This window comes from Cavia porcellus, unplaced genomic scaffold (assembly GCF_034190915.1).
Source record: "Cavia porcellus strain 051 isolate PalLab524CR breed Dunkin Hartley unplaced genomic scaffold, mCavPor4.1 scaffold_136, whole genome shotgun sequence".
Lineage (NCBI taxonomy): Eukaryota > Metazoa > Chordata > Mammalia > Rodentia > Caviidae > Cavia > Cavia porcellus.
The window spans coordinates 479,183-551,271 of record NW_026947619.1 but is presented as its reverse complement, the minus strand read 5'-3'; the positions used below and the strand labels follow the sequence as shown (position 1 = coordinate 551,271).

Below are 72,089 nucleotides of genomic sequence, written 5' to 3'. Positions count from 1 at the left end.
GGGAAATTATTTCTAGTTTGAATTCCTTTAAGGCTTCCCAGAGTTGCTTCTTTATTTCAGTTACTATTATTTCAGGTATTTCAGGTATGTGGCATATATTTTCTTCTATGCACTTGGCTCCTGGGCTTTCTTGGGATGGGCTGAATGTTTGAGATTGCATTTTGGTCTTTCGTTTTGTCATTTTCCTATATTTCCGAGCTTCAAGTGTTGTTCCAAGTGAGGGAGAGAGGTCAGCCAGGCCAGGATGGGTTCTGTGGCTTGGCCAGACTCACTGTTTCCAGCAGAAAGCCATGGTCTGTCCCCCAGGCAAGGCAGAGAGTTCTGCCAGGCTGGGATGGGATTCCTTGCCCCCTGATGACTCACCAATCCCTATAGGAATCTGGGGCCTGGCCCGCAGGAAAGGAAGAGAGATCCGACTGGCTGGGGTGTTGTTCCACGCCTCTGCTGGACTTACTTGTCCCAACAAGAAGCCTGAAATCTTCTTTCTTGATCCATTCTGCTACCATGTTTCTTTTGATTGGTGAATTCAGGTCATTTACATTGATAGCTATAGCTGATATTCATAGATTTATCTTTGTCATGCTATTTTCCAATGTTGTTTAACTCTTTTCCCCCTCTATTTATCAGTTTGCCCTAATTGGTGATATATTTGTGTTGTTGATTTTGGAGTTGTGGTCATTTTTATCTTAGTCTGTGACATCTTTCAGTATTATTTGTAGAGCTGATATGGAGGTCGTAAATTTATTTTTCTTTATCATGGCAGTGTCCTCCATTAATTTTGAAAGATCCTTTTGCAAGGTACAACAATGTGGCTTGGAAGTTTATTTCATGACTAGAAATACCTCACTTAAAGTTCTTTTTGATTGTAAACTTTTTTTAAGAAGTTGGCTAAGATTCTGATGGTCTTTTCTTTATAGGTAAATGCTTTGTTTTCCCTGATTTTAATACTCTATTCTTTTGCTTAATTCTGGAATCTTTATCATATATCTTTGTGTAGTTTTATTATGGTTACAGCTTTTTGGAGTTCTGTGTGCATCTTTATTTTTATATCAAATTTTTATACATTTTGGGATATTCTCTACCATCATTTATGAAGTATATATTTTAATGGCATTTATGTTGTCACCACCTTACTTGTTGCCCACGATCAAACTTATTCTTTGCTTCATCTTGTAACTATTGGATCAATTTTCATGATTTCTTGTGATTATTGAGATATCTTTCTTTTCATGATCACTATCTGAAATTCTGTCTTCAAGATCGGAAATTCCATCCTCTCCTTCATTCAATCTTTTGCATATACTTTGGCAATTTTAATTTTTTGGATTTTTGTTTGGCTGTCCTTCATGATTTTCATTTCTTTTCTATGTTGGGCATTTTCATTCCATTATTTTTCTAAGCTTATCTATTCTTTATATGTGCGTTCTCTACTTTCTTTGATTTTAAGAGTGACTTTTTTGTATCTCAGATATTATGTCTCTATAGCCTTCAATTGTTTTTAACTTCCATTTTTATCATTCAGAATGTTCCTGTGTTTGGTTTACAACGTCATCTATCTCACTGAGTTTCACACTTGTCCTGGGCAGTGGGAATCTGTGGTTGCTTTTTGTCTCTGTGTCTTGTCATTTTCTACTTTCTGTTTTTCATTTTATTTTGCTTTATATGTTGATTCATGCCAATTTTTTATGATACACAGCTTTATCACTTCCAATATAGATATCTGTCCTTCAGGGATATTTTCTAGATGTGTATGATTCACTAGAATTATCCCAAGAACTTACTTTCCCAATGTGCAGAGGATATAAAATTACTATCTGGGTTGGCTCCAAATCCTTTGGTTCTAGGTTGTGGTGATGATTATGATCCCAAACAATCACACTGTTGCAGAGGAGAAACACTATAACAGATATTAAATCCTGATTAGGCTGGGGGTTTATCTGAGTAGCATAAGCACTTGCCTAGCAAGTGCAAGGTCATGAGTTCGGTCCCTGGTGCCAAAAAAAAAAGAAAAAGAAAAGAAAAGAAATCCTGGCTAAAATAGTACAGTTCATTAGAAAAGTTTCAAGTAGAATTTAACTATAGAAAAGAAATGGTAACCATTAACCTGCTACCTCCATCCACGGGAAAAAATTCTAAGGTTATACAACATAATGAAACTTGTCATACACATATATGTGGTGACTTTACTCTTAGTGGAGTGAATTTACCCTCTATGGGAGGCAAGGGAGTTAGGACAGGTAGCAGTCAGGCTACAGTGATGAATGAAGTCAGATATAGTAGAGTGAAGGCTGAAGGTCAAAGAACAATCAGCGGGGTTTCAAAAATGGCGGCTTGCTAGGGGATTGCTAGGGGATTCTCTCTCTGGAGAAATCATATTAGATGCTAGAATATGACAACATAGAGAGGGCCAGAGAAATGCATAATGATTCTTATTAACCAAGACAGCACGGCTGGAGGATTTAAAGTTGTGCTGAGACTGCGAAGGCTGATAATGGGAGGCTGCAAATCCCGCACCTTTAATGTGGCAAACTGACCAGTGGACCCAATAGGAAAAGCAGTATTGGCTTTTGGTGACTGCTGGAAATTGAGACCCGGGACCCTGCAAAGCAGCCAGGACTACCACACTGCACAAGAGGAGATTGTGAAAAGCTCTGGAGCTCCAAAGCCAAATGTCGTGCAGTTTTCTGACCATTCCATGCTGTGCCAGAAATGCAGTGAAGGCAAGCAGCGTAGTGTACAGTAGACTCAAAAGGAAGATCTGCACTGAGCCCTTGTTAGTACTAGGGACTGGGTCCCACAGCTGCTGTGGTTGGCCAGAGGACATCTTGGAATTGGGCAGAGCCCACCACCATGGCGACATCAATAACACAGAGAGTATGGTGGAAGATATCTTAGAGTTGAGCAGAACCTGTATCTCAGTGACATCAGACAGTTGGCTCTGGCATAGACAGGTCTGGTGGAGAACATCTTGAAATTGGGCAGAGCCCAGTGCCATGTCGGCTTCAGCATCATAGAGAGAATGAGTGGAAGACATCTTGAAATTGGGTAGACCCACTGTCCCTGTGCTCCTGGCACAGAGAGGTCTGGAAGAGGACAGCTGGGATTTGGGCAGAACCCTGTGACAAGGTGACATTAGTCAGCTGCTTCTGGCACAGAGAGAACTGGCAGTATCTTCTGGGGCTGAACCAAACCTCTGCTTGGGGCCCAATAAGCAGATGCAAAATAGTTGCAACTCTGTGATAACCAGAAAGTACAGCCTAATTTACAGATTGACTGGCATAGACGCTGGAGACTAGCCTGCACCATCCCTGCATCCCTGCCTACCCCAGATAACAGCAAATTGGGGAAGACAGCAAAAACTCAAGTCAGCACACTTCTGAAAGGCCCTAAGCAATACGGAGAGGGCCAGAGAGCCCCAGGACACTCCAGTCTAAAAGAAACCAGAAACATGACAAGCAATAAAAAATAAAAAATAAAAAAATCTCCAGCTGCCCAACATGAGAAAATAAGCCCAGAAGAAGTAAACACTTAAGAGAACAAGCACAGTAACCATCCAATACTGGACACAGCATCAGATGAAATTAAAAAATTACCTCATGACCTCATAGATGAATTTAAAGATGTACTTCTGATCCAAATGAGGCAAGATATAAAGAGATTAATTAAATAATTGACAAGCCCCGCCCAAGAGAACACAGATGGAAGAACTGAGGAAATCAGAAAAGAAAGAGTAACTTCTGAAGAAGAATTTAAACATAACTTAGAATACATGAAACAGATCCAAAGAGATTACCAGGAAACTAAAAACTCCATTGAACACTGGCAAAATGCCTTGACAGAAACTTGAAGAGAGATTTATGACATGATTGTGAAAGAAAAAAAACTCTTAAAAATAACAAGGAACCAGAAAGAAACAATTCAAAAACTGGAGGATGACAAAAAGATACATAACTTAAGAATAAAGAATGTGAGTGGGGAAGCAGGAGCAACCAAAAATGAAATACAAAGAATATTCACAGATATATTAAAGCAAAATCTCCCATGTATAGTAAAAAGAAATGATATCCAGATAACAGAGGCATACAGAACACCAGCTACCTACAACCAAAACAGATCTACACCAGACATATAATAATCAAGATTCCAGAAATCCACAAAAAGAACAGAATATTAAAAGCAGCCAGAGAAAAGAAGCAGATTACCTACAACAGGAAAATTATCAAAATAACAATAGACTTATCAACACAAACTCTTAAATCAAGAAGGGAATAGGGATAAATATTCCAAGTCCTCAAAGAAAATAATATGCAATCAAGACTCATATACCCGTCAAAACTCTTTCTCAAAATTAATGGAAAAATAAGATGCTTCCAAGATAAGGAGGAACTGTGGGAGTTTGTGGCCACCAATACAACCCTACAGAGAGTGCTGAAGGACATTCCAGAGAGAGGAAGGGATACCAGGATTCCAGTGACAGTGGCAGAGAGGCCTCAAAGAATGGGGCAGACAGTGGAATGAGGCGATAAGGTGGACAAATTATAGCAGAAAAGTGGAGTAGCAGACATGAGGTAGAGACGGTAAGCTAGAGTCTTTAGTATAGATAGCTCTGAAACACTATAAAAAAAGGCAGAGGTCATTGTTAATAGTGTATCAGGATTTAAAAGACACAGTAGTCTTATCGCCATGTTTAGTTTGAGTTTAATTTGTTCTGGTCCGTCCACTCATGTCAGATTTGAGGGCACAGACATCTGACCCAAAAATAGTGTTATACCATGGTAACTATCCTTAATTTCCAATTAACTTAAACTGAAATCCTGTATTACTTACATTGTCTTACTATGGCTGATCTTAATTGAATTCGATTCATAAAACCACGGTTTTGCCTTGGCTGATTTTATTTGAATTTGATATGCTTGTTAGTATCAACCCTAAAAGCAGAGCAATTACTCTGAAGATGACAAGATGTAAAAGATATCCATACTGGTATTAATTATTAACAGCTCTCAATTTCTACAATGCTTTCAAAGTTGTGTTTTTATAAAAATAGGTAAAACTATGTTTAATTATATTAAGCTGATGATGTCGACAAATCTATTGAAAATAACAAGAGGAAACATAGTAACTACAGAAGATCACCTGTATTGTGGTCTTATATGTCTTAACCATTGCATGTTTTTCTAGGAATTTGTTTTTCTGTCTTGTTATGATTTGTTTTTCCCTATAGGATAGATATATATGTAGAAATACACATGAGTTTTTTTAATTATTTACGGGAACAAATTATATAATGCAAGATGTAATGAACAGATACCCTGAAGAAGAGACACTAAGAAACCCAATGCTAATTTTGTAGCATTATGATATAAATTCTAGCAATACTATTATTCATTGATTAGAATGATATTAGTCTATTCTCTTAAGTTCAATTTCAGCATATGTAAAGATAAGGACAGCTACTATGAAGAGAATGAGAGATGCAATGGTAGTTATTAGTGTCTTCACAAATGTTAGATCTTGAAGACCTAAAAAGCCTTCAGCATCCTGTAATGATTTGATTACTTCTATAATATGCAATATGTATTTAATGTGCATGATGATGGAGACAACTACTTGTAAGAAACTAGAAACAATTAGATAAACAGTGAAGATCTCCAGTGGACTTGCTTTGAAATCTGTATTTCTTTAAATTGTTTTTTAACTGTTTTGTTCTGTTTTGATATGTTTAATCTTACCCTCTTTGAGATATAAAATAAGTATGTAGGACTGATAACCATATTACTGAGTTTTTGTTCGATCATTGAACAGAACTGTTTGCAGTGTCACTTTTTGAATGTCATTTTACATACTTTAATTCTGTAACCTGAACAGCTATTTCTAAGATGACAATATGTAACTTATCAACTAGTGATATCTTACCGTTATTTTTCTGTAATTTTGTATTATTTCTACCCTTTTTTATCTCCTTGTATTTTTTGTTTCCTTTTCTTTATATAAAAAAAACAAAGAACAATCACCAAAATTTTGGGAAACCTGGCTGTAGTCTTAGGGCTTGATGTTCTGTTCCATCCACCCACCAATGAAAAGTTTCCTTATGCTCTTCTTTCTGACTCCACCATCCTGGGATCAATGGAGACAATGCAAAGCCCAGACTCACACTGTCATAGCAGACCTTACTGTCCCAGGGCTGTTGGATTGATTATATTTCATGTATTCGAATAAGAATATTTTATCTGATGGATTGTGTTTTATCATTTACATATAGTGTAATAAAACTTTCCACTTCAAAACTTCAAAAATACTTTGCACATTTAGTAAAGTATGAATTGGTGTATCCAAGTACTATATTCTTGGAGAGATTTACTGGTATTGCTGTGAATATTTTGCATATATAATTTTTAATCTGAAAAGAGTTTTACATCTCAAAAATTCACTTATATTTTTCGTCCTTTTTCACTTTTCATGCATTGCAGTGTATAACTGTAGAGATAATTCTATATGAATTAAGAGATTCTTTAGTGTATCCAGTTTATTTTGCAATAAATATTTTCCACAATTACCTTTAATATAAAAATAATTTCATATCCACCAGTGATTTCTAATATGAACTCTTTAATAAAAGCAATATATATAGACACATGTAATCAATAAAAATCACACCTATCCCATTTCTATAATTTTCCACTTGTTTGTGGAAATACTTTTCCATGTCATACTCAGTATGTTTAAAAGGTTAAACACATTGTTTATTTTGAGCAATTATTATTTTGTGATTATTCTGCATTAATTCTAAAGGTCATACTTTTAAAGTCATTGCTTTTTCTTTGGATAAACGCTCTTTATTTTATGTTTAATTATAGTCATTGCAACTTTGACAAAAATTTGGATGAGTGTTAACATGTGTGAACTATTATGTCTGAAGATTTTAGGTATTTTCTAGACTATAATACTTTTGTTAAAAGTTCTACTATGAAAAATTTTTATAACTGTTGTTGGTACACCTGAGATAAACATAATGATCACATTGTCGTTGGAAATATATATCTGTGCATTTGTATTTGAATTCCACTTTTCTCCTATTCCTTTCTGCTCCCATCGATTCCTCTTCCCCTCCTTATTTACAAAAGCTGTTTCAATTTTATCTTTACTTTCTCATTCATTTTGTTTCCCATCCTTCCATTCCAAATCCCCTTTACTAGTTCCCCTTCTCATTTGAAAATTTTATTCCTAATTCATAACGGTATAAATCTGTTGTTAAGGTTGCTATGAAATATCTATTTTCAAAAAATGTTTAATTTTAAATTTTTATACTAGAAAATTTGACAATTCCCATGCACTTATATTTTGGTTGGCTCATACAATTTTTTGGTAAGGGTCTTCCTTTATTGGATATTTGTTTATGGATTTGTAATTTGAACAATTTTCTCCATTATGAAATAGTAATGCATGCTTGTTCAATCAATTCTTTCTTTTTCTATTTGATTATTTATTTTACCATTTTGAAAGTCCAAAATGATACTAAATAATTTTGATGACACACAAACACTCTTTGACTCTCAACTTCTTAAGAATATTTATCCAAAAAATACACTAACGTGGAAAAAGAAAAAAAGTATCTGAAGTTTGAGAGCTAAAGTTTTTCATATTAGTTCAAGAGAGATTCATGTCAGTCATATGTTTAGTTCAAAGTTCTATATTATCAGGACTTTCAAAGCAGCCAAAACCACTGCCATCTCAAAAACAAAAACCTCTGGATGTGTAGCTCAGGGAAGCTTTACTGTTGGGCAGTGTTCCAAATAAAAAAAAAACACCTTAGAGACCCCGGAGAACATGGCGGACAGACAACAGCAACTACCGGAGGCTCTCTGAAAGGCTCGGCTCAGAGACCAGGAATGATGCGGACTAAGGAGACACGAACCGGTAGAGATATGCTCTGCTGACTCCGGAACGAACTGGGCTGAGAGAAACCAACTTAGAATACAGTCCTGGTGCTAAAATAGGAACAGAAAAGACTCGGTGTGGAGGCTCGACCCCGCGCCATTGGAAACCGCGATTTGGGTTTCCCACCGCCCGGCAGCTGGCTGCCTCCACAAGCGGCTCAGCAAGGAGAGACGTGCAGAAGCTCTGGGAACGGGAGTCTGCGAACGGAGTCGAAAACAGGATGGACAAGGAGGCGTACACAAAAACTGACTGGTGGTGAGGTGAGTGAGAAACTGACCCCCTACCACAGTTTGACTCCAGCAGAGGACTTTCTGGGCTCGGGCAGTCCTGTAAGAGGAGGGTGCGGTGGCGACTCCAGCCACACATTCCCCTCTCGGACGGGATTGGTGAAAAGTGCTTGGCCTGCGTGACGCTGCTGGCGGACTCCCTAGGCTGGCCTAACCCAGATCCCAGAGCCTGATGGTGGCCCGGAGGAGCGACTGACTCCCACGTAGGCTGCCTCCTCTGCAACTCCCTGGTGCGCATCGGTGGGCGGGAACACCTAGCCAGCACAATTTGATCAGGCTGTGGCTGACAGGCAGGGAAGCCGGGCCTCCTATGTAAGCTTGCATTTTATAAGGAACAGATAACATGGGGAAGGGAAGTAACAAGAAAGGCTCCTCGGCCCCCAATTCTGAGAAACAGGCAATAGTGGACACCGCACCAATATACATTAAGCGCCATATAGAGAGCCTCATAGACCAATTCAGGAATGAAGTTATCAACGACCTGAAGCTAGAAGTATGCAGAACAGTTAGAGAAATGCTAAGCACCACCCAGGAAAAAACAGATGGTGGAATGGAAGAACAGAAAAAGAGGGGAGAATTGCTTGATGGAGAAAACAGAGAAAGCATTGAGTATGTGAAGCAGGTTCAAAGGGACTATCAAGAAATCAAGAAGTCTATCCAAGACTGGCATAACAGCTTGAAAGAAACTAAGGACAGACTATCTGAACTGGAGGGTAGACTTGTAATATGGGAGAATGAAATGAAAAACTTCTTAAAATAACAAAGAAACAAACAGCAATAATACAAAGACAAGAAGATGATAAGAGGAGCCATAACTTAAGGATTAAGAACATAAAAGAAGAAGTAGGGACACAAACAAGTGAACTACAAAAGCTACTCACAGAAATAATCCAGGAGAATTTTCCTAATTTAGCAAAAGGTAAAGATACTCAGATGTATGAGGCATACAGGACCCCAGCTACCTACAACCCTAACAGAGAAACACCCAGGCATATAATAATAAAAATTCCAGAAATTCAATACAAGAACAGAATATTAAAAGCTGTAAGAGACAAGAAACAGACTACTTACAAGGGAACACCCATCAGAATTACAGCAGATTTCTCTTCACAACCCATCAAATCACGAAGAGCATGGGGGGAAATAATTCAAGCTTTGAAAGATAATAATCTCCAGCCAAGATTGAGATATCCTGCACAACTGTCCCTGGAAATTGATGGAAAAACGAGGTGCTTCCAGGATAAAGAGGAACTGGGGGAATTTGCAACCACCAATTCAACCCTACAGAAAGTATTGCAGAATATTCTAAAAAAAGAAAAATACAAAGAACCCCGAAATAGTGGCAGGGAGGCCACAACGAATGGAGCAGAGAACAAAATGAAGAAGACAAACTGACAGCTACTGACAGAAAAAGAGCTCAACAGAAATGAGACAGAGAAGATTGGATGATAGGAACAGCTATTTTGGAGAAAATGACATCTTAATAGGTAATACTGATTTAGTACCATCTTGTTTTGAAGTCTCATCTAGCTTTTGTTCTTCTGTCTCCAATGGTCTAAACAGGTTGTATCTTATTGGATTTTATTATGTATGATAGTATAAGCAAAAACCTTTTAAAGACAAGGAGATTATACAGAAACTATTGTTCATTTTCTGTTAGTCAATTCTAAATACTCTATAATGCTGTCATTCTCTTAAATGGTTTTACATTGTTTTGATATACTTAATGCTACAGTATACGAAGTTGTACTCAAGGACTTCAAGGAAAGAGTCAATATGGTAACTATTTTTGGATCGGAAATATCTGGTGGTGAAACACTATTCTGCTTAAATGGTTATGTTTTGATCTGCCCTGTTTCGCTGTTATGCCCTCTTTTTTCTCAATCTCCACTGCATTATTTACTTTTTTATTTTTATCCGTTTAATTAAAGGGGAAAAAATAGCAGGATATAATATAGTAACCCACTTTGACTTTCTATTATCTCGATTTGAAGCCCTGTATTACTCTCACCATCTTGTTTTTGACTGAGGTTCCTCTATTCTGTTTTGCTGGATAGTATCAGGTTCGAAAGTTTAGGCATCAGCTGAGAAGATAATGAGATTCATTATAACGCCCATTCTCATTGACTTTTATCTACTTTTGAAGACCTACAATGTCTCCAATGTTTTGGTTATGTCGGTTTTATTCTTTACTGTTTTGTTCAATTGTATTACAACTAATGATATAGGAAATTCTATTAGAGATAGCGGGAGGCATTATGGTAACCATTGTTGATCACCTTGTATTATGTTTTTATATTATCTATTATGTCCACCCTTTTGACTTGACCAATTCTGTTCTGTTATGTCACATTTGGTTTTACTCTCTTCCAAAAAAGCAATAAGAACCATGGGAGCAATGAAACCCAAAATGTGTAATAGTCATTGTACAAAAGAGAGGAAAAGAAAGTGCTCTAAACTATATAACTGCATGTATATTTAAGTGTATAAGATAGAAAATGATATCACAGAGTTTTATTGGATCATTGAACAGAACTGTTGGCAGTATCATTGTTGGAATGTCCACTTTACAAGCTTTAATTTTGTGACTTGAACAATTATTTCTAAGATGGCAATATGTAATCCATTAACTAGTGATTTCCTACTGCGCATTTTTTTCTTCTGTAAATCTGTATAACTTGTACCCCTTCACTGTTTTTTTTTCTTTTCTTTTCTCCTTAAATAAAAAAAAACACCTTAGTGTGGGAGGAGTTAGCATTCTTTGTGCCTCCACTGAAGAACACAAGTGAGAGCTTGTGCTTTGAGTTCTCTTACAGTTGTCCATATAGATTTTACTGTCTTATTTTTCTGAAGCTAGAAAAAACAAATATAATATTATATGCATAAAGACAATGCAAAATATATTTAACTACACAATATGCAAAAGAGATCACACCCCATTGGAAACCTTGTACTACTTTTCTTAGCACAAGTAGTGTAGGATTGGTTTGCAGTAATTTCTGTGAAATTCTTGCCTGGAAAGAGAGTGAGCTTGTATGCCTGCCCTCCATCCACTCTCATTATGATTCAATGATATTTTCTTTATGTGAGACCTAAATTTTGCATTAGAAGGATTGCTATATTGTTTGAACTTACGTTTCTTCTTTAGTTATCAAACTCTAGTTGTACAGATTTCTGTGATGTAGTGCTATAGATGGATATATCCTTGCATAATCTAATGACCAAATTAAGGAAAATATAATATCAAACACTAATTGTCCTACTAAACACGCATGAATGTGGAGAGACAGTAGTTACATTAAAACAGTAATATTAATATTAAATATTTCTCATGTTTGCTAATACTGGCTTACCTCTTGAATAAGCATATTTTTCTCCTCATACAAATACAAGAATATTTGAAAAACATTGTTTTTTAATTTATTAAAATTTATTAAAATGTATAATGACTCATTTAGGGTAATTCTTTGTTCAATTTGTTTGAATATTTGCAGCAAGCCCATGTGAATTTTATAGAAAATGTAGTTAAATGCTATTGCATATATTCACTTTCTATCAAGAAACTAACAGAAGTCTACAATGTATTTCTCATTAGCTAGAATGAAAACAGAGGCCTTTTTTTGAAGGAGATTGTTAGCCTTTTATGAATTTTTTTGAGAAAGATACTTTATGAGTGTTAAACTGTGCCAGGTGGACAAGCATTTGTATTCTACATTCTTCAGACCCTCACCTGTGATCTAGGATTATATATATGCAAAACTGTACTTAATTTTGTATTTGGATATTTTAGAAATAATGGATCTGTAAATCCATTCAGACTCAGTATGTATTAAGACATTCTGTTTCAAATCTGTCGAGCACCATAGCAATGATTCTCCATTTTTTAACATAATTCACTTGAGGAATTTATTTTTACCTTATAACATTTTTATTTTAAAGAATGAAACAAAATAGAATAAAACAAATCATAACAGAACAATACAAATGATAGAGGACTTCAAATGACAACAGGAAATAACAATGTCTACAATAATTCTTTTCTTGAAAATATCTGTCTATACTATCACACACAATAAAATCAGGCAAAATAAAACACAACAAAACCAATCAAAAGAAGGAAAGGACTATAGAATTTCAAAAATATAGCAAATCAACAATAGCTACCATAATGTCTCTTGTTTTCTTTAAAATATCTGTCCAAACCACCAAATACAATAAAAACAAACAAAATAAAGCAGAATAAAACCAATCACAACAAAACAAAGCCTTATAGGATTTAAAAACAAGATGATAGGAAATCAACAATAGTTACCAAAACATCTCTTTTTTTCTTCTAAATCACTGTCCAAATCATCAGATGTAATAAAATCAAACAAAACATAACAAATAAAACTAATGAAAACAAAAGCATGAAAGAATATTAGGACTTTGAAATAAAATCATAGGCAATCTACAGTGGTTACCATAATGCATCCTGATATCATCAAAATAGCTGTCCATATCATCAGACACAGTAAAGTATAATAAAACAAGACAGAATAAAACCTAACCTAACAAAATTATGAAAACAATACAAGAATTCAAAACAAAATAATTGGAAATTAACAGTGGTTACCAATTTCCATTTTTAGGTGTTTTCTCCCCTATCTTATTCATATTTATTGTGCTTTTCGGATACCACTAACTGCTTCAGTATTTTATAATAGGGAGATAATTTTGTGTTTGCCTGTATGAGTCCAAACCATTGTATCAATGAGCATAATCTCTAGTTGCATCCATTAACTCAAGATCTTCCTACTTTGTAGCTGAGTAGCTTTCCACTGTATGGAAATACCACATTTTGTTATTCATTGCAGTTGATGGGCAAGTTAACCTTGCTTTTTTCTGGGCTCCTTTCATGTGAAACAATTGTTTTCTCCCCTTTGATGTTCACACTATGAATTTTCTTTTGACTTAAATATATTTCTTGTAAACAGTATATATTGATGAATCTTGTTTCTTGGTCCACTCGTGTTTCTTTTAATTGCTGAATTGAGGTCATTTAGATTAATGGTTATAACTGGCATGCATTAGTTCAATTTGGTATGATATTCTCCTACTGTTGGCCCTCCACTTTTCACCTCCATTCAGTTTCCTGTCCTGTTTGGCAATCCCCTTTTGTGGCTGTTTCTGGGCCCATGATCATCTTTATTTCTATCTAGCATATTTTTCAGCATTCTCTGTAGTTTGGGTTTGGTCATCATGGATACCTTCTGTTGTTCTTTGTCATGGAAGTATCTTAATTTTCTATCAATTTTTAAAGATAGTTTTTGAGGTTACATCAACCTGGGTTGGAAGTTGTTTTCCTTCAGGGTTTGAAAGACTTCACTCAACTCTTTTGACTCGATGTTTTGTGTTGACGGGTCTGCAGTGATTCAGATAGGTCTTCTTTATAGGTGATCTGGGTTTTTTCCCTTCCTACACTGTTAATTCAAGGTTTCCATCATTTTCTTATGCTCCTTTTTAAAATATGTCTTCTTTAGATATGCTCAGCAATTCTTTCATTATTTTTGTGATTTTTTCTTTGCCTGAGACATTGTTTCAGATATGATTACTTTTCCAGTCTCGTGAAGTTGTTTCTTTACTTCAGTTGCTATTATCTCAAAGATTTCAGGTGTTTCCCTTCCATTGTCTTCCATGAAGATATTCCCCAGACTTGTTCTATGTGGACTGGAGGTCTGAGATAGCCTTTTGCTTTCTTGTCTTGATGTTCTTCTGAGTTCCTCCCAACAAGCTAGTTATGGGATCCAAAGTACTTCTCATGTTGACTACACCTCTGTGGTTTAGGGAAATTGTCCAGGCACCTTGGTTTCTCTGAAACCCAGTTCCCAGGGAGGTAGCAGGGCATGGGATGTGCTTCTCTTCATCCATGCAACTACAGTGAGGCTTCCCCAGTGGCTGGGTTGTGTTCCGGCAGGGATGCTCTTACTGTCACCTTGCATATCTACACCAGAGCTACCCTGACGGCAGCAGGCACACAGGGGTACTCTTGTCTGTTTCTCTTGGTGGGCACTGGCTGCTGACAAGAATCAAGTCTTCTGGTGGGCATAGGTGGGCATGCAAGGGCATATCTGACAGCATCTCCCTGCCCATGTTGGCTGCTCACAGGAAGCAAGCCTTCTGATGGCCCCTTGTGCAGGTTTCAAATTGAAATTAAATACATTTTTAATTTCCCTAGACATGCTTCCAATACAAAGTTATTACGTTCATTGTGGGGAGCTGGTAGTTATACATAACACATTTCAGTGCTTTTTTCTTCTACACACCCACCTTTTACTTTTCTTTCTTTGGACAATGTGAGATTTTATTATCTTTAAAGTCCATATACTATTGATTATCACATATAACCACTGACAATAAGACTAACAGAATAAACTGGGCATTGCGGTGCACGCCTGCAATCCAAGAACTTGGGCAGATGAGGGAAGAGAATCAATATGAGTTTGAGATCAGCACATGCAACAAAATGAGATCAAGTCCAGGCTGAACTGCAGAGCAAAACTTTTTCTCAAAATCACAAAAAACAAAAAATGTTAAATTGAGATTATATATATATTCTGTACTGGATTGCAAACATTTACCTCTGGCTTCTCATTACGTCTTTTATTTTACACTTTTTATATATTGAGGTTTTTGCATAAGAGAAAGCACATGATTTTTAGGCTTATGTGTCTGATTTACTTCACTTATTATCTTAGTTTCAAGATACATCCATTTTCCTACATTTTTTTCAAGTTTATCACCATTGGGAGCACAGTAGTACTACACTGCATGTAAATATCATATTTTACTCTTCCATTCATCTGCTGATGGACATATATTCTCTTTCCAAGATTTAGCAATTATGAATTATGTGATGGTATACATGAGTATAAGATGTCTTTAAATCTTTTGGGAAGATATTGATTAGGGGAGTAGCTCAGGCAAAAGGAAAGTCTAATTTTAATTTTTAAGGGCTCTTCATTCTGATTTCTATAGAATTGTAGCAGTTTATACACCAAACAATTGGTGTTTTTCTCACATATTGCTAGAATGTCATTTGCTTCCTTGATGGTAGCCATTTTTTCTAAAGTATCAAGGAATCTCTGTGTTTTTCATTAGCACTTCTCAAGTGACCAGTGATATTGCAGAATTTTAGTGTACTTATTGGCTGTTTGTATTTCTTCATCTGAGAAGTGTCTTATTTATTTTATTGCCAAAAATTTTACTTAATCTCTTAAATTTAGAGGTTAGTTTTGGATTTTGTTACAGAGCCTGTACATTAATCCTTTGAAGATTGGCAGGTAAAAATTTTTCCATTTCTGCACATTTTCTTTTCACTCTGTGGTGGTTTACTTTGAAATGCAGGGCTTTTTGTTTTGATATAATCTCATTTGTTGCTTCTTGGTAACATTTTTTGAACTTGGAATTTCCTCATAAAGGCTTTGTGCACACCTATGTTTTCAAGTGTTTTAGCTGTTTCCAAGAGATTGTCTTCTAATGTCGAGATACTTGTTTCATTTTTATAGTTTAGTACATTGTGAGTGATATGGGTGTAGATTCAACTGTTTTCAAGTACAAAGTTAGTTTCCTCAGAATGCTTTATTTAAAAAAAACTATATTTCATCCAGGGAAGAGGCTTAGTCCCAGTCAATGATAGCACAGCTGAGTGTTCCTAGAGTTGCTTCTGCATCTTCCATTCAGTTCCTTCAATCTATATGCCTGGTTTTGTCAGTACCATGCTATTTTTCACTGGTGTTTTGTAGTAAAACTTACTTCTGGGATTATTATTCTTTCTGTCTTGTCTTTGTTGCTATGAATTGCAGGTGATAAACTTTGATGTGGCAGGAGTTTAGGTAACTCAAATATTTCCTGTACTATAATCATCCAATAGACATGGTTCTTAAAGTGTCACAAGTGTTTCATTTAACATAGTCTTCCCTCCTTGTTGATATTTCCACTTTCACATGTGTCAGTGTTATAATATTTACTGCTTTATTATGTTTAACAGAAATCTTAGATTGCATAGGGGCTAGTTCACCTAAAGATAGAATTAATTCCCTGTGTTGTTTAACCTTAGCTAGGAAATCGCCTAAATTCTGCCTACTATATATTATAGCAGGAATTGAATCTGTAAAATAGTGATTATTGATATTTAACAGGTGCAGCTCATAAAATGAAAAAAAATCTACATTCTAACTTATCTTTGACCATCAGGCCAGTGTATACATATATAGCACAAAAAACTCTTGTCCTGAAACCTTTTAAGGAAGATGTTTTAATCTTTATAAATCCTTCCTGCAGTTCCCATCTAACCCTAATTACGTCACCCATATAAAAGTACTGATAATACCACATTTATATATCAGTTCACAAAATATGAATATGGGAGAGTAACATGAGCAATCAGTCGATAAATATTTTTGTACTTGGTTGCATTATAATCTTACATTAACTACAAATACCTCTGTGCTCTTTGTGTAGGGATATGCCCAAAACTTACCAGAATGTTCTAGACTTTGTATCTGCCATATGAGAGGTCAACAAGTATCTTCATATTTTACCCAACACATCTCTGGTGTATGAGTTCCATAATCTCCTTTTCAGTCATTGGAGGATTCTGGAGAATTCCTTCATTCTGCTCACAGCACAGAAGGAGATTTCTAATTACATCTGCAGGAGAGAAAGTCTGTCACAATATTACAGCACTGTCACAATTGACAGGAATATTGTGGGTAATTAACAGGAATATTATGGGCAACTTCTGTTCAAATTAGTACTCTGCTTGAGCTCTACAAGTTTTCACAGGTGAGACTGAGTCAGATGGGGAATATAAACCATGTCTTAGTTGATGATCTTCTTTGGTGACTGTTGTGGAAGAATGCTGCTTAAAATGCACTTTTACAAGTGGGTGATTTCAACACATAAATATAAAGAAACTACAGACTGCTTACACTTTCCTTGCCTATAGCACAAAAAAGGGGAAGAGAAGAAATCAAGTGAGTGTTTCATTTTTGACTGATCAATTTTTTTCTGAAAAGCTTTTGTACTGTGTGATAATTAGAAAGAGTGGATGAGTACTACCTCCTTCTACCCCTTTCCTGCTGTTACGTAGAATTCCTCAGACATGAGATTGTGCTTCACTTCAACACACTTCCTGACATTCCTTCCAATTTTCTTTCCTTTAAGGTTACATTCGGGTCTTTTGATCCTATACTAAGAGACAATGGACAGTTTCCTTCTCTATATCAGGCAGCCCCTAAGGACACATCTTTGGCCCTTGCTTATGGTTTGCTTGATGCTTCATTTCAGATGGAAGTGGCTGGGATTGGCCATCACAGATGGTCACAAAGAACTTCAGTTTCTATCACATGTGACAGGAGAGATGGACAGGAAGAAAGTCTGTGTAGCATTTATGAAAATGATGACAACACCTCTTATATCATATATTGCACTTGCAAGGTAATGCACTACCATAAACAAGGAAATAGTGTAAATGTGATAATCTTTTACTATGACACTGACTTTCTAAATGATGTAAGCTATAACACTTTGCAATACTTACTAACAGGGAAAGTTTGGATGACAAAATCACAACAGCAAGTAGACATGATGTGCAAATATTTCATCCTTAATTCACTCCCTGGAGTTCTCAGTTTTCAAACCACCATGAAGCAATTTCTGCTTTAAAAACTTGTACTAGAAGCTTACTCCTCTAAATACCCAGAAGACATTGATCTCACTATACTTTAGTTGAATAGTTTCCACCGCTCATTGTCTGATGCTGACTGTTTGCTAAAGGACTGCACACACAATGGCCCTCTGGTGTTGCTGCCTGTGAATCATTTTGACACACCCATGACGGACTGGAATCACAGTGTATACAATGCCATCTATGCTGTGGCCCATTGCCTCCATCAAATGTTTCTTCAACCAGCACAGTGGCCCCCACTGGGAAACATCTTCCCCCTGGCAGATAAATCACCTTTTTATTTCAAATTGCACACAAAGTGATCAAGTTGCCTCTTTAGTTATTATGTATGTGCTGTGTTAGAGTTGAAATTCTGCATCTAAATATACACATGGCTACACACCAGTTCCTTATTAAGGCTGCACATCTTGAGCTGGGTAGAAACGGTGACCCAGTAAAAGAACCTTGATATTGAAAATCATCAATAGGCAACAACATCTTTACTTTTGCCTAAAGCATGTTAGAGCAAATCTAGATAGTTTATTTATTAAAAATATATATTTTGAACAACTGCTTGAGGGGCAACCTAAGTGATTGTACTTCTTGAAAAAAATATTCATATGTATATATATGAGTTTTTACTGGATATTGTATTCCTTTTTGCTAGCAGTAACTTTATTTAGCAGATTCATGCTGTGGGAATATTAAGATAGAAAATTGATAAAATTTCCCATGCTAACTTTTCCAAAAACCAACACATCTTAACTTAAATAAGCTTAGAAATTTATTTTCCTGAAATTGAGTGGTTTTAGGCCAAGATAGGAATTTTGTTTTCTGTAAGACTTTATTGTACTTTATTAAATTCCAGTGTAAGTACTGCTTTATAAAATAAAGAACAAAGATAATTAAGAGCATAATGTAGTTCATTTTTGTCTTGAATATGAAACCTTTGTCAACATAGGGTGATGTATTTCTTTTAGCATTACCCCTTTCTGAAGAAAACCCAATTTAACAGTCCTACTGGAGACCAAGTGATTTTAAATGACAGAAGCAATGTGAATGTAGAGTATGACATTGTCAACTTTTTGAATTTTTCAGAAAGCCAGAGATTTAAGGTCAGATTGGGAACATTTACCTTATATACTATATAAGGCAACCAACTCTCTTTATCTGACGATAAGGTATAGTATGGCCACAGGAATTACAGAGGTGCATTTGACATATCATAATTCATTTACAGCAAATGATCAAAATACTGTAGATTTTGTACACCAAATTTTGCTCATGAACTGGAAAACTATGGCAATTATAAATCATAATTTTCAATTTTATAAATTTTCTTACATTAGCTTTCCTACAATTGAAAGGAATATATTTAATTATATGTTGTAATTATTAATAACTTTTATATTGCTAATATGACATACATATATAAGTATATGTAATATTTATGAAGGTATAGAAATTGTTTCTCTTAAGCTCCAAAGCACTGGTACATTTCTAAGAACTCAACGTCATGTAGCTTTTCCCCAGAAATCCTGCTCTGAATGCAGTGAGAGCTGTTACCCTGGATGAAGAAAAACTGCTCATGTGGGAAAACCTGACTGTTGTCTTGATTGCATCCCTTGCCCAGAGAATGTGAACAGCAATGGCTCTGGTAAGAACCTGTGTTACTAAGAAATGCTCTATAATCATTTTGTATTCCCTCCATGCATCCAGGAAATAGAAAAAAAGTGATAATAATGATAACAAAATTATTCTTACCTTAGGTGGAAATTTATTTTTTCAGCTAAGTACTATAGCTCTTTTAAAAACACATTCTGTTCCCTTGCAATATACACTCATGGGTTCACTGTCTCTTTCCTATTTGTGTTCCCTTTTCCTTTTGATATTAGTGAGGATAGAAATAAGAGGTGCTCTGAGCTGTACCTCCATGTCTTTTCATTTCGCTATAGTGAGAAAAATATTGTGAATTTTTCCCAGGCTGTCTCAGGTTACTAAGAACTTCATATTACAGGTACACAAAACTCCTCTAGCCACTTTGATTTACTCTTTATATGCACTGAGAGCATTGTTTACTCATGAGAACCCATTTCTCCCTCTTCATAGTATCACAGTTCCATCTTCACTATAAAGGTTACTACATAGCTTTATTAACCACACAGCATTATTAATAAGATACACAAATTATCTGAAACCACTATTCTAGCTGGTGGCAACAGATATCATCAGAGACAATCTGTGGAACTGAGCAGAGAGCAAACATGATTCATTTAAATATGTGTTAGCATTATTCAGAATGTACTTGGCAGACCAGTGGCAACAGTAGAAGGCTAGAAGTATAAGCTTAGATATCCATTTGACAGAAGGACAATTCCTTGTTGGTGGCAACTGCAGAGTTTGCTTGTATGATCCAGTTGCCTAGTCTACTAGTAGGTGAGGGAGAGTTTGTTTTTCTCCTTGGTGCAGAGGAGTGGCATCCTGTTCATCCTCTTATTCTGGTTTCCAATCTTCACGCTGTCCCAGAGAACCAGTCTCTCTCCTCGGATGGTGCTATGCAGACCCAGGCACTGAAAAGTCTGTCTACTTATGGATAGAGCAGAGGGGTGATTCTGGGGACCTTTTATATCCAGAATGACTTACAAACTAGAAATAGGATTTTAGGGTCTCTAGATATTGTTTTACACTCTTCTAAAATTAGAAGGAAAAAGCTTTAGGAAACAACCATCATTGCCTCCTTTAATTATCCAGGCAGTTCCCCAATATTAGCATTATAATTACATTATGTAAAATGATATTGACACCAAATATAAATTTTTTGAGAGGTGCAAGCATTAGTAAATTGTTATGCTGGATCTCAAGATAATTAGGATCTGAAGCTTTCTCCAAGGACCTCAGTGCTCTTTATGCTGGTTAAATACCAATGACTTTGTTCTGTCCTTCATTAGAACATAATTTATATGTTCTGCCTTTGGTTTTTGTCACTGAAGAGATTAACAGGAATCTCTATGTTCTTCCCAATGTTCTCTGGGATGTGAGTACCATAATATTCTTCAAGTTAATGGAGAACTCTAGATGACTCTCTCATTTTGCTCACAGGACAGGATAGGATCCCTAATTATAACTGCAAGAGAGAAAACAAATTTATAGTAATGCTTATTGGAGAATCATGGGTAACTTCTCTTCAGGTATAATTCTTTCTAGAACTATAAAAATTCAACAGTTGAAGGTGTTGGAGATATTAGGATATGAAATAATGTCAACTTTGATGATGTTTACAACTGACTAAAGTATGATAATAGAGCTGGGTTTGTGGTTTCCTCAAAGTGTATCATCTCAAAAATGAAAACACAGAGACTTGTGGGTCACCCACATTTTCATTATTTCAGCAGAGTAGGAAAATAAGTAGCTCTATTGGATCTCTCATTTCTAACACTAATCAGTTATATTCTTATTGGAATGAGGGGTTTAGCAAATATTTCTACTATGTCTAGCTGTCATTTAACACTATTACCATTTGAGAATTTGATTTCTGCCAATTGTCTTCTCCATACTATTTCTATTTTTTAGGTTACCTTTGGTTCTTTGGAACCTGTGCAGTGTGTCAGTGGCCAGTTCCCATAACTCAATCATATGCCAACAAAGACACATTTGTGGATATTGGTATGGTTTCCTTTATGCTTTACTTTAGCTGGAATTGAATCAGACTTATTATTTCAAAAGGTCAGAGAAGTTTTCAATATCTCCCAGTCCAGTGATAGACAGTAAGACAGTCTGTGTCACATTTATTAAAGTGCTCTCAAATAATATCACAAAATATTGTCAGTAACAGCATCTTAATTTATATGGAACACAGACAGATGTGTATCAAATGTTATCACTTATTCTAATATAGATAGTAAACTAGATATCAATAATTTTACCTGGAGAAGTTTAGTAACCTGAAAAGTTTGAGTCACAAACTCATAAGGGGAGGCTACAATCAGTGGGAACAATCTCATACTTGAGTTAGTCCAAAAGACTCTTGTTTGTACAAACTATCATGAGGAGATTTCTGGTTTTAAATAGTTCTCTGGTGTGAGAATTCAAAAGTGTCAATAAGGGCCAAAATGTAAAATAAGTTTTTTGAAATGGGAACAAACTTTTCAAATTGATGGTAAAAAGGAAGGGGAGGAAAGAAGGCAAAAGTAAAAATAAATGAGAATATTGGGAAAAATTGGAAACAACATTTTTTCATATGAGATGAGGTTGAGTATTGAATGGAAGGTAGGTGAAATGGAAAAAAGAAACCAAATCATGTATAGGCACCAACTCTCTAGGATGAATGTGATCATATAAATATATATATATATATATATATATATATATATATATATATATATAATACATCAAGAGAATCTGATTGGGGAAGAAAAACATTTCATTCAGACAGCTAAGCATTCCAAACACTCAGAAGATACCTTTTTACATACTAGATGAAATGGATGAAATGTTTTGTTTACTCATTCTTGCATTTTAACTGTTCATTGAAGAACTGTTCCCTCAATGTCTCTCAGTGAATTTATTGATACAAGGATGACTGATGGCAGTTACCATAAATAAAAGACTGTATATGCAGTGGCCCACATGCGGTATCAGATGCTTCTATAGCAAGCTGAAATACAATAAGTAGCAAATGGAGAAATGATGGTACTTTTCTAATGGTTGTACTGTCTCTTACACTTTTATCAAGGTGTCATATTTAAGGCCTTCCACAGAGGATCTACAGTATTCATTTCATAACCATCTTCCAAAATGCAATTGATGGTTTCATTGCTTTTTTTTAAGGAGAAACGCAACAGAAACAATGATATAAGATTTTAGAACAAGAAAATAGGAGGTTGACAATGGGTAATACAATATCCCTAGTTATCTTCAAAGTAGTAGACATGAAAAACTGATCAAACAATAAAATACAAACATTATTTACTTTTTATTTTTGCCGCCTTTTTAAAGTTTAAAGATGATAAAGACAAGAAAAATAAAACTACTAAAAAGGAACCAGTATCAGTGACACAGGACTTTAAAACCTTAAGAAATCAACAAAAGTTACAATGTTGCCCTTTGTTGTCTTCAAAATAGTTGCACATACCTTCAGACACAGTAAGAATTGAACAGAATAGAAATGATAAAAATAAAGCAATGAATTCAATAAAAGACTTCAAAACAAGCCAATTATAAATCCAAAATGGCTATAATAATATGACTTTTAAATAGCTGCTCCTGCCATCAGATTTAACATAAATAAAACAAAAGAGAATAAAACCTAACCAAACAAAACAATGTAAATCATATGGTTTCCAGGCAGGGATCACTTCCTGGTGAGGCCTTGTTCTCTTCCACAGCAGTCTGCAAGTGGCACTGACTCAGGGAGAGAGACTTGGGTCCAGTTGTCCCCACTCCAACAGCGGCACACACGTGGCCCTGGCTTCCAGGCAGGGATCACCTTGTGAGGCCTGGTTATCTCCCTCCACAGTGTGCAAATGGTGCTAACCCACAAAGAGAGCCTTGGGTCTGAGTGTTACACCTGCTCCAGCAGCAGCTGTGCATGGTACTGGATTCCAGGTGAGGATCACCTCCTGTGAGACCTGGTTCTCTCCACCTGCAGTCTGTGAATGGCACTGACTCATGGAGAGAGGCTTGAGTTCGGCTGTTCACACTCCAGTGGCACTCCACACATGGTGCTCTTTTCCAAAACATTATTTTCAATGAATTAGTAGAAATTATTATTATAATTATCTTAGCTATCATATATGTAAAATATACATATATTATATATCTACGTATCTATCTATCTATCTACCTATCTTTCTATCTTCTTTTACCTTGCTTCTTTTCTTCTGTCCTTCACCCCATTTGATCCTTCTTTTGGAGGACATTTATTTACCTCTCACAATGTGTATTGTACATTTCTATCTCATTTATGCTTTTAGTTTCTTATATTAGGGAGGTGGTACAATATTTACACATCTGAATCTACTTCATTTATGAGTATGGTCTGAAGTTACATCCAGATACCTATAAAAGCCTCAAGTTTATTCTTTATAGCAGGATATATTATACTATATAAAAATAACACATCTTTTTTATCCATTCCTTGTTTGATGGGCATTCGTGTTTTTTCCAAGTATTAGCTTTCATATATTTTGCTGTTATAAACATGGGTGTACATTTATCTCTCTGGTATGATGTTTTTAATTCTTGTTGAAAAATACTCAGAAGTGGAACATCTGGGTGAAATGGGACATCCAAACCTAGTTTTTTGAGGAATCTCCACACTGATTTCCACAATGGTTGTAAACTCCCACCATCATTGGAGATGAGTTCCTTTTTCCCAAAATCCCCACCAATCGTTGTTACTCATGATTCTTTTTTTTTGTATTTTTCTTTTTTGTTGGTACAGGGGATTGAACTCATGATGACACACTTGCAAAGCAGCGCTTATGCCACTGAGCTAAATCCCCAGCCCCTACTGATGATTTCTTGATGACAGATATTCCTTCTGGGATGAGATAGACTCTCTCAGTGTTGTATTAATTTGCATTTCCCCAAAAACCAATGATGTTGGACTTTTTTTCATCTATTTATTTGTGATTTGTATTTCTTCATCTGAGAAATGTGTGTTCTTCTCAGATGTCCATTTTTAGATTGGGTCTTTGAAATTGAGAGGCCTTAATCTTTTCAATACTTTATAGGTTCTTGATAGAAATCCTTTATCTGAGGGACAATTGACCAAACATTTTTACCAATCTGTGGCTACCTTTTCCCTCTGTTGGTGATTTATTTTGGTGTACAAATATTTAATAATAATATTTAATAACAAGATGAGATCTCAGTTGTTAATTCTTTGAAGCATTTTATGCTTTGTTCATGAACTCTCTGCTTCCCTCTATGTCTTCAAAAATTCTAACAAATTTCTTATCCAGTATATTTAGTGTTTCTGTTTTAATAGCTAAATCTTTGACCCATTTATACTTTAGTGCAAGGACATAAACATAGCTCCAGTTTTACTCTTTGGCATATGGAAAGATAATTTTTACAGCATCATTTATTAAAGACACTATCTTTCTTCCAGTGAAAATATTAGACACTTTCATCAAAGATAAGATTCCTGAGTATGCTTGTAATCACATCTGAATCTTCTGATATGTCCCACTAATCCTCATGTCTGATTTTAAACTTTTTTTTAACTTTCCTTTTTTTTAATGTGCCGGGGATCAAACTCACAACCACACTCTTATTAGGCAGGTGCTTATGCCACTGAGCTATATACTCAGCTCTTATGTCTATTTTTTTTTTATTTTGGGGGATTTTTTGGCCTGTGTCATTCTGATTTTATCACAGTATCTTGGTAGTATAATTTTGAGTCAGGGATTGTGATGCCTCCTGCTTTGCATTTGTTTTACAAGATTACTTTTGCTATTCTAAGTATCTTCTCTTTCAAAATGAATTTTAGGAACATTTTCTCTAGATCTGTGTGGTAAGAGTCCAGAAGGCAGTGATGTAGAAGAAACTGGAAAACATTGAAATTTCTGAATTGATAGCATGTGAAGTAAAGTAAAAATCTTAAGACTATAGAGGAAATCAGATAAGAATCTCTCAGGTTGAAAAAAAAAAGAAAGTGAAAGAATTTCTCAGCATATTTATAGAAGCCAGATAAAAATATAGGACAATAAGAAAATGATGAAAACCTTAAATAAACAACATAAGAAAGGAATAAAATACATGAAATCGATTCAAAGAGCTTTCCTGGAAATTAAAAACTCCTTGAAAGCTGGTAAAACTGCTTGAAGGAAACTGAAGATAGACTTTCAGACATTGAAGACAACATCATGGCTAAACATCTTGAATGGAAACATCTCTTAAAAATAATAAAGGAGCAGAAAATAAAATACAACATCAGTAAAAGGATTAAAATGAAAACATTATAAGTTTAATTAAAAATCAATGCCAATGATGTTGAAAGACTATTTGTAGAGACAATAACAGAAAGTTTTCCAATTATAGCAACGGAATCTGATATACATATAATTAAGGCATATAGAACTCCAAACAGTCATGAACTGCACTCAGACATATGATAATCAAGATCCCAAAAAGTCAGCACTAAACAATATTAAAAGCTGTTAGAGAAAAGAAACAGATCACCTATAATTGAAGGTCCAATAAAATCACAGCTTATTTCCCAACACAAATCCTCAAGTTAATTAGAACTTCATTTGAAGTATTGCAAATCATGAAAGAAAACAACTTCCAACCAGACTGGTGTACCTGCAAAGCTATATTTTGAAATTAATAGAGAAATAAGATGGTTTTATTGTTGAGGAGGTGAAAATGCAGTTGGGAAATAATGGCACTTTAAATAAAGAAAAATATCACAAGAAGGGAATAATGTATGAATGGAGATGAGTGATTTTGTGTTTCACATGATGTAAATCTCTGCCTGCCTGTCTGACCTTTTCTAGTGGAGCTCTAAAAGGAAAATATAAAAAGCTATAAATCCTTTGAACATCTCAAAGGTGCTAAACAGTAAAATATATATGTTATATAAATTGCTCATTTAATTCCACAAGGGTTGTTGTACTAAAAGCTTTATTATACTGAGCTGTATTCCCATGTCACTGAGGTCCTTGGGAAACACTGCTGAACCTGTCATTCTAGGGGGACTCTTAGTATTTGTGGCCATTGCTCCAGTAGTTTGTTCTCTGGCTCTGGTGACTGGAGTGGTATATATCAGATAAGGTTGGGGAAGCAGCAGGATCCATCACTGTTCTCAATATGACCTCTCCTTCTCCCCAAGTCACTGGTTCATCTGTTTCAGTAACAGGTCACATCTATTTAAGCTGTCCCTTGGTCTGGAGCACTTTCCCCATATACAGCCTCACAGTTGGTTCCTGCTCAAAAGTCACCATCTAAGAGGACCTTGATCCAATTTCTGTCCTGTGCTATTTATTTCATAGTCCTAATCTGTTACTAAGTGAGTTGTTCTTCTTGTCTTTCCCCTTCCCTAAGCAGCACATGTCTGAATCCCTCAGTCAGCCTGGTTTCCCAGTCCCCCAATATATGCCTGAAATGTATAAGGTGTTTCAGAAGTAACTGTTTTGGGAAGAGACAGGGGACATGATAATCAGTCCAGAAGGTGTGGGGAGGGCAAGCTTTCATGTATGGTCTTCTTCTGTTGAGGAGGATAGAGGAAGATGTTGGTCCAGGCAGACTCCAATGCCAGGGTAGGTCACCTATTCCTGAGGGCCCAGGCAGTGGCAGCAGAGCCCAGTGTCTCCTTCTCTTTACAGGGCCAAACATCTGAGAGAGAGTATGGGGAGGATGTCATCAGGACTGGAGTGCACACTATGACCTTGAGGCAGGGAGTTGTTCAATCTGGGATCATATTTTCTATGTATGTTTGAAGATTTAAAGGCCACATTATATCCCTGAATTCCATTGTACACACCTGGATAATGATAGTGCTTTTGCTTTGCAGAAGTAGACTAATCCCTAGAGTTCCTAGAGCAGATCTGGGCAGTAGACAGCATTTTGGAAGACTTGGCCATGCCTTTTATGAAATGAGGTTTTAGGTTACATCCCACCATTTTTGCTGCAATAACACAGATGTCTTAATAATATCCTTGTATATATCATAAAAGACATTTCTGCGATGTTTAGGCCAAATCTTATTTTAGAGGCTGCTCCAGGAGGCTGAGAGTCTCTTTTTTAGAGTAGTGATTAGATCAGGATGTGACGAAGGCAGCTTAAGGGAATGGGACACCTTGTGACCTCTGAATTGTTATGCTGGCTTTTCCTGTAAAGTCATCTCATTTCTTTGATTCTCATTTTCCCATTCTAATATGGTGTAGCATGGATGGGTATAGTGTAATACGTCTTATCACACTGCATATCATATGAAGGCTTCAGGATTCTTTTCTACTTTGTATCTACTGTCACACTCAGTTTGCAGCCCCATGAAGCCATCCTATACAAGAGGATTACAATTAAATCATTTGATGAGTTGAAACTAGTAACAGTTTAATGCCACCTCTGGACAGAAACAGTTTTGACAAGAACCTGGACCATAAGTCAAAGTTATACCTTGCTAGTCATGGGGCATGAGATGCAATCACAGACCAGGAAGAGAGTATAGGTGGGCCTGGGAGGGAGCTTCCCAGCCTGGATCTTGAGTCCCTGTTGTGGCTGGTTTCTAGGAGGGTGAGCTCAGTGAATAACTTCTTTCTTCAAATATTCAATATATAACCTACAAAGCTGTGGATTATAATGTCTATGTTTGAGGCTGCTATGAACCACAACACAGAAAGCCTACTATGATTCTGGCAACAAGTAAGTGCTCAACAAATTCTCCTGTCTTTCCACTATTTTTTCTGCAACATCTGACAGGTATCACCAAAAATTTTCTGTTTGAAAGGTGATTACATCTTAGGGTCCTGTATTCATCAATAGATTCAACTTTGTATGAGTGTAGTGCAGTTAATTGGAAGTGGGTTATTGGGGACTTAACCCAAAAAACTGTGTCCTTGTCTCCAAGTCTTCCTTTGTCACTTTGCTTCCCGACTGCCATTTCTGAACAGTTTTCTTCCGTCAGATCCTCCCATGCTGTCTTTTTGCCTCAGAGCCAGCTGACCTGTAAAAGAATCCATTATACAGAATAAACCTGTCTTCCTTTAACTTGCAGGTCATCAGTGCTTTTCCTCACCAATGAAGGAGTGACTTACAGAGGTTTGGGAACCAGAGAACTGGAATCACTGCTGTCTCTGTACCTGAGCATATAGTGTAAATGCATTTGGAGCTATTTTGTGGGCAGAATTTGGAAAGGACTGAAATTTCAAAAAAGAAGCCACAGATGGTGGGAATACAGAAAATGGAGACATAGTAAGACAAAAGACCAGATGAATACAAATTTACGTAACTGTGTGAATCAGTCGTGCTGAAATTTGAGGCTGTGCATAGTTGAGAGAAACACATGGAACAGTTGAATATTTGCAAATTTGTTTCACATGGAGCAATGAAAAATAACTGTATTTTGTATTTTAGTTGTACTCAAGTTTTGATGGACTATATTGGAAACATCTAAAAAGAACAATAAAAGAATAAAACTATTCAACTCAACATTTTGTTTTTATTTATAATTTGCTCCCTTATCCATCTCTCCATTTCATTTACTCCCTAATTTTCCTTCATTCTTTAGTTCCATTGATGCATCCTTGAACTCTGCTCATCTGTGGGTCTTTTTGCCTCTGATATTCTTTTCTTCTCACTCATCCTTGTTTCTGTCCACCCATCCACATGATCACTCTTTCAGTCTATTCACTTATGGAACAATTTTTACTGCATGTGCATTACTGCAGTCCAATAAAGGAGAAGTACTATCTCATTATTTTAAAATGGATGGCAAATATTGATTCCAAGTAAGCTCTCAATATTGTCAAATATCTGCACATGGTGACCAGTTAAGATTTTAATCAGAAATAGATTTTTAATATTTTTTATTTAAAGAGAAAAAAGAAAGGAAATGAAAAAACAAAGCGGTAAAAGGATACAAATATTACAGAATTTCAAGAAAAAAATACAGTAAGAAATCACTAGTTAATAGGTTATATATTTTCATCTTAGAAACAATTGTCCAAATTATAAAATTAAAGAAAGTGGACATTCGTACAGTGAGATTGCAGACAGTTCCATCAAAAGACCCAACAAAAGCTCAGTAATCCTACACACTCAAACATACATGCAGTTATATCCCTTAGATCACCTTCCTTTCCTCTCTTTTTTACAATAACAATTACACTTTTTGGGTTTTTTAACTCCCACAGTTCTTATTACTTTTTTTGAAGGGAATAAAACTTAACATGACTAAACAAAACAGAGTCAGTTAGAACAGAAGGATGGGCATAGTACGAGATGCAAAAATAGAATATCAGATGATCAAAAATGGTTACCATTGTGCCTCTTGCTATTTTAAAAAAAGATTTGCCTATAGCACCAGCTATAATAGAATTGATTAGTACAGTACAGAACAAAACCAATACAACCTACACTGGAGACCTTACAGGATTTCAAAAGAAGATAATAGTCAAACCATAATGGGCATAATAATAAATCTTATTGCCTTCAAAGTGGTTACCTACACCCTCAAACTTGATACTATCAAACAAAATAGAATATAGTAAAATCAGACAGAACAAGATGGGGAGAGCAATACTGGGGTTCAAATCAGGTTAATAGGAAAACAAAAAAAGTTAATATAATATATTCCACTACTTTTTAATTTAGTTTTCCCTTAATTGAAAAAAGTAAGAAAAATAGATTAATTAAAAAAGGGTGACGATTGAGATAAAAGAGGACATTGTAATAGACAAACACAGGTCAGAACCAAACAATTTAAGCATCATTGTGTTTCAATCCCAAATAATCTAACATGATAGTAGTCACCATAGTGCCTCTTTCCTTGAATTATTTGAGTATAACTTCGTATACTATCACATCAAGCATATCAAGACACTGTGAAGCCATTCAAGAGAATGCAAATGTTACAGGATATTTAGAACCAGTTAACAGAAAATGAACAACGGTTTCTATATTATCTCTTTGCCTATAAAAAATTTTGTTTATACTATTGCATATAGTAAACTATAGTATGATGCAGCATATTAAAACCAGTGGAAACAGATGTACAACAGCTTGACGAGACTTCAAAACAAGATGATATTAAATCAACACTTGCTTTTATGATGTGTTGTTTTCTTCAGAATAGCTATTCGTACTATTTCCGATACTAAAATCAAACAACCCAGGTTAAAACCATTGCATTTAATGAGTGATAACATTATATGGATTCAAGTCAATATGATTGAGAATAATGAATACAACATATTTTGTGTATTCTTATCATTTCTTACACTAGGGAAACTATTCGGTATTTATACATGTGAGTTTGATTTATTTCACTTATGAGTATGGTCTCAAGCTGCGTCTATTTATTTATAAATATCTCAATGTGAACATTGTTTATAGCTGAGTAGTACTCCATTGTATAAAAATATCACAACTTCTTTATTCATTCCACAGTTGATGAACACTTAGGTTGTTTCCAAGATCTGCCATTACAAATTGTGCTGATATAGACATGGGTGTACATATATCACTGTGGTATGATGCTTTCAGTACTTCTGGAAATATGGCTAGAAGTGGAATACCTGGGTCAAATGGTACTTCCAGTCCCAGCTTTCTGAGAAAGCTCCAGACTGATCTCCACAATGATTGCACTAGTCTACACTCCCACCAACAGTGCAGGAGAGTTCCTTTTTCCCCACAGCCTCTCCAACATTTGTTGTTGGTGGTTTTCTTGATCTTGGACATTCTTTCAGGAGTCAGATGAAATCTCAGTGTGGTTTTCATTTGCATTCCTCTAATGACCAGTGATGGCAAACATTTTTTAATGTATTTATTTGCCATTTGTCTTTCTTCAACTGAAAATTGTTTATTCAACTCAGATGCCCATTTTTTGGATTGAGTCTTTGAATTTTGGGGGTCTGATTTTTTTTTTAATTCTTTATATGTTTTAGACAGAAGTCCTTTGTCTGAAGGGCAGTTCACTAAGATTTTTTCCCAGTTTGTGGATTTTCTTTTGACTCTGCTGGAGATTTCTTTTTATGTACAGAAACATTTTATGAAGAGGCGATCCCAATTATTGACTCTAGGAAGTATTTCCCATGTGGTTTGAGTCTGGTTCATGAATTCTTTTCCTACTCCTAGGTCTTCAAGGTTTTTTATCCAATTTGTCTTCCAATAGATTTAGTGTTTCTGTTTTAATATTCAGATCTTTGATCCGTTTAGATTTTACTTTAGTATATGGTGATAGGTATGGTTCTAGTTTTAGTTTTCGGCATATGGAGAGCCAGTTTTTCCAACACCATTTATTAAAGAAACTGTCGTTCTTCCAGTGAACATGTTTGGCCCCTTTATCGAAGATAAGGTGGTTGAGTGTGTTTGTAGTTGTGGTGGTATCTTCTAATCTATTCCACTGATCTTCGGCTCCGTTTTGGTTCCAGTACCATGTTGATTTTACTACAGTTGCTTGTAGTATAACTTCAAGTCAGGGATTATGGTACCTCCTGCCTTGCCTTTACTGCTTAGAACTGTCCTAGCTATTCTAGGTCTCTTATCGCTTCAGATGAATTTTAGGAGTGATTTCTTGAGTTTAATGAGGTAGGTTGATGGTATTTTTATCGAGATTGCAATGAATCTGTATAAAAGTTTTGGGAGAATGGCCCTTTTCACAATGAGTATTCTTCCTATCCATGAGCAAGGGATGTATTTCCATTTTCTGAGATCTTCAATTTCATTTTTCAGTGTGTTATAATTTTCCTTGTATAGGTCTTTCACTTCTTTTGTGAGAGTAATTCCTAAATGTTTCATTTTTTTGGTTGCTATTGGGAAGGATGTGGCCTCTCTTAGTTCCCTCTCTGTGATTTTGTTGTTAGTGTATAGGAATGCTATTGATTTTTTGAGTATTGATTCTGTATGCAGCTACATTACTGAATTTATTTATTATATCTAGGAGTCTTTCAATGGAGTTTTGGGGATCTTCTATATAGAGTATCATGTCATCTGCAAATAATGATAGCTTAACTTCTTCTTTTTCTATCTCTATGCCTTTTATTTCTCTCTTGTCTAATTGCTCTGGCTAGTATTTCCAGTACTATATTAAACAGAGTGGTGATAAGGGACATCCTTGTCTTGTGCCTGATTATAAAGTAAGGGCCTTCAATTTTTGGCCATTTAGTATGATATTGGCTGTTGGTTTGTCATAGACAGCCTTAATTATAATAAGGTAAAGACCATCAATTCCAATTTTCTGTAGGGTTCTTATCATAAATGAATGTTGGACCTTATCAAAGGCTTTCTCTTCATCTATAGAAATGATCATGTGATTCTTACTTTTGGCTTTATTGATATGGTGTATTACATTTATTGATTTACATATACTAAACCATCGCTGCATGCCTGGGATGAATTCCACTTGGTCATGGTGTATGATCTTCTTGATCATTTGCTGCATCCTATTTGACAATATTTTATTGAGGATGTTTGCATCTGTGTTCATTAGGGATATTGGTCTGTAGTTCCCTTTTTCAGTTGGGTCCTTCTCAGGTTTTGGTACTAGAGTAATATTTGCTTCTAGGATATAGGAAGAATTGCTTCCCTTTCCATTTTACTGAAGAGTTTGAAGAGTGTTGGCTTTAGGTCTTGTTTTATTTCTTGTAGAATGCTGCAGTGAATCTGTCTGAGCCTGGGCTCTTCTTTGTAGGTAAAAATATAAATATGTTTTTGATTTCACTAATAGATATTGGGTTATTCAGCAGTGTTACATCTTCATGACCTAGCTTTGGTACTTCTTATGCTTCTAGGAATCCGTCTATTTCCTCTGTGTTATCAAACCTTTGAGAGTAGAGGTTTTCAAAATGGGTGTTGATGATTTTCTGTATTTCGATAGGGTCTGTAGTGATTTCTCCTTTTTCATTCCTTATTTCATCAACTTGAACTTTTCCCCCATTTTTTTAATAAGGTAGACTAGGGGCTTGTCAATTTTATTTATTCTTTCAAAGAACCAACTCTTTGATTCATTGATTTTTTGACTGCTTTTTTAGTCTCTATTGCATTGATTTCTGTTCTGATTTTTACAATTTCTTCTCTTCTTTGGCTTTGGGTTTGACTTGCGCTTCTTTTTCTAGCTGTTTGAGGTGTAACATCAGGTTATTTATTTGTATTCATTCTGTTTCCTTGATGTGTGAACTCAGTGAAATAAATTTTCCTCTGAGGACAGCTTTCAATGCATCCCACAGATTCTGGTAAGTTGCATTTGTGTTTTCATTTGTTTGTAGATATTGTTTAATTTCTTCTTTAATTTTATCTATGACCCACTGATTACTCAAGGGTGTGTTATTCAGTTTCCATGTGTTTGTGGGAGTTTTGCTGTATCCTTTATCATTAATTTCTAATTTCATAGCATTATGGTCCAATAGTATACAAGTGGTAATTTCAACAATTTTGCATTTATTTAAATATGTTTTGTGAATTAATATATGGTCTATTTTAGAGAATGACCCATGCACTGCTGAGAAGAATGTATATTTTGTTGTTGTTGGGTGGAATACTCTGTATATATCTATTAATTCCATTTGCTCACAGGTGCGATTCAGTTCTTTTATTTCTTTGCTGATTTTCTGTCTGGTTGATCTGTCCATTGGTGTCAATGGTGTGTTAAGATCTCCTGTTAGAATTGTGTTACTGTTAATTTGGTTTTTAATTTCTGTTAGTACTTGTTTTATATAACTGGGTACTCTGGTATTTGGTGCATATTTATTTAAGATAATTATCCCTTCCTCTTGGAGTTTTCCCCTAACTAGTATGTAGTGACCTTCGTTATCCCTTTTGATCATTATTGGCTTTTGTTAACATTGTCTGCAAACAGAAGAGCCACACCCGCTTTTTGGGGTGTTCCCGTTGCATGAAGTATTGTTTTTCATCCTTTGACTTTCAGTCTGTGGGTTTCCTTTTGGGTTAGATGGGTTTCTTGTAGACAAAATATGGTTGGATTTTGTTTCTTAATCCATTCTGGCAGTCTGTTTCTTTTAATTGGTGCTTTGAGACTATTTACATTAATGGTTATAACTGTTGTATATTGGTTAATTGTTAACATGTTATCTTTCTGCTTTTGCATCTTTATCTTTCTGTTCTCTTTAATTGTCTGTTTTGTTTAGCGGTTTTTTCCTAAATGTATCTAAGCTGTCTTTCAGTATTCTTTGCAGGGTTGGCTTGGTGATCATGTAGTTTTTCAGCTGTTCTTCGTCATGGAAGTATCTTATTTTTCCATCAATTTTGAAGGACAGTTTTTCAGGGTACATCAGTCTAGGTTGGAAATCATTTTCCTTTAGGATCTGAAATACTTCACTCTATACTCTTCTTGACTTTATTGTTTGTGCTGAGAAGTGTGCTGTGATTCTGATAGGTTTTCCTTTGTAGGTGATCTGTCTTTTCTCTCTGACAGCTTTTGATATTCTATTCTTTTGTTCCATTTCTGGGATGGCCATTATTATGTGTCTGGGTGTAGTTTTATTTTGGTTGTGGCTATTTGGAATTCTATATGCTTCACTGATTTGATATTGGTTTCCAAACTCATGTTTGGGAAATTTTCAGCTATTACTTCTCTAAATATCCTCTTGACATCCTTCGTTTTGTCCCCTTCTTTTTCATTTATTCCTATCAACCTTATGTTGTTCCTCTTTGTGTCATCTTGCAGGTATTGAATTGTTATTTCCTGATTTCTTGTTATTTTTAAAAGATCTTTCGTTTCCTGTTCACTGGCTGCAATCTTGTCTTTGAAGTCTGAAATTCTATCTTCACGTTCATTGAGGTGGTTTTTACAACTTTTGATGGAGTTTTTGATTTCCTGTATATTTCTTTGCATCTGCTTTATGTATCCTGTTTGTTTCTTACATTGTTCATCCAGGTATTCTATCTTTTTGTTTAGTTCCTCCACTTTTTTTAACTGTGTCTTCTTTAGATATGTTCAGCATCTCCTTCATTTCTTTTATCATTTCTTCTTTTACCTGAGAGATTATTTCTAGTTTGAATTCCTTTAAGGTTTCCCAGAGTTGTTTCTTTACTTCAGTTACTATTATTTCAGGTATTTCAGGTATGTGGCATGTGTTTTCTTCTATGCACAGGGCCCCTAGGCTTTCTTGGGATGGGCTGGATATTTGATGTTGCATTTTGGCCTTACATTTTCTCATTTTCCTAAATTTTTGAGCTTCAAGTGTTGTTCCAAGTGAGGGAGAGAGTTCCCCTAGACTGGGACTGGGTTCTGCTCTGTGGCCCCACTTACTGATCCAGGCAGGGAACTGTGGCCTGGCCCCCAGGTGACAAAGTAAGCTCCCCCAGATTGAGATGTCATTTTGTGCATAGGCCCAACTTGCTGGTCCTGGCAGGAAACCGTGGGCTGGTCCCCAAGCGAAGAAGAGAGTTCCCCAGACTGGGATGAAATTCCGTGTCATGGCCCCACTCACTGATCCTGGCAGGAAACTGTGGGCTGGTCCCCAGGCAATAAAGAGAGTTTCCCATACTGGGATGGAATTCCATGTTGCAGCCCCACTCATCGGTCCTGGCAGGATACAGCGGGCTGGTCCCCAGGTGATGAAGAGAGTTCCCCAAGACTGGTATAGGATTCCATGCCTAGGCCTGACTCCAATTTTTAATATTGTTAATGAAATTCCTCAATTTAAACACTTAAAAAAATGGTGACTCAAAAGCCAAAAACTGGATGTGGGCACACAGTGAGCTACACCTACTGACTTACTTAGTGTTGATTTTCGGACAGATGCTTGTTAAGTCTTGAGGAACTCTGTGTTGAACACAACTTACACTCTTCAGCCTCACTATCCCATAGTGCTGAGATCACATTTGTGTACCATCATGAACAGAAATAAAATTTCATATGTATGGATTAACATGAATATATATCAGAATATATGGCAGACCATATATTCCATATCCTATCACATTATCTAAGAATTACTTAAAATACTTGCATATAAAAATGAAAAGAAAACTTATTTTAAAGTATATATAATATAATGCAAAATGTACATTATACACATATATACCTCTCAGTTGAGAATAATTAATTAGGATAAAAGGAAATATAAGTGTGAAATGGAAAAAATTGCTGCATATTTAGAAGATTCTTCTCAAAGTAGTTTACAAATTCAATACATCATAAAATCAACAAAGTTTACACTTGAATTAACCAGGCAGTTGTTGGATCTTAAATCCATGGGAGACAGGACATTTAAATGTAATGCTACTAAGTGCAAAAGAGAAATGAAAGAAAACAAGTATGCATACAACTACTAAAATATATTATAATCAGCACAGAGAAGACAGGATATACCTTCAAAAGGAAGTGCAATAAAATATGTTTAAAAATTCAGAAACACATATTTTTATATATTTGAATCATTACTTACATTAGGGAAACTATTCGGTATTCACACATGCGAGATTGATTTATTTCACTTATGAGGATGGTCTCAAGCTGCGCCCATTTATTGATAAATATCTCAATGTGATCCTTCTTTATAGCTGAATAATACTCCATTGTATAGAAATACCACAACTTTTTTATTCATTCCTCAGTTGATGGGCACTTGGGTTGTTTCCAAGATCTGGCGATTACAAATTGTGCTGCTATAAACATAGGTGCACATATATCACTGTGGTATGATGCTTTCAGTTCTTCTGGGAATATGCCTAGAAGTGGAATAGCTGGAATAAATGGGATTTCCAGTCCCAACTTTTTGAGAAATCTCCAGACAGATCTCCACAAAGGCTGTACCAGTCTACACTCCCACCAGCAGTGCAGGAGAGTTCCTTTTTCCCCACAGCCTCTCCAGCATTTGTTGTCGGTTTTCTTGATCCTGGCCATTCTTTCAGGAGTGAGATGGTATCTCAGTGTGGTTTTAATTTGCATTTCTCTAATGACCAATGATGATGAGCATTTTTTCATGTATTTATTTGCCATTTGCATTTCTTCATCTGAGAATTGCATATTCATCTCAGATGCCCATTTTTGGATTGGATCTTTGAATTTCGGAGGTCTGAGTTTCTTTAATTCTTTGTATGTTTTAGACAAGAGGCCCTTGTCTGAGAGAGAGTTCACTAAAATCTTTTCCCAGTTTGTGGGTTTTCTTTTCACTATGCTGGAGATTTCTTTTGACATGCAGAAACTTTTTAATAAGAAGTGGTCCCAGTTATTGATTCTGGGAAGTATTTCCCGTGCGGTTTGAGTCCTGTTCATGAATTCTTTACCTACTCCTATGTCTCCAAGGTTTCTACCTATTTTGTCTTCCAATAGATTTAGTGTTTCTGTTTTAATATTCAGATCTTTGACCCATTTAGATTTTAATTTAGTACATGGTGATAGACATGGGTCTAGCTTTAGTTTTTGGCAAATGGAGAGCCAGTTTTTCCAGCACCATTTATTAAAGAGACTGTCGTTCTTCCAGTGAACCTGCTTGGCTCCTTTATCAAAGATAAGGTGGTTGAGTGTGTTTGTAGTTGTGGTTGTATCTTCTAATCTATTCCATTCATCTGCGGCTCTATTTTGATTCCAATACCATGTTGATTTTACTACTGTTGCTTTGTAGTATAACTGCAAGTCAGGGATTGTGATGCCTCCTGCTTTGTCTTTGCTGCTTAGAATTGCCTTTGCGATTCTAGGTCTCTTCTGGTTCCAGATGAAATTTAAGAGTGATTTCTCTAGATCTATAAGGTATGTTGATGGTATTTCTATTGGGATTGCATTGAACCTGTATAACAGTTTTGGGAGAATGGCAATTTTCACAATGTTTGTTCTTCCTATCCATGAGCAAGGGATGTCTTTCCATTTTCTGAGATCATCTTCAATTTCCTTTTTCAGTGTATTATAATTTTCACTGTATAAGTCTTTCACTTCTTTCGTAAGAGTAATTCCTAAATATTTCATTTTTTTGCTTGCTAATGTGAATAGTCCAGTTTCTCTTATTTCCCTCTCTGTAATTTTGTTGTTCGTGTATAGGAATGCTATTGATTTCTGAGTATTGATTTGGTATCCAGCCACATTACTGAATTTATTTATTGTATCTAAGAGTATTTCAATGGAGTTTAGGGGGTCTTCTATGTAGAGTATCATGTCATCTGCAAACAATGATAATTTAACTTCTTCTTTTCCTATCTTTACCCCTTTTATTTCTCTTTCTTGCCTAATTGCTCTGGCTAGTACTTCCAGTACTATATTAAATAGGAGTGGTGATAAAGGACATCCTTGTCTTGTACCCGATTTTAAAGTAAAGGCTTTCAACTTTTGGCCATTTAGTATGATGCTGGCTGTTGGTTTGTCATAAATGGCCTTTATTATATTGAGGTAAAGACCATTTATTCCAATTTTCTGTAAAGTTCTTATCATGAATAAGTGTTGGACCTTATCGAAGGCTTTTTCTGCATCTATAGAGATGATCATGTGATTCTTATTTTTGGCTTTATTGATATGGTGGATTACATTTATTGATTTGCGTATGTGGTAATCATGATTTCCCACCAGGTGGCCTTGAAGCCTTATAAAGTTTTCACTCATTAATTAGAAAGGCTTTATTCTGGGCTTCTTGATATGAAAATATTTGAAGCTAGAGTATATGAAGTTTTACCCAAATATTTCAAGGAAAAAGACACTATGGTAACTACTATTAAGTCAGGTTATAAGGTGGTGAAGTACTAGGTTATTGAAACAGTCATGCTGTGACCTCTATTGTTATATTGTTATGTCCTGTTTTATCTCAATCTCCCCCTTATTGTTTCAAAAAAAGTTATTTAGTCATTTCTTATGTTTGTCTTAATTAAAGAAAAAATTCAAAAAAAATTAGGATATATAAATAGTAACTCCTTTCGATTTCCTATTAACTTGTTTTGAAGTTCTGTAGTACTCCCACGATCTTATTTTGACTGATTAGACTCTGTTCCATTCTATATGATAGTATCAAGTTTGAAGACATAGGCAACTACTTTGAAGACAATAAGATTCACTAAGATACCCATTCTGGTTTGACTATTGTCTTCTTTGGAAGTCCTGTAATGTTTACAATGCCTAAGTTTTATTGGTCTTGTTCTCTACTGTTTTGTCCAACTTTATAATATCTAATAAGATAGACAATTCTTTTTAAGGAAACAAGGGACAACATTGATAACCATTGTTGATAAACTTGTACTCTGTTCTACACCATGTGCTATGTCTATCCTTGGTATTGACTGACAGCTTTGTTTTGCCATATTTGACTGTATTCTTCCCCCCCCCCAAAGAAAGTAATAAGCACTAAGGAGTAATAAAATCCAAGATGTGTAAATTTTGTTGTAAAAAAGAGAGGGAAAAAAAAAAAGAGCTCTAACGGATATAACAGCAAGTGTGTTTGGGGGTGTTAAATAGCTGACTTTATCAATGTTTTTGGAACATTGAACACAGCTGTTTGCAGTCTCCCTGTTTGAATGTCCACCTTGTGTTCTTTGATACTGTGATTTGAGGAACTATTTTCAAGAAAATAGTGTGTAATCTACTAGCAGGTAATTTCTTACTGTTATGGTTTTTTGTTTTGTTTTGTAGTTCTGTATTGCGTGTACCCTTATGCCGCTTTGGTTTGTTTTGTGTTTTTCTCTTTTTCCTCTTAAATAAAAAAAAAAATTCAGAAACACAGTAATAAACAGGAAGAGATTTTATGCCACTTTAAAATGAGAAAAATATTGAGAAACTAAAAAAAGGACCGAATAAAAGTGAATATTGTAACCATAGAATCAATGGGTAAATTTTAACTGAATTAAACAAAATATCTGGAATAAAATTTAATTTAAAAAGGAGGGTTGCAGTTTCTAGTGACCATGACGATAATAGAGAAAGAAGGTGCATTACTTACTAAGGATCTAAATCCCACATAAAAATATAGTGTCTGATTTCACACATGGTTCAGCTTTGACTTTGAGATCACAGGTTATATTAGAAAGCAAATATATTTAATGATAGGAAGGCGCCTTTCTCATAGAATGTGTTTTATCCCTGATTCCAATAAGAGAATTTCTCTCTGGTCTTAACAAAATAATGTAGCACTTAGGCACAAAGATGCATGCCAGCAGTCCTGCACCAGAGGCCAAGATGGAGAAGACCTCCATGGCCACCATCACCTTCCCCCTGCTGCTGTGGTACACAGGGAGGAAGGCGACCCATACACTGCAGAACATCAGCATGCTGAACGTCAGGAACTTTGCTTCATTGAATGTATCAGGCAGGTTTCTAGCCAGAAAAGCTACCATGAAGCTGACCAGGGACAGGGAGACCAGATATCCGAAGACACAATAGAAGGCAGTGAGGGAGCCCTTGTTGCACATGATAATGATGTGGCCATGTTCAGAGTGTGTGTCTGTGTCAATGTAGGGTGGATTTGTCCCCATCCAGATGCCACAAAGAGTGAGTTGGATCAGGGAGCAGATGGGGATGATGGAATTTGGTGCCCCTGATACCAGCAACTGCCTCATCCTTTTACCTGGAACAGTGATTTTAAATGCCAGCACCACAGTAATGGTTTTGGCCAAGACAGTGGAAACAGCCACCGTGAATGTAACTGCAAATGTGGTCTGTTGGAGAATGCAGGTGGCTGTGTTGGGACGGCCAATAAAGAGTAAGGAGCAGAGGAAACAAGCAAGGAGGGAGATGAGTAGGGTGTAGCTAAGAGCCTGGTTGTTGGCCTTAACAATGGGAGTGTTTTGGTGCTTCACAAAGAGCCCAAGGACAGCAGCTGTAAGGACAGTGAGAGTCAGGGCAGCACCAGCCAGAGCTTTTCCCACAGGATCTTCATAAGCCAGAAAGGTCACATTTTTATGCAAGCAGTGGTTTCTCTGAGTGTTGGCATATTGGTGATCTAGACACTTCACACACTGCTCCATATCTAAAAAAAAAAAAAAAAAAAAGAAAAGAAAAATCATCACTTGCCTCAGTTTATTTCTTTTACACAGTCCCATCCACAGAAACACAGTGAGCTTGAAGTAAATGGTGTCTTGTTGATACTTTTCATGTCTTGCCTTTTCTTCCCTTTCTTTTTCAGAATGTGAGATGGAACTCAGAAACTTTTCCCAGAGATATATTTGCAACTCTTTTAAATTTTATTATTTTGAGAAAGAAATCTCCAGGGCTGGGCATTTAGCTCAGTGGTATAAGCACCTGCCTTGCAAGCAGGTGGTCATGGTTCGATCCCCGGTATCAATAAAAAAAAAAAAAGAAAGAAAGAAAAAGAAATCTCCGTAAGTCATTATGTTGCCAATGATATATTCTGACTGAAAATCCTCTAGCTTCAGCCTCCCAGAAACCTGAATACCAAGCATGCATCATGACATCTTATTCTTCCATTGTATTCTAGGCACAAACTAAAGAATGGTATATAAACAATAATTCCTAAGTAATGCTACTTGCTGTTTATTATCCTTTTAAATGTGGGAATATCTGTAAAAACGCTCTTATTTTTACAAGCAATAAGGGATCTACCTTTATTACTTACTTCATTTACTTGATCTAAATCAAATCTTTAAAATGATTCCCAGATATTCTATGAACAATCTCATATTAGCAAGCCAACATAAATTTCTCTGTCCCAGGGAAATACATATGAGGAAGTATACTGAATGAGATTAATTCCATTATTGAGCCTTTCCATCTACACATGTTTTCTAAAACCACTTCTTCAATTTTTATTTTCAAAGGGATGTTTCAATCATTTGATTCAGGCATCTTGCAAAACAATTTCAACTTATATTGGTACATAGTGATTTTGAAGTGCTGCAAAATTATTTTTCAAATTTTACATATGAATGTCGTATGATCAAGGTGCAGAAACAGGTTTCTTTTTTGTAATAGTCTTGTACTGAATAACTAGGAAATTCAGAATAATTTTATTCATTTACATGAATTTTGTAGTTAAAAACTAATATTACTGGAAAATCTTATCATCCATGTTTCTCAATTTCTGACACAGATTCTCATTAGTTTTCTTCACTGCATGACCATGTCTGGCAGAAGTATGATACAGAAAGTTCTTATCTCATTCTTCTTAATGGACCGCAAATTGTAAAGTGTGCTACAGGATTACATAACACAAATTTTGAAAGATAGTTAGAGACTTTTTCTCCTACTTCTTTATTAGTAAGTAATGTTCATCTTGATGTTTCTTTTAAACATCAGGGTATGTACTAATCACTTCAAACCTCAATTAATGAAAGACATTTTTCAAGCTCGTTGATCAATGTTAGAGTGAAGATTTTTAATGAGACGAGCTTAAATGTCCATTTCTGTTCTTTTAAAGTTGTGGTTTGAAAAATTATCATTCTGTTTACCATGAGTTAGTGTTACAATAAACTGAAGTTGGGAATAAATACTCTGTGAAAACTGGCTATCAAAATCTAAATTGCTAGGGGCTGGGGATTTAGCTCAGCGGCATAAGCACCTGCCTTTCAAGCATGCAGTCGTGAGTTTGATCCCTGGTACCGATAAAAACGAAAAATGAAAAAAGGCAAAAAAAATCTAAATTGCTGTCAAATGTCAGTGGTTGAAACAGGACTGTTTTGATGCATTCGAAGGAGCATGTTGGTTGTCTACAAGTTGTTCAGTAGTCTTGTGTACCTGACCTAAAAATATGTCTTAAACGTTGATCCAGGCAGGCCTGCAAAGGTCTCTACTTGTTAGTATGTCTACAGTTAGGATTAATTTTTCTTTGTACTTGATTTAACAAAAGCATACCTCTAAATATTTACTGATGCTTTTTAATAAATCATATTTCTATTGGATCCAATTATAGTGGTGTTTTATCCAAGCCAAAATATAGTCTTTCCTCACATTTTACTCCAAATGTGATGTTTGGTGATCAGGAGCAGGTCACTCATGGCAAGAATGCTTTGGACAGATACTAAAGCATATCCCCAGCATTCAGAAATTTCCTCCACTTTTCCTGTCCTTTATTCTCTGTCATTGTCCTCATTCCTCTACTACTAGCGTGTTCTTGAAGTCAAGCATTGAAATTTACTAAATAGTTTTCAGGACTGACAAATCACCTATCCTTGACACCCTTTCCCATGAGTCACATCTTAGGATATTGCAAAATCTCTAAAACATCATCCTGCTCTGGATAACCACCAACTGATCCACTGACCTGACTCTTAACTCAGCATGCACTGCCAGTCTTCCCATGCTCCTTGTCCTCAGTACCATATACCTTAGAAAGCTGGATCAGAGGGTTTTGTGATTATCACTCTATGGATAAAATCATCCATTCAGAAACTGTTTTACTAGGTTTAGCCTTTGAAGTAGTTAGTCGTGTGGGTTTTATTCTAAAAATTACTTATTATCCTCATAGTCATGAATGTATGCTTGTATTTATGGATTACATAGCTGTTGAGAGGAACATTCTACTCCTTTAGTATTACATCCTCAATTCTGTTACTGCATCTCTATCATTTGCTATGCAGTGGGGTACTTTGCCTGTATTCAAAGAACAAAAAGTGCATACTTTTTCTGTTAAACATCTGTAGAGTTGGGAGTTGATGCTGAAAATTGTCATTTTGCCCTTCTAAAATTGTAATTGTAATATATCTGAAAAGAAATTGATCTGCCTAATTTTTATTACAAAAAATAAAGTAAGTCAGTGTGGCCAGGTGGAGCAGTGAATAAGGGTTATTGCAGAGAATTAGTGAGATGAGACAAGTCTTTTAAATTTGGGGGTCAATATGAGGCACATTGCAGATATTCTGCCACTAACATTAAATAAGAGTAGCTGGGACATGGAAAATAGATAGAGTGCACTTTGGTTTAGTAGGCAGTAAAGAACAAAAAGATTAATAAGAATATAATAAAAATAAAATGAATTAGAGTGAATTTCAAAAGAGAAAATGTATTTTCCAACCATGCAGTATCTCTGAATAAAAGAAAAAATTTGACAAGTGAAGGAAGAATTTTGTCATCAGTGTCCTCTACAAGATTTTTTTCATTTCCTGAAGAAGTAGATTGAGTTTAAAATAGAGTGAGTATGTGTTCAGAGGACATGCTCCTACCTGTTTCATTGGTGATCTCATTTTCTGCACAAGGGGTGCAATCAAAACAACAGGCAGCTTTTCCCTCCTGAGGGCTCTTCCTAAAACCAGGACTGCAACTCTCACTGCACACAGAGAGGGGAATCTAGGGGAAAAATATGTGACTGTAATATCTTAGAATTTTACTTACTTGGGAATTTCAATAATAAATCTATTTTCCTATATACATAAACAGAACTATTGAATTCTCATGCCAAATTTATTTCATTCTATGAAGTATATATTTACATAAATAAATTCCCCCCTCTCCCATTAATTAGAAAACACATAAACAACTATTTTTCAAAATGAAAATTTAGTTATTCAATGTTTACAGATGATTATTTCATGAGGACAATTGGAAGCACAAAAACTATGAGAGATTTAGCTTACTTGTGCTTAAGGAAGTGGATCATGAATAGGTATAACATACCTCTGTAACTCCTGTGGTCCACTCTATCATATCCTCAGATAAAGTCATTTCTTGACTATGTGGAGCATAAAAAGAAAATATTCCCACTTTAACTTTAAGTCTAAGGCCTTCTGGAAAATTCCAAAAATTGAGAATGTCATACTCTGAATCCAGTTTCTTTCTGTCATTCAAATTCACTTGGTCTCCAGCAGGATTGGAAAATTGTATGTTCCTCAGAAAGGGATTCAGCTAAAAGATACACAACATCCTATGTGAACAGGGCTCATGAACAAAAATTGGAATGTAAGAAAGATCCTAACTGTCACTAATCTCATTTACACTAAACTGTTTAAACACTGGTATCAATTAAATTGGAGCACATAAATATTGAAGGCCTAAAATGTAACAATATTCAAAAAACACCAATAAGTTTCAGAAAACTAACTTTTTGCATTCCTATTTAAATAAGGTATACAGCCAGGTTTGAAAAAAATGTCAACTGTAAAATTAAATCTAAATCTCACAACTTCCAACATATGTTCTGCCTCATGAGCTGAAAAAGGACACAGTGATTTCTAGCCCATGGGGAAGTTTTGGTGCCTTGCTCCTAGGCTGATAAAGCCCCACCCAAAGTCCCACATCACTAGAGGATGCGCTGGAAGGTCCCTGCAGGCGTATTTGGGCCCTGCCCAGCAACCTCCAAGTGGAAAGTAGCAGCCTGCATTCCACCTCATAAACCAAAAGTGTGCACAGAAATTTCCTTTCCACAGGGAAGCTTTGGTGCATTGCTCCAAGACTGGCAAGACCCCATCCAGTGTCCCACATCCCCAGAGGATGCACTGGAAGTTCCCTCTAGGCCTAACTGGGCTCTGCCAAGTGACCTCTGAGCAGCACGCAGCTGCTTGCATTCCACCTTGTGAGCTGAAAGTGTGTGCAGTGATTTCCAGCCCATGAAGAAGCATTGACTTGTTGCTCCAAGTCTGGTAAGGCCCTTTCCAGTACCACACATCACTGAAGAACACCAGAGAAGATCCCTTTGGGGCTATTGGAGCCCCAACCAGCCACCCTTGAGATGACTCCAACAACCTGTGTTCCACCTTGCTAGCCGAAAGAGATGAGGTGATTTCCATCCTATGGGGAAGTATTGGTGTGTCACTCTGAGACTGGTAAGGCCCTGTCAGGTGACCACAATGAGAGTGTTTGGTGAGGTCTCTCTAAGGATCTCCATGCAACTGGGGAAACTTCCTGTAATAGGGATAGATATTCTCAACCCAAGAAACAACTGAGACCTTGTTTTTGGTTTCCCTAAGAGAACACAGGAAAATGACAAAATGAAAGAGCAAAATCCAATCTCAAATCTCTAGCCCATCCCAGGAAACCTAGGAGACATGGACATAAAAGAAAATTTAATCCATATGCCCCAAACTCCAGAAATGATGACAGCTGAAGTAAAGAAACATTTCAGAGAAGCTATAAAAAACTCAGAAGAGAAATAATCTCCTGATGAAAGAAGAAGTAAGAATGTAATGAAAGAAATTCCAAATGCATCAAAAGAAGATGAAGTTAAAAAATTAGAGGAACAATGCAAAAAATGGAGACCTTGAGTGAACAATATGAGAAACAAATAGGATGCATGAAACAGATTTCAAAGAGGTAAACAGGAAATCAAAAATTGCATCAAAAGTTGACAACACCCTCTCAATGAAAGTGAGGATAGACATTCAGACCTCAAAGACAATATTGCAGATAGTGAACATGAAAGAAAAGATCTTTTAAAAATAACAAGGAATCAGGCAATAAAAATTCAACAACAGCAAGATGTTGCAAAGAAAAATGGCATAAAAATGATAAGTATAAATGAAAAAAGAAGGGAACAACACAAGTGATAACAAGAAGCTATTTACAATAGTAATAGCTGAAAACTTCCCAAACATGATAACAGAAACTGAGATATAGATAGAAAGCATATAGAACTCCAAATAGCCACAACCAAATAAAAAATATATATTGAAGCATATAGAACTCCAAATAACAATAACCAAAATAAAACTACAACCAAACATATAATAATAACATCCCAGAAATTCAACAAAAGAACAGAATATTAAAAGCTCTAGAGAAAAGAGACAGATTACTTATTAAAGAAGCCCTATCAGAATCACAACAAACTTTTCAACACAAAAAATAAATCAAGAAGAGCATGGAGTGAAGTATTTCAGATCCTAAAGGAAAATGACTCCCAGCCCAGACTGATGTATTCTGCAAACCTATCCTTCAAAATTGATGGAGAAACAAGATACATACATGATAAAAAAGACAGCTGAAGAACTTCATGACCACCAAGCCAACCTTGCAAAGAATACTGAAATATATTCTAGATAGATACAGGAAAAAACCACTAAGCAAGGCAAACAATTGAACAGAGTGGAAAAGTAAAGAATCAACAGCAGAAACGTAACATGTACTAAATAAACCAATACATATCAGTTACAACCACTAATGTAAATGGACTCAGTTCACCAATTAAAAGAAGTTCACCAATTGTCAGAATGGATCAAGAAACAACATCCAACCATGTACTGTACACAAGAACCCAATCAAACTCAAAAGGAAATTCATATGCTGAAAATCAAAGGATGAAAAACAATACTTTGTAAAACAGAAATCCCCACCAAAAATGCAGGGATAGGTATTCTCTTTGCAGAAAATGTGAAATTCAGACCAAGAATGATCCAAAGAGATGAAGAAGGATACTACATACTTCAAGTGGAAGAGGTAAAAATCTTAAATATATATGCACCAAATTTGGGAGAACCCAGATATACAAAATAAACATTAATATAAATAAAAATTCAAATAAGTAATCACACAATTATAACACAAGACCTTAATAATCCATTGACACAAATAGATAGATCAACTAGATAGAAAATCATCAAAGAAATAACAGAACTTAATCACACCTGTGAACAAATGGACATGGTGGATGTGTACAGCAGTCCACCCAGCAACATCTGAATACACTTTCTTTTCAGCAGAACATGAGACATTCTTTAAAATGGACCTTATACTAGCCCACAAAACATGCTTAAGTAAATGCAAAAGAATTGAAGTTATCCCATCCCTTTTATTGGATCATAGCACCATGAAACTAGAAATTAATGGCAAAAGAAACTGCAAACCACCACCCCAAACAGGGAAAAAAGAATAATATTTTCTTGATCAATCAGTGGGTCGCAGAGGAAATTAAAGAAGAAATTAAACAATTTCTACAAGCAAATGAAAATACACATACAGCTTACAAGAACCTGTGGGATGCAATGAAAGCAGTTAGTTCTCAGGGGAAAATATATTGCAGTGAATACCCACCTCAGAAAAACAGAATGAACACAAAGAAACCACCTGATGCTAAACCTCAAACACAGAGGAAAAAAAAAAGCAAGTGAAGCTGAAAGCCAAAGAAGGGAAGAAATTATAGATATCAGAGCACAAATCATTGCAATAGAGACTAAGAAAGCAATACAAAGAATGAATGAATCAAACAGTTGATTCTTTGAAAGAATAAATAAAATTGATAAGCCCCTAGCCAACACTTTTAAAACATTTAAGGAAAAACATTCAAATTCATGCAATAAAGAATAAAAATAATGAAATCACTACAGACCCTGTGGAAACACAGAAGATCATCGGTACCTGTTTTGAAAACCTCTACTCTCACAGTCTTGATAATACAGAAGAAATGAACACATTTCTAGAAATATATGAATTACCAAAGCTGGATCAAGGAGATGTAAAACATCCAAAATTCAATTAATGAAATTGAAAATGTAATTAAAACCTTATCATCAAAGAAAAGCCCAGGTCTGGGAGGATTCACTGAAGATTCCTACAAGAAATTCAAAGAAGACTTAATTCTGGCCCTCCTCAAAATCGTCAATGTAACTGAAAGTGAAGCAATTCTCCCTAACTCATTCCTGGAAGCAAAACCAGAGGAAAACCCAACCACAAAAGAGAGCTACAGGCCAATCTCCCTAATGAACATAAATGTAAAAAATTCTCAATAAAATAATGGCCAACAGAGTGCAGCAAATCATCAAGAAGATTATACAACACGAGCAAGTGGGATTCATCCCAGGAATTCAGGGATGGCTCAACATACACAAATCAATAAATTTAATCTCATATCAATAGATCCAAAAATAAGAATCACATGGACATTTCTATAGATGCAGAAAAAGCTTTTGATAAGGTCAAATACTCATTCATGGTATTAACCTTACATAAAATTGGAATAGATGTAAATAGTTGCTCACATCACAGTATCAAAGAATACAAAGTAGACATTCAAACAGAGAGACTGCAAACAGCTGTGTTCAACTATTTCCAAGATGATAATATGTAATCTATTAATAGGTGATTTCTTACTGTTATGTTTTTTTTGTAGTTCTGTATTATGTGTAACCTTACACCACTTTGTTTTGTTTTGTGTTTTTCTCTTTTTCCTCTTAAATAAAATTTTAAAAATTGGAATAGATGGTCTTTATCTCAATATGATAAAAGCCATCTATGACAAACCATCAGCCAGGCATCATAGTAAATGGAAAAAACTGAAAGCTTTTGTCTAAAGGAGGAAGAAAACAAGGAAGTCCATTATCACCACTCCTTTCAGTATGTGTGCTGGAAATATTAGCCAAAGCAATTAGACAAGAGAGAGAAATAAAAGTAGTAAAAATAGGAGAAAAAAGTTAAATTATCATTATTTGCAGATGACATGATACTCTACATAGAAGACCACCAAAATTCCATTTAAAGACTCCTAGATATAATTAATAAATTCAGTGATATGGTTGGATACAAAATTAACACTCAAAAGTCAATAGCATTACTATACACAAACAACAAATTCACTGAGAGAGAAATAAGAGAAATCACACCCTACACAATAGCATCCACAAAAAAAGAAATACTTCAGAATCAATCTAACAAAAGAAGTGAAAGATCCACTCAGGAAAATTAAAATACCCTTAGGAAGAAAATTGAAGAGGACCTCAGAAAATAGAGAAACATTCCTTGTTCATGGATAGGAAGAACAAATATTGTGAAAATGGCTATTCTGCAAAATTGTCATGCAGATTTAACTCAATATGAATCAAAGTGTCACTACCATACCTCAGAGATCTAGAGAAATCATTCCTAAAATTCGTCTGGAGCCAGAAAAATCCTAGAATAGCAAAGGCAAGTCTGGGAAACAAAGAAAAGGCAGGGGGCAACAGAATCCCTGACTCGAAGTTATATTACAAAGCTACTGTAATAAAATCAGCATGGTATGGTAGTAAAAAACAGACCTGAATATCAATGGAATAGATTAGAAGATATAATTACAAATACAAAGACACTCAGCCACCTTATCTGTGATAAATGTGTCAAACACGTTCAATAAAAGAAAGATAGTTTCTTTAATAAATGGTGCTGGAAAAACTGGCAATCTATATGCTGAAAAGTAAACTAGATCCATGCCTATCATCATATACTAACCTAATTTCTAAACGGATCAAAGATCAAAATATTAAAACAGAAACACTAAATCTGCTGAAAGACAAATTAGATAGAAATCTTGAAGACATAGGGTTAGGTAGACAACTCATGAAAAAAATCAAACAGCAAGGGAAACACTTCCCAGGATCAATAACTGGGATCCTACCTTATTACCACGTTTTTGCATGTTGAAAGAAATCCCCAACAGAACAAAAAGGAAACCCATGAATTCTGAAAATAATCTTAGTTAACTGTCCCTCAGACAAAGAAGGGAGTTGCCCATTTCCACTACATATTATCTATAGGAGCTGTTTTCGAGTATTGGTGATAAATAATAGTCCATTGTCCTGAATATGCTATGGTTAGAACAATTGAGAATAATAGGAGTTTTGATGCTGATGCTTGAGTGAGACAGTATTTGGCTGCAGCTTCTGTAGATTGGGGAGTCTTTGGTCTAGAACATATAAAGAATTTTTTTTAAAACCATACCTACAAAATTTGTGCACTCAATCCAAAAATAGGCATCTGAGGTGAATACATATTTCTCAGATGAAGAAATACAAATGGCAAATGAATACATGAGAAAGTGTTGAGCATCATGTGTCATTAGAGAAATGCAAATTAAAACCTTTCTGAGATTCCATTGCACTCCTGAAAGAATGTCCAGGATAAATAAAACTACCACCAACAAGTTCTGGAGAGATTTCTGGGGAAAAACGAACTCCTCTGCAGTTCTGGTGCAAGTATAGACGGGTGCATCCACTGTAGAGACCTGTCTGGTCTTACCTTTAAAAACTGGGATTGGAAGTCCCATTTGATCCAGCTATTCCACTTCTGGTCATGTTCCCAGAAGTACTGGAAATATCATATCACAGCGATATATGTGCATTCATGTTTATAGCAGCACAATTTGTAATAGCCAGAACTTAGAACAACATAAACGCCCATCAACTGAGGAATGGGTAAAAACGATGTGGTATTTTTATAAACTGGAGCACTGCTCAGCTATAAAAAAGTATCATGTTGAGATATTTATAATAAATTCTAAATACTTAAATTAAAGTCTATTAGACTTTAAAATAGATGCAACTTGAAACTATTCTCATAAGTAAAATAAATCTAATTCTCATGTGTAAATACTGTGTTTTCTTCCTTATGTAATAAATGGTAAGAGTACATAAGATACAAAATCTTCTATAAATAGAATGAAATGATAAAAATTTGCTCAAAGAAGAAGTAATATCTCAGGGAAAAGTTGAAAAAATAAAAAAGAAGGGAAATTTTAAAAATATCTAAACTTGTATAAATACACTTAGGATAGCTAGGATGATTGTGTTACAAATTCTGAAAGTTCTTGGTACAAAACAATTAACATTCATAGGATGGGAACAATTTTGCATGTTTGTGTCTGGTGATCTTAGGAACTCTTGAAGATCACTAGATAACATAATAACCTTAGTTCTGTTACTACCACCTTGGTTTGAAGGCCTGTATTGTCATTGTTTTGGGCTCTTTGGTACTGTTATTTATTTGTCTTTTTTGTTTCTTGTTTTTCTAGTAACCTGTTTTATTCTTTTTGTTTTGTTTTTCTTTCTAATACAGAAAAGATAGGTACATGTGTATAGACTTATACATGCCTAGAATTTTTCCTAAACAGTTTGTGAAAACCAATTATATTATGCATGATGAAATGAACAGCTATTTTGACGAAAAATGAGACATTATTTTATCTATTTCTGATTCCACATCATTATACTGTAAAATACAGTAATGATTTTATTCTTTGTTCAGAGTGGTTTTAGTCTGTTTTGAATTGTTTAATTTCAACATACATGAAGGTATGCACAGCTATTTTGAAGAGAACAAGAGACATTATGTAAGTCATTGTTGATTTTCCTGTTGTCTGGTTTAGAAGGCATGAAATGCCTTTATTACTCTGTTCTGATCAGTTTTATACCATTGTGTTTTGTATGAATTCATTGTGTGTGAAGATATGGACAACTATTTAGAAGAAAACAAGATACATTACCCACTGTAGATCTCCTGTTCTCTTGCTTTGAAATCTATGTCACCTACATTGTTTTCTTCTGATCTGATTTTTTTCTTTGTTCTGTTTAGTTTTACCCTGTTTAAAGTAAAGAAAATCACACTCCCTTCATTGTCTGAGTATTCTCATAGAGTCTACCTACAACATGAGTCCAGCAATAACTAAAGAGCTTGCAGAATTAAATAAAGTTTAATTACATGTATTTTTGGGTTTAGCCCAATATAGTTTTGGAAACAATTTTTTTAACCCAGGTATTGAAGTTATGGCCTTGCACTTGCTAGGCAGTTGCTTATACTCCTGGGGTAAATCACTGGCCCCATCCCAACTTAGTTTTGTAAGTGTCTACAAGTTTACCAGATATACTTAAAAATCACAGAACATGTTTAAATGGGTGAGGCATTGACACTTTTTAGACCAAATCAATTAGCTTGGATTTTATTTCCTCTGCCTTGCAAGTGGTCCTTCATGGAGGGTGATTTCAAGTCAAATCAAGAATTACCTCCTCAGTAATAGGTGTGATACACAATGCCTTGTATTTTCTAGAAATGGTACAAACATTCTTGGGTGAAGAACACAGAGAGAAACCTTCATGACACTGCATTCCATTCAAAGGAAGATTCATTACCTGCCATGGGGAAAACATCATCACTTTTGTATTTCTCATTGGTGGTCCTTGTTCTTCTCCAAAAAGCATCACATGAAGGGCATGGGCCACAGCATACACACTATTGTATATATTGTAACTCCTGTCACTCATGGCTGTGTCAAAATGACTCGGGGGCAACCAAGCCAGAGAGCTATTAGGTGTACAGTTCTTCAATGCACAGTCAGGCTCAGAGAATGAGCAGTGGAAATTCTTGTACCAATACACAAAGAGGTAAGTGTCATCTGGATATTTGAAAGGGGTAGCTTCCTGGACATAATTTTTGAAACCTGAAATCTCTTCATGGTGTTGTGAAAAAACAAAAGCCCCATGGAAGGGGTCAAGTATGAAATTTCTTCCATCGAGGTCAGCTTGCCATCGTGAGTTTGTCATCCAGACTTTCCATGTCATTAAGTTTTGAACTATGTTGTAGCTCACATCATTTTGACTATCTGTATCATAGTAAATAACCACCACATTGACTGATGATGTATCTGCAGTCAAGATATCATATTTCTGCATGGCTGAGAGATATGACACAGTGACACTTGACACAATTTTCACAAAGGCTACACAGACTCTGCCCCTGTCCATTTCAGTTCTCATATCTGAGATAAACTGAAGACCTTTATGGCCTTCTGTGGTGAGCAGGCCCACCCATGTCCAGTGGAAATGAAGCATCAAGGATACCATGCCAACAGCCAAATGTGTGTCCTTTTGAGCCACCTGATGGAGTGAAGGATACTGGCCACTCTCAGTCAGTGTAGGATCAAACAAGCCAAAGGAAATCTAAAATTAAAAGAAAATTGGGTAATATACTGGTGCTGATGGAAAGCAATACTAGTTCTAATATGTATTTAGTATATGAGTTTTAAAAGAAAAACCTGTGCTTCCCATCTTTCTAATCATCTGCCACAGCAGATTTTTCTATATGAAAGAATCATTCAGGCATCCAAGAAATGTATTTTTCCTTCTTTCTTTGCAACTTTGGCCCAGAACATGATAAGGAAAAGAAATTGTTTATAACCTAGGAAGTCTCTGTGTATAGACTCTTTCACACTGTACCACTTGAAAGAACAATTGCAGTCATTTTTAGACCTTTTGCTTCTGCTATCTGAACCATCATATATGTGTTTCCATCATTTCCTGTCGCAGCAACCCTCACCTGTGGAAATTTGTAGAGTTCCAGCAGTGGTCCTATCTGAACCGAGGTTTGCCATGGAATTTCTGTCAATACTGCTGCATACTTGCTTTTTTTCCTACACATGTAATTTGGAATCTCATGTTGTCCTGTGAGCAAAATGAAGGAATTCTCTAGTATCCTCCAATGACTGTAAATGAAATTGTGGAACTCATAGCCCAGAGAAATGTTGGGTAAAATATGATGATTTCTGTTGATCTCTTCTACAGCAAAAGTAAAAGCTAGGTAGTTCTGGTAGTTGCTGGGTGTAAGCCTGCATGGAGAGCACAGAGATCCTTAGGGAAAACATTCAATCAATGATTATCTTCCAGTTCAGTACAATAACATTTATGACCTGAATGTTGTGTTCTAACCACACACTCGTATTTATAACCTAAGTGTGAACATGGTGATATTAGAAGATTGACCTTTTGGAAGACAGTTGGAATTAGGTGAATCATGGAGGTGAATTTCTCATAAAGGAGCTTAGTCACATTACAAAATTCCCAGAAGAGCTGCTTAAATAACTGTTGTATTTGTTATACAGTTAACATGACCTTCCTACATAAATTCAGAATAAAATTTGTATAATTGAACTGTGCAGATCTTTATAAAATGTTACATTTTTAAAATATTCTCAGTTTTCAAGGTGAAAAATAATATATTTTTGAGTTGCATATGGTATTCAGTACTAACAAGCATCCATTTCTGTTTAAATACTTCATTTTAGGTAAAAAAAATTCTCTTAATATTATTATTTAAATGTATCCCAATAATTGCTATTCACTCTTATGCATGTGAAGAAATACTAGGCTGATGATACATTAATATGCTTGATTTAATGTGTAGGTAATATATATATATATATATACATATATATATATATGTGCATATTAAACTGCACCTATCAATATATAGAATTGAATGCAATAACTAATGATAAAATTAATGATAAAACTAAGTTCTTTCAAGTCAAAACTTAGACTTGGTTAAAGAATAAAACAGTGAGGCACCACTGGCATAGAAGTTCATCCTCTTTCAGGAATTCCTCACACAATTATCCACTCTTCTCCTGCTGAGAGATTTATGTTGATACAGCTATAAAATTACTAAAGACAAAGTGCAATATTTTTTCATTATTGTAGAAAAAAATCCTCAAAAGCTGTATATCAAGAGTGTTTTCACTGAAAAAGTTTCCAAAACAATTTTTCTTTGCTAGCATCAGAATCTCTTAGCACTACTCTGAAATTTCTAAATTATTTATTTAGAATTTATTCAGCAAGTTAGTGGAGAAAATAGAACTGAAGAGAAAAGCAGGCATATCTAAATCATTTAGAAAAATATTATTCACCTAAAAAGTAGAAAAATATTCTAGTACAGGCTCCAAACAAATCTAAGTAAATTAGAATAAAAAGGGTTACAGTATAAAATTGGTAAGTGAAACTCCTTAAGAAAAACATATGTAGTATTGCAAAGACTTTATCAAAACTTACAAGAAGACTTTAAATACCTTAAAGTTTTGGTAAAGAGATAAAAAGCACTAAAGAGAATGTTCCCCAAAATTTGATGTTAAACAGTTCTATCAATCTAGCCACTAATAAATATTTAAATGATAATTTTATATCAATAACACATATTACACAAGTACTATAAAATGTTTAAAGTCTAAAAAGTAGTTAAACCGTTTCAGAAAGTAAAAGGAGTGTGGTATCTAGAGAAAAAGCAAATAAAGATATAGGTGCATCAGTGGAACAGATAATAAATAATGTGTCAATAAAATGTGCTCTATATCTATCTCATTACCATCTATCATTTTTATCACAATATCTATATAGAACTTCACTATAAAATTATGTTATTGATAGCAAAAATAATGTGAGGACCAATTGAGAATGCTTTTCAAAATAAATTTAAGTACTAAACAATTAATTAAAATGTAAAAGTAACAATCTTAAAAATGTATTCCCAAAATTATATATTGAGATGCATTGCAAAATAAAATTTAAATACTAATTAATTAAAATGTACAAGTAATAGTCTTAACACAAATGTGTTTTCAAAATTATACATACAGATACATTGCAAATAGGAAAAATAAAAGGTAAATTATGGATATTTTCTCCAGCCTACATGGTCATATCTATTCCTCTTAAAGGCATAATTTATGTAAAAACATTTACTACAGCAAAAGCCTAGTAAATCACTTTAAAAATACCTAATCAAGAATATTTTCCTTTCCTTAATATAAAAAACATTATTTTACAAATTAGAAGGCCTTTCCTAAGACAAAAGTTGATGAAAGGTTAGTAATCAAGTAAAATAATTAAGGCAATACACTCAATAAAATCACTCCAAATGTTAAGAATATGCCTGTGTATCAAAATGCTGCCATTTCTTTTACCTCAACTTAGTCCAGCTTTCCAATGTAAAGGTTAAGGTAACCTTGCTTGCCTAAATGACTGTTTGAAAGTGCTCATTATTTTATTGCAGGATGTGGTTTGATAATGTGCACAATAATAAAAAAATAGATAATTTTGAACACAGCCATTTTACTTTTCAACATTCTTTAGATTTAATCAGGGAGAATTCCTCTACATATTATATATCTCTATTATCCTCCTTAAAATGAAAATAGAAAATAATTGGAAATGCTGGAATATTCAAAAAAATTGAGAATTGACTTATGATAGATTGAAAGTACATAAACTATGCACATATAAGAATTAGCATAAATATTGTGACTCCTGCATTTGAAATATGATCCTGCAAAATACTAATTTGAAATATAATCCTGCAAAATATTAAAATTAGATTCTTCAATATATGGTTGGTATAAAGTATATAAATTACCTATGTATAAGCATTTTTATTTTTCAAAAGTTCTTTTCTTTTCTTTCTGATTTTATCAAAAATCAAAATTCTCTTGTGAGTCCCTAAACTCTCATACCTGGTAGATATATCAGCCTGGGCATACAAATTAAAATGTGACTTGTTTAGCCACTGACAGAGCTCACAGCTTATGAGTCCAACTGCAAAAGCTACCTGATTCCCTGAACATATGTGGGGACAATAGAAGAGTGGGTACCTTATCTTCTCTTCTTAGGAATAGAAGCAGAGCCTACATGCTTGAACTACTCTTGAAATCTGACAGTGCTTGATATCTGATCAGTTTCACATTCCCCACTATACTCAGATGATGTCTGATCATACTGGGATTGTTACACTTAGAATCCTCAGGCAGATTTATCCAGACTCCCTGATTTCCTGCCTCTATTCTCCTGATTAGCACTAGATGCACATTAGTCCATACCCCTTTCAGAACACACTTTCCTAAATAAACCACATTTCATTGCATTCTCTACTGAAGGTTATGTACTGATCAAATAAAACCCTTCTTAATATTTTCAATAAATGGCATGAGTAATTAATCCTTTCATAGGGTTTAGTTGATTTTGAGCAGAATTCTTTGATTAAAAACATCCAAAAATTCTGACCTGTTTCTAGCAAGAAACATTCAGTATCAAGAAGCAGAATCAAACCTTCTACAGCAAGCATCTCAGTAACAACATACATTTTTTAAAAAGATGGAAGAAAAACACACTTTCACAGTATAATGTAGTTTCCTGTAATGCAAGCTGGTAGAGAAACTTAAGGAGAGGGAATTTTTGAGCCCAGGAAATTGCTGGTAACATAGTCAGAATAGTAAGTGCCTATCTTGAAAACTCTGTGAATATCTGGAAAGTGTCAAGTAATAAAAATATAAGCAAACTTCTGGATTTTATAAGCAGTATGAAATAGGTAGAAATCCCATTTGCGAAAGTGAAAGGCTATTCTGCTCTCTCTATTCCCAAATATGTTCTTGCCTTTAAAAAACTATGGTCACAACTGGTTAATGTAAGGGCCTGATGTCACAAGTAACAAATGCCTTTATCACCAAGGTAAAAACACTAAAACAAATACCAATAAGCTGTTAGTTAGCACATACATGATTACACAGAAGAGAAAACACAGAAAAAGTTATATAACCAGGTTAGAGGAGCTTCAAGCCGTAAAATTTCAATTCCAGGGCTGAGTAGTCTCTTCACATGGTTTTCAAGGTTCTTATTGGGAAGGTCAGGACAGAGTGTCCTCTCTACAGATGAGACTCTAAAGTCCTCCTACCAGTGATACCCCTTAAAATCCAGTTGATTAAAAAGTGGCAGTGGCTTACTTTGTGCACGACCAGAAGAAAGGAGTCTGTAGCTTCCAAGACCTAGCCAAGCACCTGATGGAATAAATATCTTCATCTTCTGGACAGCTAAGAAAGAAACTGTTTGGGAGCTGGCCAGGCTAACAGTGAGTTTCTTCTCGTATCAGGTTGTGCCCAAGCATTCTAACGACTAACTTTTACAACATGGTTATGGCACTCCAGGAGAGATCTTTCTGTATTTATTTCTAATCCTTCATGTGGATAATTGCCAGAGAAGCACTATGGAACAAAAATCTTCTTTAAGACTCAGTCTATCACTATCCCAAAGACATCTCTTTTTTTTCATAAAAGCACAAGCTATTTGGTAGAATTCTCTGACCCTCATAAAAGCCGTTATTTAATCACATGCTTGGCATGATACCAATGAGATAGAATCTGAATAGTGAAGATACACACATCCAACTGAGGAAGAACCACATTGGTGAAGAAGTCTCACACATGGTTTATGCCTTATTCTGGGCCTTTTCTGAATCCCAAGGAACCCTAAACTATATTTTAAATACTTACTGAATATTCACAGGAAACACTTTCCCCAAACAGAAAGGGTAGAAATATAAGAAGAAAACCTGTAAAAGTTTAAGGAATTTTTTGCATTGTTATAGAAACATCAGCAAATCCTTCATTGTGTTAGAGAATATTTGGCAAAAGCCACTTATCATTCAATTCAATCCAAGGATTTCAACTGTGATGAACATTGCCTAATCATGCAGTACTATCTAGGTAAGAAGAAGGACACGGACTATGGAATATGGTGGAAAGTGGTGTCCCTTTCAGGATCAAAGAGTCAGAACAATACGCTAGAAACACACAAAAAAGAATATTCACTTGCACACTCAAAAATATAAAAAAAAGAATAAGAAAAATTTATAATCAGGCCTGTTGTACACATGTGGGTGGGCAGAACAGAATAGCACCCTAGAGAATATTGTTGAATTAATCCACAGATCCTCACACATTATCTATCCTACTGTCCACAACAAGAGAAGTAAATGAAGACACTTACGGAATGTAATAGAATTCTGTAGTTGGCTTTATACGAAAGATACCAGTATAGTAGATATAGTAGTAAAGAGGCAAAAAACACACAATCACTACATCTCCATTCTTGCGCACACTGGTGCTCCTTTGGAGAAGACAGGCTTCATTTTCAAAAGTACACACTAAGATAGGAAGTTGCAGGAGAAGTAAGAGAACAAACAAAGGCAGCATCTTAGATGTATGTGCAATGCTTTAGACTGAGCTAAAATAAAACTTGCAGTGTGGGGCAGGTTTATAAATATATTATGTGTCTGTACTTTGGCATGACAATGTCTTTGACTCAGGTGGACACTCTGATGCTCCAGTTTTAGTCATCAGTGTCTGCTTCATGTCCCTGGAGAAGTTTTCCACCATTAGCCCCTCGGCTCCACATCTGAGGTCTGGTGACCCAGAGAAAAACACCAGTGAGAAAGCATATGGGAGTGTCATTTTCTTAAGGTGGAACCACCATCATTTAATTCAGTTCCATGGTTAGCAACATCCCAGGGGCCATCTTCTCCTGGGAAGTTTGTTCCTAAGTCTTAGTCTATAAGTCATTAATATAGATACCATTCGAGCTGTCGCTATTTCTTTGCATTAGAATATTTAATGTTATTGTTGTGGCACCTTCCAAAATGGAATAGTAAAATGTATCATCTGACAGGCCCATGATTAAAATTTTCACCACAGAACTTTCCCTGTTTAACTGTGTTGTCTGTATACCAGACAACACCGAAACTCAGAGCCACACCAGCTCTTCATTGCTTGTGGTACAAATAATTGTGCTATAGCCAAATATCCAATATTAGGTACTAAAGATTACTGCAGAAATATAACACATTTATGAATTGTGCAATTTCTCCTGTTTTCCTACTACTTAGTTCTTTTTCATGCCATGAGTTTGTATACTGCTGTAATCTATCACCTGGAGTTCCACCAGTATTTACACTTTTATGAGAACATCAGTTCATGTGGCACAATTCTTTCTCCCCCATCATGAAGCAGAAGAGCAAAGGTGAAAAAGACTTCTCTATTTACCATCAGTCAAAATTCATGAGGATAACGGAAGAAGAAGCAACATTTACAGCCATTAAACTCAGTGGAATTTTCAGAACAGTTAGACTACTTGAGTAATAGTGTATTTGTCCAACACATGCCATTTTGTATTTGTGAAAATTTAAATAATGAGCAGAGTGTAAACTTAGACTTCAGTGTAAATTTAGACTTCACCATGAACACAAACAGACAATCTTTTAAAGATTCAAGGAAATATTGATTTTTCAAAAGATAAAAGTTTAAAGTACATAAATTTTGAGAAACTATTTTCCAATTGACAAAACGTTGATCTCTTGTCCTCCTTTGCATTTTAAAAGTACGTACTTAAAATAAAATTGAGCTCTAATTGCAAAATAATCAGAGTTTCAAAAAATTTTATGACATGGTTAAACTAAATATGTATATATTATCTCCAATATTTGATACACTATGTCAACTTAAGAAGGTTAGTTTAACTACGTAATGCAGCAACTCTGCTTTCTGCTTCTGTGTAGAAGCTCGTGCTGACTTTGCTGTTTTCCACTGCCCTAAAATGTTGTCCATTCACCATGTGCTATCCTGCCTTGGAGTGAACTGGTTGTGGACTGCAACCTTGAAAAACTGTGAGGTAAATGAACCTTTCTTCCTTTAACTTTGAGTGCTGGCTATTTTGCAATGGGAGGAAACTAAGTAACACAATAACTACATGGCACGATGTTGGAGTCAGGGGTTGTGCAGAGAATGATTAGAATCAGGACATGGAGTTTATAATGTTATTTATGATGATCACTGGGAGTTAACCCAAAAAAATGCATGAAATCTATCCACAACACCAAAGACATAGAATATTTCGCCAAGAACTTGAGTCCAACAGCAATGAACCTCATGAGTTCAGATGAAACACAGAGCTCATGACAATACCTCCCACGAGTCCAGCTGAAGGTCCAGAGCCCACAAGAAGAACTCATATCAGTCTTTTTTTATGGATCCATGCTAGGAAGGCCCAAAGATCAGTGGTACAAGCTAGAAAATTTATGCCAGAAGGGCGAAAAAACTGTGTTGGTGGGATGAGGGTTCTATGTTGGAGCTGAGAAGTCACACTCACAACAAAGACCTGGGCTTCCCAAAAGGCACCACAGTCATCATGAGTGACACAGAGGCCTTGAGCTCCTCCTCCAACAAGCACAGTATGGTACATGCCAGGAAACTAGCATAACAAGTTCATGCTGGAGACCAAGAGGCACACGTTTTCCCATCCAGAGCCATAAAGCAATGCTTGATGTGAGGACCAAAGCTTCTCCTGGAGAACTAACAGCTCAAACAGCTACTCATAGGAGAACCCACAATTCCTCAAAGCAATAGGTTCTCCTTATCCAAGTCTATTTATGGTAGCAACTTTCCTCAGGCGGGACATCTATGCTCAGCACCAGGCTGATGTAATCCAGCTGGTGTTCAGATGGCCACCAGTTCTTAATCCATAACATATTAGATCCATATTGCTCTAATTTTTAAGAAAATTTTTATAAAAATAATTTTAAATGAGTTTTTTTATTTTTATTTAAGAAAGACTAAACAAAACAGAAAATAGGTAGAAATAATACATATGTTCAGAGAAAAAATAAACAGTAAGAAATCACTAGTTAGCATTTACATATTTTTGTTTTACAAATAGTTGTTCAAGATACAAAAATGGAACATGTAAAGTGGGAATTCAAACAGTGAGACTGCAAATAGTTCTGCTCAACTGTCCAACAAAAACTTAGTAACGTGGTTATCAATCCTATACACTTAAACATACATGCAGGTATCCACATGTTCATTTTTTTCTTCAAAGTATCTGTTCATTTCATCATGTGTTATAAGATCAGTTCTCATAAACTGTTTATAGATTCTACACATGCATGAGTCTTAACATGTATTTCTATCCTTTCTATATTAGAAGGAAAAACAAAACAAAGCCAGGCAAAAAACCATATTCCTATAAACACATGAAATGAAATAAACATGTAAGACCATTGTACAAAGTGTTCTACCATGGTTCCTGGCTTGCCTCTTGTTATCTCCAGTAGAATTGGCTATATCATCAGACATAGTATAATTGAATGTATCAGTACATAACAGTATTAATAAAAACACAACTTTGTATATAGTATAGAACTTCAAAACCAAGCAGTTATCAAACCAGAATGTGTATCTAGAGTCTTGTCATCTTCAGTGTAGTTGCCTAAACTCTCAGACTTGATACTATCAAACATATCAGTGTTGAATAGAATTTTCTCTGAATCATTTCTGTTAAGCTCTTTTTTGCCATCAGTTGACTGCTTACCTTCTTCATTCCATTTTCTGCTCCATTCATTATGGCCTCTCTGCCACTGTTCCTGGAATCCTAGTACTTTTCTCTCTCTCTTGAATGCCTGTAGTATTCTCTGTACAGTTGAATTGGTGGTTTCAAATTTCCCAAGTTTCCCTTTGTTTTGGAAGAATCTTGTTTCTCCATTAATTTCTAGAGACCGTTTAGCAGGGTATATCAATCTGGGCTGGAGGTTATTTTCTTTCAGGGCTTGGAATATTTCACTCCGGGCTCTTCTTAACTTGATGGTTTGTGTTGAGAATTCTGCTGTTATTCTAATGGGCCTTCCTCTATAAGTTATCTGTTTCTTATCTCTCACAGCTTTTAATATTCTGTTCTTATATTGAATTTCAGGGTTCTTCATTATTATATGCCTGGGTGTAGTTGTTTTGGTTGTAGGTGGTTGGAGTTCTATATGCCTCATATAACAGAATATCATTTCCTTTTCCTATGTTTCTTAAGTTTTCCTTAATTATTTCTGTGAATAGCCTTTGTAGTTCTGTTGTTTGTACCCCAGGTTCTTCATTCATATTCTTTATTCTCAAGCTGTGGATCCTTTTGTCATCTTCTAGCCTGTTTATTGTTAATGCTTGTTTCCTTGCTATTTTAAAAAAGTTTTCCCTTTCAACTCCCACATTGCAAAATTGTCCTCCACTTCAGATAATCTATCCTTTGTTTCTTTCAAGCTGAATTGCCATCTTTCCATAGAGTTTTTAATTTCCTGGTGATCTTTTTGAATCTGCTTCATGTATTCTTTTTTTTTTTTATATTCTTCACTAAATGGTTCTGCTCTTTGTTTGAGTTCCTCCCTTCTGTCTGTGTCTGCTTGAGGGGTGCTTAGTATCTCTTTTATTAATCTTCTTGTATCTTACTTTATTTGGCTAAATATTTCACTTTTGAACTCATCTATGATGTCCTGAATATATCTCTTTAAGTCTGATATTGTCCTAATATGTCTCTCTGTGTCTGATATTGCATGTTTGCTGTTCTTATTCTCCTTCATATTTACCTGTCCTGGGTCAGTATTCTCAGGGTTGGGACTTGGGGACTTTTTGTTTTTGCTTCATATTCCCATCTTTTTTGATTCTTCCAGGAGGTCCCAGTTTCTTTCATTATTGGTTACAATTCTTCTGAAGTGCACTGGCTAGATGACCCTTCACACTGCTGTGTGCTAGTGAGTTGCAGACAGGGACAGCATATGCGGCCCCTACCCTCCAGATCAGTCAAGCTGCTGTGACCTACACTATATTACTTTGCTCCATCTCCCCTCTGGAGCAATCAAACTTCTGAGGTTTCACTGGATTAGTGTGGGTAGTGGGCACCACTGCTGTAGAGACTTGATTTCAGATAACTTTTTGGGTCTCAGCCAGGTCACCGCTATCCCTTATACTTACTGGTCCTGCCTGATACCAGAATGTCATCTGCTGGAGACCCACTATTTATAGAATGGCTCCACTCCTGCCACTCACCACAGGTCAACATAGGCACCCTGCCAACTCAACCCTCCATTTGTCTCACTGACCTCTGAACTCAGTGTAACTGCACCTCCAGTGAGTCAAAGTGGTGGGACCTCGGACAGCTTGGCAAGTAGCAGCGGGACCTCAGCAAGTCATGGCGGTATTTTGGATGGTAAGCAAGTGACCTTAATTTCTTCTTGGGATGAGAGAATTCATATTCACCTGTTTGGGGCTCTCCTCTCTGTATTATGTTGAATTCTAAGTTGACTATCTCAGGGAGCCTCTGTAGCCAATTGTTATCTATTCACCATTTTTGATCCTCTTCAGTGAAAGAGTTTTTATGTCCATTAACATGGATATTGCAAGTTGCACCCAATATAAACACAAACATATTTGAAAATACACTTGAGTATTTCACTTAAATATGACTTGCCAAACTCAAGCCTTCTTTTCTACTTTGAGTTACACTGTTATCTGAATTGAGTTACACTTCATGTGCAATATTGAAATCTGAAGTTTGATACTTATGAATGTGATCTAATTAAAAATAGAGTGCTATTAAATATTAAGGAATGTTCTTTAGACAGAACCTGATCCAATTTATCTGTGCCTTTCTAACAGGAAAACATAAGATCAAATCTTACCTCATAATAATTTTTAAATGGCAGAGAAAGTATTTAAATGGAGACAACATGCTGAACATACACAAGACCTTCCATCCAATCTCTTGTGCCACAAACAGTAAATTGAAGTCCTAAATTCATAAATACACTACAGTATTTTACAGTATTTAATGATACCAATTCAGGAAATCACTTAGTAAATGATTACTTTTGTAAAATAATAATTTACCAAATGTGATTACATATGGAATACAACAGAGAAGAGTTTTTGATCAGAAATAGTTTTGCACTCACTGGAACATCATCTGGAAAAACACTGGCAGGATTTCCTCCTTGGTCAACATTACTGAACGTGGTGTCTATTTCCTTCCCAACCACAGTCTCCAAAATTGCATGGAAGACAGTCTGGTGCCTCTTCTACTGCATCCTGAGCAGACAAAAGTCTTGTTCTTGGTGGATCTTCTATGTCTTCTATAGACTGAGCACTCATGTATGCACACTATATAAGAGAAGGCAGTTTCCTGAGTGTCACCTGCTGCCTGTATGTGTGTCAAGATGAGACAAATTTGTATATAGAAGAGGCCTTGCACAGTGACTCCTATAGTCTCTAGATGGATTCATTAAATTTATTGTCCAGGTTATTTTACATCATAAATAAGGAAACTCAAGTAGAAACATTATAATTATAGTGATGACGAACAAGAGAAGGCCAAGGAGGAGGAGAATATGCACCAAGATCAAGAGGAAGGAGACAAAGATACTAATAGGAAATTTTATAGCTTTACTTTTTATGGAAAAAAAGGTAAAACAAAACTTCATGCCAAAATGATATATAAAAGAAAATATTTAATACAATTAAAGTAGTTGAGAGTTAAAATATGGGCATAAAAATTTCTCCAGTAGAGATTAAAACACACCTTCCTTTTCAATGAAATAAAAGACATCAATAGTATAACTAACTTGTATTTTTTCCATTTTCCATTCCTTTTTTTCTACTAGTTTCTTTTTGAACAATTTCTTTCCATTTCACAATATCTGTTCTGCATGTTAGACCTAATTTTCTCTTTCAGTTTCTCACACTAATGAATTAATGAAAATACATGTGAGTTTAGTTTATTTCATTTGTATGTATGGTCTCAAGTTGTATCCATTTACCTACAAATGTTTTTAGTTTATCCTTCTTATGTCTGAATAGTAATCCATTGCATAAAAATTCTATATCATTTTTATCGATTCCTCGGGTCATGGACATTTGGGTTGTTTCCAAGATTTGGCTATTTCAAATGGTGCTTCTAAAAACATGGGTATGAATGTATTACTTTGGTATAATATTTTTAACCCTTAAGGGAAGATACTCAGAAGGGAAATAACTGAGCTAAATGAATCCTCTAATCCTGTCTGAGAAATCTCCATGCTGATTTCCACAGTGGTTGCACCAGTATTCACACCCACAAAAAGTGCACAAAATGTGCTTTCCCCAACAGTCCTCCAGTATTTATTATTGGTTGATTTCTTGATGATAGTCATTTCTTCTGGGGTGAGATAAAACTTCAGGTCTATTTTCATTTCATGAGTAATGATTGATGTTGAACACTTTTTAACATACTTATTTGCATTTTTATTTATCTGAGAAGTGTGTATTCATCCCAGCTCCCCAATTTTGGATTGGGTCTTTAAATTTAGGATGTGTGATATGCTTTCATCTTTAACATTAACTAGATATAAATTATTAGTCTGAATGACAATGGGCTAAATTTTTTCCCAAACTTTGGGTTGTCTTTTCACTATGTTGGTGATTTTATTGACGTTCAAAATAGTTTTAATCAGCGCATTCCTCTTGTTGACCCTTTGAAGCATTCCCCAGCAGTCTGAATTTTGCTCATAAACATTCTATTTACATTATGTCTTCAATTTTTCAACCTACTTTCTCTTTCAGTAGATTTAGTGTTTCTGATTTAATATGTAGATCTTTGAAATATTTTTATTTTTTTAAAGAGATTAAGACAAAAGAGGACATAACAAATCACATCAGATCAGAATAATGCAAGCACCACATCATTTCACCACAAGACAAGCCATAATTAACAGTAACCATCATAGTGTCTCTTTCTTTGAAATAGTTGAGCATAGCTTCATATATGACAGTTTCATGCATAACAAAACAGTATGAAGCCATTCAAAAAAATGAAAGCATTACAGGGCTTTCAGAACCAAATAACAGAGAATGATCAATAGCTACTGTATTATCTCATTTTCCATTGAAAATTTATTTATATTATCACACATAATAATATTCAACAAAATATAACAGGATAGAGCCAAAGGCATCAGCAAAACAAAAACATAATAGGACTTCAGAGTAAGATGATACTAAATCAACTGTGACTATTCTAATGTCTTATTTTTCTTACAATAGCTGTTAATGCTATCACAGATAATAAAATCAAACAAACTAGGTTAAAACCATTCCAACCATTCCAACTAATGAATGCAGACATTATAAGGCTTAAGAGCAGTCTAATGAGGAATCATGATTACTATAAACTCTGATGTACTCTTACCATTTCTTACATTAGGGAGACAGGTATTTACACATGTGAGTTTGATTTATTTCACTAATGAGTATGGTCTCAAGTTGTGTCTATTTATAAATATCTCAATGTGATCATTCTTTATAACTGAGTAGTACTCCATTGTATAAAAATACCACAGCTTTTTTATCTATTCCTCAGTTGTTAGGTTGTTTCCAAGATCTAACTATTACAAATTGTGCTGCTATAAATATGTGTGCACATAAAACACTGTGGTATGATGTTTTTAGTTATTCTGGGATTATGCCTAGAAGTGGAATAGCTGGGTTGAATGGGACTTCCAATTCCAGCTTTTTTGAGAAATCTCCAGACTGACCTCCAGAATGCTTGCACCAGCCTACACTTCCACCAACATGAAGGAGAATTTCCTTTTCCCCACAGCCTCTGCAGCATTTGTTGTTTGTAGTTTTCTTGATCTTGGCCATTCTTTCAGGAGAGAAATGGAATCTCAATGTGGTTTTAATTTTCATTGCTCTAATGAGTAATGATGATGAGCATTTTTTCATGTATTTATTTGCCCTTTGTATTTCTTCATCTGAGAACTGTGTATTCATTTCAGATGCCCATTTTTGTGTTGGGTCTTTGAATTTTGAGGGTCTGAATTTTTTTAATTCTTTATATGTTTTAGACAGAAGTCCTTTGTCTGAGGGACAGTTCGCTAAGATATTTTCCCAATTTGTGGGTTTTCATTTCACTATGCTGGAGATTTCTTTTGACATGCAGAAACTTTTTAATAAGATGTAATCTCAGCTACTGATTCTGGGAAGTATTTCCTGTGCAGTTTGATTCCTGTTCACGAACTCTTTACCTACACCTATGTCTTCAAGATTTTCACATAATTTGTCTCCAAACAGATTTACAGTTCTGTTTTAGTATTCAGATCTATGATCCATTTAGATTTTAGTTTAGTATATGGTGATAGGTATTGGTCTAGTTTTAGTTTTTGGCATGTGGAGAGACAGTTTTTCCAGGACCATTTATTAAAGAGACTGTCATTCTTCAAATGAACATGTTTGGCTCTTGTATCAAAGATAAGGTTGTTGAGTGTGTTTGCAGTTGTGGTTGTATATTCTAATCTATTCCATTGATCTTTGGCTCTGTTTTTATTCCAATACCATGCTGATTTTACTACAGTTGTCTTGTTGTACAGCTTCAAGTCAGGGATTGTTATGCCTCCTGCCTTGTGTTTGTTGCTTAGAATTGCTTTTGCTATTCTAGGTCTCTTCTGGTTCCCTAGGAATTTTGGGATCAATTTCTATAGATCTATAAGGTATGTTGATGGTATTTTCATTTTGATTACACTGAATCTGTATAAGAGGTTTGAGAGAATGGCCATTTTTATATTTATTTTTCCTATCCATGAGCAAGGGATGTCTTTTCATTTTCTGAGATCCTCCTCAATGTCTTTTTTCAGGGTATTGGAATTTTCCCTGTATAGATCTTTTACTACTGTTGTGAGATTAATTCCTAAGTATTTCTTTTTTTTTTTTTTTTGGATGCTAGCGTGACAGGTGTGGCTCCTCATATTTATCTCTCTGTGATTTTGTTAATAGTCTATAGAGTTGCTATTGATTTTTGAGTACTGATTTCATATCCAGCTACATCACTGAATTTATTCATATATCTATGAGTATTTCAATGGCGTTTTGAGGGTCTTCTATGTAGAGTATCATCATCTGCAAATAATAATTCAACTTCCTCTTTTCCTGTCTGTACTGCTTCTATTTCTCTCTCTTGTCTTGCTCTGGCTAACATTTCCAGTACAATGTTAAACAAGAGCAGTGATAAGGGATATCCTTGATTTGTTCCTGATTTTAGGGTAAAGGCCTTCAGTTTTGGGCCATTTACTATAATGCTGGATATAGGTTTGTCATAGCTGTCCTTTATCTTATTGAGGTAAAGACTATCTATTCCAATTTTCTGTAAGTGTCTTAGGATGAATGAGTGTTGGACCTATCAAAAGATTTTCTGCATCTATAGAGATGATCACATGATTCTTAATTTTGGCTTTATTGATATGGTGGATTACATTTATTGACTTACATATATTGAACTATCCCTGCATGCCTGGGATGAATCTCATTTGGTCGTGGTGTACAATTTCTTGATTATTTGCTGCATCCTTATTGAAGATTTTTGTATCTGTGTTCATTAGGGAGATTGGCCTGTAGTTCTCTTTTTTAGTTGGGTCTTTCTCAGGTTTTGGTACTAGAGTAATATGTGCTTCCAGTAATATGTGCTATGATGTAGGAAGAGTTGCTTCCCTTTTGATTTCATTGAAGAGTCTGAGGAGTGTCAAACATAGGTTTTCTTTGTATTTCTCGTAGAATCCCGCAGTGAATCCGTCTGGGCCTGGACTCTTCTTTGTAGGTAAGGACTTAATTATGTTTTCAATTTCATTAATACAAATTGGGTTATTCATCAGTTTTACATCTTCTTGCCCCAGCTTTGGTACTTCATATGTTTCTAGGCATCTGTCCATTCCTTCTGGGTTATAGAACTTATGAGAGTAGAGGTTTTTGAAATAGGTGTTGATGATCTTTTGTATTTCCCCAGAGTCTGTAGTAATTTTGCCTTTTTCATTCCTTATTGAATGAATTTGTGCTGTTTCTTTCTTCTTTTTAATAAGATTGGCTAGGGCTTATCATTTTTATTTATTCTTTCAAAGAACCAACTCTTTGATACTTTGATTCTTTGGATTGTTTTCTTAGTCTCTACTGTATTAATTTTTGCTCTGGTTTTTATAATTTCCTGCCTTTTTGGCTTTGGGCTTGACTTGCTCTTCTTTTTCTAGATATTTGAGCTGTAGCAACACATTATTTATTTGTATTTATTCTCTATTCATGATGTGGATACTCAGTGCAATAAACTTTCCTCTGAGGATTGCTTTCATTGCATCCCACACATTCCCGTAAGTTGTATTTGTATTTTTGTTTCCTTGTAGGTATTGTGTAATTTCTTCTTTAATTTCCTCTGTGACCCACTGATTGCTCACGAGTGTCTGATTTTCTGTCTCGTTGATCTGTCCCTTGGTGTCAATGGTGTGTTAAGCTCTCCTGTTATAATTGTGTTTATGCTAATTTGATTTGTCATTTCTATTAATACTTGCTTTGTGTGGCTGGGTGCTCTGGAATTTGGTGCATATACACTTAAGATTGTTATCTCTTCCTTTTAAGTTTTCTCCTAACCAGTATGTAGTGACCTTCTTTATCTCTTAGGATAATTTTTGGTTTTAAGTTCACATTATCTGCAAACAAAATAGCTACCCTCACTTCTTTTTCAGTTCCTGTTGCATGAAGTATTGTTTTCCATCCTTTGACTTTCAGTCTATGAGTTTCCTTTTGGATTAGATGGGTTTCTTGCAGACAGCTTATGGTTGTATGTTGTTTCTTGATCCATTCTGCCAGTCTGTTTCATTTAATTGGTGAATTGAGACCTTTTACATTGATGGTTATAACTGTTGTACATAGGCCTTTTGTTGACTTATTATCTTTCTTCTGTTGCATCTTTATCTTTCTAATCTGTTTACTTGTCTATCTTCCTTAGTGGTTTTTTTTCCTATGTGTATCTAGACTGTCTTTCAGTATTCTTTGCAGGGTTGGCATGATATTCTTCACCTGTTCTTTGTCATGGAAGTATCTTATTTCTCCATCCATTTTGAAGGGCAGTTTTGCAGGGTACATCAGTCTAGGTTGAAAATCATTTTCCTTTAGGATCTGAAATACTTCACCTCATGCTCTTCTTGACTTCATTGCTTGTGTTGAGAACTCTGCTGTGATTCTGATAGGCTTTCCTTTATAGGTGATCTGTATTTTCTCTCTGACAGACTTTAGTATTCTATTCTTATATTGGGTATCTGGGATGGTGATTACTATATACCTGGGTGTAGTTTTATTTTGTTTATGGCTAATTTGGAAATCTATATGCTTCACTAATCCTAGTTCCAGTTTCCATTCTCATGTTTGGGAAGCTTTCAACTATGACTTTTGTGAATAGCATTTTGATATCATTTGGTTGTTCTCTTCTTTTTCATTTATCCCTATTAATCTTATGCTGTTTTTCTTTGCATCATCTTGCAACTGTTGAATTGTTATTTCTTGATTCCTTGTTATTTTTAAAAGATCTTGCCTTTCCTGTAAACTAGCTGCAATCTTGTCTTCAGAGTCTGAAATTCTATCTTCACTTTCATTGAGTCAGTTTTGACGACTTTTGATGGAACTTTTGGTTTCATGTAAATCTCTTTGAATCTGCTTCATGTATTCTGTTTGTTTCTTTAATTG

The 72,089-nt window shown here is 35.3% G+C and overlaps 1 protein-coding gene across 1 annotated transcript; it reads right to left on the bottom strand.

Moving 5' to 3' along the window:
* Positions 1-40,575: 40,575 nt before the first annotated feature.
* On the bottom strand, positions 40,576-65,708 carry LOC134475147 (vomeronasal type-2 receptor 116-like). Its single transcript, XM_063244524.1, has 6 exons — positions 65,566-65,708; positions 54,473-54,761; positions 53,290-54,096; positions 45,104-45,331; positions 44,653-44,776; positions 40,576-41,504 (listed from the first exon to the last, which is right to left on the bottom strand). Exons 1-6 carry the CDS (start codon positions 65,706-65,708, stop codon positions 40,576-40,578), a joined length of 2,520 nt encoding a protein of 839 aa, XP_063100594.1.
* Positions 65,709-72,089: the final 6,381 nt, after the last annotated feature.

What these genes read in the sequence shown, in the direction of transcription:
- LOC134475147 (XM_063244524.1), bottom strand. Translation starts at nt 65,708, where the DNA reads ATGAGTGCTCAGTCTATAGAAGACATAGAAGATCCACCAAGAACAAGA. An exon ending in AACTCTACAAATTTCCACAG is followed by an intron (nt 54,097 to 54,472) that starts GTGAGGGTTGCT and finishes TTTTAATTTTAG; the next exon opens with ATTTCCTTTGGCTTGTTTGA. An exon ending in TGAGATCACCAATGAAACAG is followed by an intron (nt 41,505 to 44,652) that starts GTAGGAGCATGT and finishes TTTTTTTTTTAG; the next exon opens with ATATGGAGCAGTGTGTGAAG.